This window comes from Callospermophilus lateralis, unplaced genomic scaffold (genome assembly GCF_048772815.1).
Source record: "Callospermophilus lateralis isolate mCalLat2 unplaced genomic scaffold, mCalLat2.hap1 Scaffold_113, whole genome shotgun sequence".
In the NCBI taxonomy this organism is placed as follows: domain Eukaryota; kingdom Metazoa; phylum Chordata; class Mammalia; order Rodentia; family Sciuridae; genus Callospermophilus; species Callospermophilus lateralis.
In genome coordinates, this window is record NW_027511570.1 from 1264922 (window position 1) to 1337010 (window position 72089).

General features: G+C 38.0%; 1 pseudogene; it reads left to right on the top strand.

Annotated features, from left to right (window-relative positions):
• The first annotated feature begins 24044 nt into the window (after positions 1-24044).
• Positions 24045-32182, top strand: LOC143386123 (transcription factor JunD-like; annotated as a pseudogene).
• Positions 32183-72089: the final 39907 nt, after the last annotated feature.

Genomic DNA, 72089 nt, shown 5'->3' on the forward strand with positions numbered 1-72089 from the left:
TGTGTGTGTGTGTTTCCCTATCTTTAGTGAATATTACTTTCCAATACGGTATCCAGACTGTCATAGGGAAATGTCTCACATGCAAACAAACAAACAAACAAAAATCAATAAAAATAAAAATAATCATGGGACCCCCTTGGTTATCCTTGCCATAATTCCCGACAGACTGCAGAGGAAAATTCAAACTATTTAATGAGAAAGGCAAAAGGCAAAGCTCTTGATTATTATCTGACTCAGCCAATTTGTCAGGCTTCACCACTTTCAGTGTTCTGCCTCTTTCCTAGTAAACCGCCTGCTATGAATGCTTCCATGATCTTCGTTGTCCTCCACTACAGTAAAATTTTTCTCTAAGAACCTACCCTATGTCAATAAAAGCTGTTTGGTCACCAGCTCCAGTACTTCTTTACACACCAGGCCCTCCTCCATTCATGCCAAGTCCATCCAGAAGTTCCCAGGCTTCATACTCTTGCCACATTTTCACGTCTCATTCTTTATGTTTTAAATGTGCATCTAACCCACTCCTTTCTGAAATCTTTGAAGTTCATGGCAATGTACTTAATCTCATACCTAAATCATGTTCATTTTTAAATTTTTAATTTTGAAGTTGAGATGTTTACAGACACTTACGAACAAAACAATTTTTTTTGTAAATCAATTTTTTTTGCATTGACATTCCTCAAGTTATTCTTATGACAACCAATGAAAGATAATTATTCACCATATGAATAATGTGCCATTTCTCAAGATCCCACTAGTACCCTTTCATTCTTAACTTAAAGCTCTCCAAGCAGTTTTAATTTGCAAAACTAATTTTCCTGTCTTCTTTAATCATTCCACTCCAACTCAGACTTATCCATATGTCTTGTAATTTACAGGATATGTCCAAAAACAATTTAAAACTACCTTACTGTGAAATTATTTCTCTTTGCAAGAAAAAAAAAAAGATTAATTTTTTCTGTATTCCTTTTCTGTGTTGGTGACACTAACTTTCACCCAGCTAGAAACATGGAAATCATTTTAGTTTTCTCCATCTCCCTCACCTTGGTGGCTACCTTCCCTCTGGATTTCTGCACTCTGATGCTTCTAGTCTCCAAATGGAAAGATGACCCCCTTTAGCCATTTCCTCTACAAGAAGTTATAATAACTCTTCAAACCTGCAAATCTGGTTTTGTTCTCTTTTATATTAGTATTCACTCTCAGATGCCTTTCCCCACTCACTTTTACAAAAAAAAAAAAAAAAAAACTTTCTTTATCCTTCCAAAAGGCTAACCTGTCATTTCTGTGATGGCTCCCTTGATTCTCCCAGGAACAAAATTAATCACTTATTCTCTCCCCTGATTATTTTATCTTTTAATTGTGTTTATAGCCCAAGGGTTTGTTTCTATTTATTTTGGTTGTTGTTTTTCTCTATTATTATATTTTAGTAGTATTTCATTTAAATAGTATTTTATTCATTATATATATGTGTGTATATATATATATATATATATATATATATATATATATATATATATACATATATATTTCAGTGAAACCTCACTTTGCTCTGTATTTTCAGTACATAGCACAAAACCTGGCATAAACAATGACCTTGATAAAATAGACCCTTAAAACATGCCTAGCACCATCATCCAATTGCAATAAAAATCATTTTTATCTGTAACTTTTAAAATTTTTTTTCTAAGAACCAAATATTTTTCTTGTGCTCATGATGTTCTTCATTTCTTCTCCCCTTCTATCTCCATTTCCATCTTTATCTCCTTTATCCCTCCTTTACAACCCATCTAACAATTATGATTTTTTGTTTCTTTTGGTACCAGGGATTGAACCCAGGAGCACTTAACCACTAAACAACATCCCCAGCCCATTTTTATGTTTTATTTTGAGACAAGTCTTTCTAAGTTGCTTAGGGTTATGCTAAGTTTTATGAGTTTTTCTTTGAACTCATGGTCCTCTAGCCACAGCCACAGGAGCCACAGGCATGTGCCACGGCACCCAACTGGAACAATTTTTCGTTAAGTAAATTCTCCACATTGGTCCACTTTATTACAAAAAAATAGGGACTGATTGGTTAGAGATTTTCTTGTCTTGTCTTTTTCTTTTTTTGTACCAGGAATTGAACTCAGGGGCACTTGACCACTTAACCACATCCCTAGCCCTATTTTGAATTTTATTTAGAGACAGGGTCTCACTGAGTTGTAGGCAACTTGCTCAAGGTTGCTAAGGCTGTCATTGAACTTGTGATCCTCCTGCCTTAGGAGTGAGTTGGTGGGATTATAGGCATGCACCACCATGCTCTGCTAGAGATTTTCTTTTCTGTTTGGTGGAAACAGTTTATTGCAAAATAGATACACTTTAATATTTTAAAAGTTAATGTGACATATATTTGCTTTCTAATTTTTTAAAGAAAATTCTTTGACTTTATTTTAAGTTTAGTCATCAAAGTTATATTGAAAGCCCCAAATAAAGTGAAGAATAATCTAAATTCAATCTCAAATCAGTGTGCATACAAACTGTTTGCAGAATAAAGGACAACTTAGTTTTGTTTTGACACAGAATAAAAATGTGCAGAGTCATTGTATAATTTTCATCTCTTCTCCTGTAACTTTGATCTCTAAAAAGTTCATAACTCACAGAGAAGGACAAATAGATAAGAGTCAGAGTCATTAAGAAAGCAACTACAGATCCAGAGGATTTGTAGCATATGTTCATATTTTAAGTAGAAAATTTCCACTTTTTCTTTCCCCTATTATAAGGGCATTTTATTCAAATGGCCAAAAATCAAAGCTGAGAATATTCTAAAATATTTCATTACCAACTTACATCTGTTCATTATTCTTCGCTTCTTATCCCCATCTGCCAACAGCCATCCCTACCCATTATTGTGATGTTTATGCTCTGGGCACCTGGTCAGGACAGGTTCCATCTCTCCTATGACTTAGAACAAAACAGCAAATCAGAAAATACCTATTATTATGGACAGCATATTAAGAAGAAGGCAAAATGAAAGTAGCCTCTCAACTATTCTTTGGGAAGTCTATATATTCTCTATTGGTATAGGAAGCTGATTTGACAAAGTCGTACTTTGGAGTCCCAGGATTGTTTGATGGCACTCCATTTGTGGGAAAGCAAGAGCTCATTCTGGTAGCCCCTGTGCAAAGTGTTTGTTTGTTTGTTTGTTTGTTTGTTTTCTACTTACCTGTGGGATCTGAGTGGGCACACAGCAAGTAAATACCAATACAATGAAATAAAAATTTGTCTTGAGCAGTTGATTACCTCCTGAGAAGGCAGTCTCATTATTGGTCTAAAAAATAGTAATTTGAATCTGGTTCTTTATGAAGCAATCTGAAAGTACTTTATTTTAAATGTAGAAACATTTTGGTTAAGCTTTTGGGAATCAAGCTCAGAATCAGTTTTCCAAAGGATCAGCTAATTAGACAAGTTAATGTACAAGAAAATGATTCCCCCACAGAGAAGGTTAATGGATTTTTCAGTGTAAAATTATTTGCCTAGAACTAAGTGCTGACTAAAATGCCAGATATAAATGGGTAACAAGTTAATTACAAAACATAGAAGCTAACAAACTTTATTTTACCCTGCAGGGAAATAATGTAGTCTGAAGTAATATTTAATCAGTATGTGGAAAGCACAAAATTTTTTCCCATGGATGTATTAATACGTTAAAATTCAGTAATATAATAAAATATATTGTTAATATGAATATGTTTCACATATGCAGAAAGAATCTCTGAGTACAAAGTAAATTTTTTTTAAAAATTAGGTTTAAGAAAACTTATTGGAAGCATTTTTATTTTTTATTTTATGGAGAATCAAAACTGGATTGTGAAAGCCTAATAAGAAAATTAAGTTTAAAAAAGGAACATGTGGATACCAGAATGAGGTTGGTGTTAGCAGTGTAAGGGAATTTCAAAGTACCTTTCCTGTTCTTTGTGGATGGGATCTATCATACCTACACCTGAAATTACTATAAATGTTTTAAATGTCACAGAACTTCATGGTTCTTGAAGACAACCTTAAAATGCCATAAGGTTGACACAACACGGAGGACAAGAGCTGAACACTGATGTCCCCCTTGGAATGCTGCAGTAAATGTCAGCTTGGCGAGGTCCTTCCCTCCAGCACACCTTGGGGATGCTGTCCGCTCTTCTCTCTCTGCCATCTGCTCCGGAGCCTGGATCCTGGTTCAGCCAGCTCTAGGCCTCCAGAGCCACTTGCTACTTTGCAGACTACACAAGGAGTTTACCTCCTGCCGTTCAGGTTCACAGAGTTTCCACTACTAGAACCATCAAGACACTAACCAAGGATATTACAGAATCCCTTGTTTTAAAGTTATTAGTAATTTTAGTATCTTGTTTAAAATGACTGGTATATAAACTAAAATAATGCCAGCAGCTCTGGAGCCTGAGCCAAGAAGATTGTGATTTCAAACCCAGCTTCAGCATCTTAGCAAGACCCTAAGCAACTCAGTGAGATCCTGTCTCTAAATTAAATATAACGAAGGGCTTGGTAGTGACTCAGTGGTTCAATTCCTGTTATCATCATCATCATCATCATCATCATCATCATCATCATCATCATATTGAAAAGTGAAAAAGTGAACGTTCCTTCCCATTTTATTTCTATTCCCCAAAGTGGATAGATAAGAAATTTAGTCTGCTGAATAATCTTGGAAATGCTAAATATTTGAAATTATGTAAAATAGTGACTAGAAACTGAGGCCAGAAAAGTTCTCCCTATTACACCAGGAACTGGCAAAGAAACTTGTCCACTGCTGGAAACCCTCCCAAGAAAAGAATCATTAGAGGTGGGACATAGACTGTAGCCATATGCAGGTGAAAAGACTGGATTTTCATTGCTCAAATAGGGAGAAAATCCTGACTGGGAAACTAACATGAAAGAACAATCAGGACCTCTGGAGTCCTAAAAGAGGAAAATTTAAGTGCACTTTGAATACATGTTCAGACCAGAGTAAATGGGTTTAACTCTCCACCAAATTACATCAAAGCTGAAAATTATAACACACACGCTCACACACACACCTACCATCAGGGAGTATAAACAAATTAATACCTAAGAACTAGAACTGAATCACTCCAAAGACAAAATGAATGTTAATTTAAGATATTTAAAGACATAAAAATAACTTTCAAAAATTATATACGAAGCATTATAAATATGGGAGGAAAAAACAACAAGTAAGTTTAAATTAAAAAATGGAGAAAATTACTAAATAAGAAAAATATAATAATTCAAAGTAAAAATATCAGTGGTCAAGATAATTACAAATCAAAGACTTATAGGAAGAATCAGAAAACAGAAAAAAATATCTAAACAATTTATCCATAACACCTCATAAATAAATGTGGAAATGGAAAATATGATCAACCTTAGAGAAATAAAACATTTTAATATAATGAGTTGTTTTATAACAAAATTGACAGATTTTTAAAAAAATCTGATATTTTCATGGACAGTTAATTTATAGAAAGACAGAAACACTTATCCAATACTGCTATGAGCATAAATTGATGTGATCTCTTTAGATCTAAAGTGGGTGATTTGAGCCAAATTTGAAGACTTTTTGTACCACATGGGTCAGAATTTTACTTCTAAGTATACTTCCTTTAGAAATGTGTCTTAACAAGGGTTTCAATGGCCTTTGTATAGAAAAGTTATTCAGTAACCAAAACAATCATGAACAATACAGGTTATTTAAAATTCCTGGCTCCTGTGCAGGAGATATCAGTATCATCACTAGATTTCATGCCAAGTGAAAAAAAAATGCCTTCAGATATTTGGATAGTGCATCCTCTAATTGAGAAGAATTGTGCAGATTCTTGAGAAATTTATACATGTATACAAAAAGGCAAACTGGAGAAATTTAGCAATGTCCACAAAGTTACATGTATTGGGTCAGCAGGCTTCCATTCTCCCTCCCCTTTCATGGCAGCTGTGGTATGGGACTTTCCATCTGGCTGAGGAGACCAGAAATGGCCAATCAGAAGCAGACATAGCAATGGACACCAACCAACATGGAATCTGCCATCTGAAGCAATGGCCCTATCAGCTCACATCAGCCTGACCAACCAGTGACAGACACATGCCCCTAAACTCAGCTCTGCCAACCTACTGTGAATAGCTGCAATTTAGATGGCCTAGGCCCTCGTACCTCCAGCTTCCCTTATTAGCATTGTTATTGCAAAAACACTAAGTATAAGTAGCAGCTAAATTGACTGGAGTAGATGTAAATTCATTTATATGGCTACATTTATGAAGCATAAAATAATTGAAAAACAAACTTTCCTAATTGTATGTACAGTATGATATCATAGGTGTCCATTTAAAAAAAAAACATGTATAGTGTTATAGGTCTATCCTTGACTCTGAAAACTGTGGAATAAAAAAATAAAACCAACTGTAGCATAGTAGTGGCCTCCAGAAAAGGAACTGGAAAAATAAGAACAGGAAACCTAACCCCATTCAATATTTTTTTTTTAAAAAAAAGCACAAATATGGCAAAATGCTGACATCTGCAAGTAAGAGTGAATACATTAGATTGGTTTGGTTATTTTCTATAATATTCTTTATGTTTGAAATATATCATGATTACATTTTATTTTATAAATATTTGGCAAGATTAAGACAGATGGAATCTTAATCAAGAAGATCACTCCAAGAGAACAATCTCAAGAGTCACTAAAAGTACAAAAAAAGAAAAGGTTTAATAAACATAGAGACAACACAAAGGACTTCTTCAAATTAATGTCTTCAAATCTTCATGAGAAATGCCTATCATCCTACAAATGTACACCTTGCTGAAACATCATTTAGGAATGAGCATGGATCAGTGAGGATCCTAATAAAAAACAATTCAAGGAATTGTTTCAAAAGGAGGGGGTTGAATCCACAAGAAATAATGGAATTACAAAAAGTGAAATAAGTAAATATAATGGAAAATAAATTGGTAAATCTAAAAACCCTGTAACTTTAAAAGCCAACATTAGGATTTAAATACCAGGTAGAACTAAGATCCCAGAAAAACAGACAAATAATCAAAATGGAATGGAGTGTGAAAGGATTAATAGCACAAAGGTTTTCCAAAATCTCAGGCTTGCTAAAGAAAAAGGCTAGAGTTGCTGATTAAACTTAGATTTTGCTGGACAAAATGCATGTTAATAATTGCATAGACTATAAACAGAATCCTTGAATCCCATATCAATAAAAAGTAAGAGAAAAGAAAAGAGATGGAAAATAACAAATATTCACAAAATGCTTTCTATTTCTATGCATCAAGCGTTATTCTACATACTATTGCTTTAATCTTTACAACTCTCTGAATGGTAGTCCCATTTTTCAGATGAGAAAAGGGTAAAATGGAGAAGCTGAAATATGGGACCAAAGGTTGTACATTTCTATGTAATGAACCTGGAAGTCTTAAACCATGACATTCTATCTACAAACACCATTCTCTTTCCTGTAATAGGGTACCAAATTTGGACAGTTAATAAACCTTGCAATGCAGTAGAAATCAGTAAGGCAGAGGGAATTGAGTATTAAACAAAAACAGAAAAAAAGAAATTAAAAAAGTGTAGCAAATTTAAACATAAAACAAGGTAGCAAAACAAAGCTAAATATTCTCAGATCCATAGAAATATAATAGCAAACCCACCAAATAGTGGATAAGTGTCTAAGGCTGAGTTTTCCAAACACAACAGCTATATACTTTATACAAGAGACAGAACTAAAATTCTAAGACACAGAAATACTGAATATAAAATGACAAAAAATTGTGTGTGTGTGTGTACATATTGTATTTTGTTATCTAGCATTTAAATCCTACTTCTACTGTTGACCATATGATTGACTTTGTCCAAGTCATTAGATTTCTCTGAGCCTCATTTGCCTCGGTTATAAAATGCATTGATATGACTTACTCTATAGGGTTTTTATGAAAATTAAATGTGATGATTCATACAGAAACTTCATATTGTGGCTAACCCACAGAAATGCTAAACATATTATCAATAAATTTAAAATTGTAAATTTGTTTTTTATAAACATCGCTATGAGTATGTTAAGACTATAAATTACAATTGAGTTAGGAAAAAAAATTAGTCAATTATCATATATAAAATGTCATTTTTTCCAATTCAGCAAGCTTCCTTATTTTGCATAAATTTAATTAAATTTGATTTCCTGTTTATACTTTTATGCATATATTAATTATATAATACTTAAATGTATTAAGGAAACTGTCATAAATAAACTAAGTTGAGGGTTGTACCTTCAATTTAATTCAAAGCTTCATACAAAACTATCTGCTAAAGTAACATACCCTCCACATTAATAAATGTATTTTGTTACTTTAAATTGTCAACATGGGTGGCAATTTTAATGTAGAACTCAATGAAAAATATAAACAAAAATTTAGGTATGTAAAAATCTCAAAATTTGATACATTAATGTAAACTTTATTCACAAAATTTTAAAAGCTTGAATATATTAAATTTTATATTACAAAACATTTTGTCTTCATTTGGTTTTGGAGTCAAAAAATAAAAAATAAATTTATATCCATTTTTTCATGAGCGCTTCTCATATATGATATATGGACATACACACACAGACATACAATACAAAACACAAGTATGCACACAAACATACATAAGACAATAGTAAAGGCCTTGTAGCTTTACACAGGTGAACTCTCCATTGCAATGTTTAAAAACTCCACAGTCAAAAAATAAAACTGATCAGAAAAACATTAACCTAGGTCTGTATGAGCTCAAAAAATAAAACAGAACTTTATGGTGTGGGAAAGGGCAATAATAAAATAGATATTGAAAAAAGCATCCTGGTTACCAACTAGGTTTGACTCTTATTTGGATATTCCATCCTTTTTCTTGTAACTTGCATATGGGTCTGAAGGTATTCCCACAAGCAAGCCTCAAGGTTTCTTACACTTGAAATAGGCCTTAATGGTGTTCATTATTCATTAGCCTCCAGGTGTGGGAGAATCACTGTCCCAGATGTAAGAATAGCCAAGCTGGAGTTCTGGATATCAGCTGTTATGGATTTGAGTCAAATCATCTTAATTTTGGTCTGTAGAAATAGCTTTGGTTAGTCTCTCTGGAATCCAAATCAGCTGCTATTCTCCCTGTGGAAACACACAAACAGAACCCCATCTCCACACAATCACTGGGTCAGAACCTTTCCATTGTCCTGTTAGAATATCACTCCAAAGTACCTTAGGCTTATGTACATTTTTTGAATACATATGACTTTTCACAGCACTAAGCCCTGATGAATCCAAATTTAAAAAGTTTAGAGTAAAAAGGGTTATGTTTGGGGGGTTATCTTTTAGGGTAAAAAGGGTTTATCATTGGGGGATTTATACCCCCTTCCAATTTCCTCTTTTTGTTTTAATAAGTACATTTTAATAGTTTGATGAGCTCCTTCAACTATGCCTTGTCCCTGAGGATTGAATGGAATTCCTGTTCTGTGAGTAATGCCAAATGATGACATAGAGTTATAGCCAGGACCATTTATCTGTTTTTTACTGTTTTGGAATGCCCACAGTGGCAAAATTTTCTAAGCAATGAGCTATAACATCTTTAGTTTTTTTCTCTGGCATGAAGGGAGCCCATCAAAAATCCAGAAGAAGTATCAACTGTAACATGCAAATATTTCAATTTTCCAAATTCTGGCAAGTGTGTGACGTCCATCTGCCTAATGTGGTTAGGTATCAGTCCTCTAGGATTGACTCCAAGATTAACTTGTGGTAAAAAGGTCACACAATTTTGACATTGTTTTATTATATGTCTGGCTCATTCCTTAGTTATTTTAAAATGCTTCTGTAAAGTATTAGCATTAACATGGAACTTTTTATGAAAATTTGTTGCTTCTTCTAGTGTAGAGAAAATATGTATGTCATGTGTAGTTTTATCTGCTAAATCATTGCCCAAACTAAGGGCTCCAGGCAATCCTGTATGTGCTCTGATATGTCCTATAAAGAATGGATCTTTTCTGTCCCCGATTAGATTTTGTATAGTGGAAAACAGTAGAGGAAGGGGAAATCCTACCAACATCTTCAAGGGATACTATAGCATTAACTATATACTGACTATAAGAAAATAAATTAAATACAGAATCTTTAAACATCACAAAAGCTTGTAATACTGCATTAAGCTCTACCTTTTGAGCTGAATGTTTGGGTACTAAAAATGTAAAAGTTTGATTGGGGGTAACTACTGCTGCTGTACCATTATTTGTCTGAACAGTGAATATATTTGGAGCATTCATGATAGGCGTTTTTCTTGTAATTTTTGGAAAAACTACAGGATGCAAAGACCAAAAAGATGATAAAGGATTAGATGGTAAGTGACTATCAAATGAAAAATTAGATTTACACTTGATTATTACCCAAGTATTTAACTCATTAGTTAACTCATCAATTTGATCCATAGTATATGGAGTAATAATTTTATTGGGAGGAATTCATAACACTCCCTTTGCTGCTTTTCTTCCTTTGAGTATTAATTGTCCTACAGCCTCAGGATACCTAGTAAGAATAATGTTAGGAGAATAAGATAAATGTGTCCACAATAATGGACCTTCTTGCCAAAATACTCCTGTAGGAATATTTTTTTGTTGGTAGTACAATAAATAATAAAGGCAAACTTATATCAATTCTATCCAAATGCATATTTTCCATATATGTTTCAATGATTTTTAATGCCATTCTTGCTTCAGGCATTAACATGCAGGGTCAATTTGGATCTGCTGGATCTTTTAGGATATCAAATGAAGGTCCCAACTCTGTTGTTGGTATGCCTAGATAAAGCCTTATCCAATTTATGTCTCCCAATAACTTTTGAAAGTCGTTAAGTGATTTGAGTTGATCTACTTATATTTGAATTTTTGGTGGACAGACCATGGATGAGGATAATAGAACTCTTAAATAATTAATTGGAAAATTTAATTGTACTTTATCTGTTGCTATCTCTAGATTATAATTTTTTAATAAATTTGTAAGTATGGCATAACATTCTAGCAATGTGTTTTATCTTTATGTGTTAATAATACATCATCCATATATTGAAATATTTGTAGTTCAGGATTTTGAATTCTAAGTGACTGGAATGCTTTGTTAACATAAATTTGACACATAGTTGGGCTGTTAGCTATCCCTTGAGGGAGTATTTTCCATTCATATCCCTTATCAGGACCTTCATGATTCAGTGCAGGGATAGTAAATGCAAAACGTAGACTATCTTCAGGATAAATTGGAATTGAAAAAAAAAAACAATCTCTAATATCTATAGCTAAAACATACTAGGTTTTTAGCAAAGCAGACAATTGGGGATTCCCCGATTGAGCAGGTCCCATAATAAGCATGTCATTATTAATGGCTCTTAAATCTTGCAGTAATCTCCATCTACCAGATTTCTTTTTAATGTCAAACATAGGAGTATTATGGGGAGATATGAAAGTTTGTATATGTCCCTCCGCTAATTGTTGTTTGACCAGGTAATGGGCTACTTGTATCTTTTGTTTAGTCAGGGACCACTGAGGAACCCATACTGGTATTTCTGATTTCCAAGTAATTTTGATTGTGTCATTGGCTTCTTCTGGAAACCCAATCCATGTCTATTTATTTCTTGATCTATTTGAATTGGTGCTGCTATACCTTGTTCTTGTTCTCCTAATCTTTTTTTCTTTCCTAAAACCTAATACTGGGTGCCTTTGGATTGATGTTATTTGTTGATGTCAAACCTAATTGATCTAGGACATTTATAGGAAGATGATCTAATATATATGGCTGTATAGTTCCTTCACATTCTTCAGAATCCTTCCAATCTAATACCATTGCAGTTCTATGGGGATTAGTCACCACTCCTAGGCCTCGAAGCATTTGAGTGGCTTGTTTTAATGGCCAATGTTTTGGCCATTCTTGATGAGATATGACGCAAAGGTCTGCACCTGTGTCCAGTAGCCCATTAAATTCTTGTCCTTGAATATTTAGTTTTAACATTGGACGAGAATCTAAATTTAAAGGCAGCATAGCCCAATCTACACCTATGGAGCCTAATCCCCTGGAACCTATTTGTACAGTACGACTGGAAAATTTATCATGCAGGCTGGGTATTATTATTAACTGTGCTATTCTATCTCCTGGTGAAATTACTGATGTACCTCTTGGAGAACTAGCTATAATTTTTATTTCACCTTCATAATCAGGATCAATTACCCCAGGATTTATCATAAGTCCTTTTAGTCTAGAAGAACTGTGTCCCAATAATAAGCCTACTGTTCCTTGGGGAAGAGGTCCTTTTACTCCTGTGGGAATGATTTGAACTCCCATCTCTGGAGTTAGGACTCCTCTGGCAGAAGCTTAGATGTCCAACCCTGCACTCCCTCTGGTTTGTCTGATGAGGGATTTAATGGATAATGTGTCCTGATGGTGTTGCTGGGTTCCTCCATTGCCCTGTATACTTGTGGTTGTGGGCCCCAGAGCATTGGGCCCCCCAGTCCGTTTTTTGGCTGTGCAGACCGATGCCTTTCTCCATGATATCATGGGTAAACACTTGGTCCTTGTCCATTTTTTGATAACAGCGCACCCTCTATGGTGGTTTTGAGAACGGCATTCATTAGACCAATGTCTCTCTCTACGGCATCCTGGGCAAATATCCGGTATTGTATTCCTCTGATACCTAGTTTTGTTAAACCCTTCTCCTATGGGGCAATGCCTTTTAAAATGTCCTGTTTGTTCACAATTATAGCATGTTTTTGGCCTGGCATCTAAAGCTCGATGTACTGTAGCTGCCAAGACTTGCCCTTGTTCATTAATATCTCTACATAATTTAATATATGTTTTTAAATCTCCATGTTTCCATGGTCTAATGACCTCTCTGCAGCAACAATTTGCTTGCTCATAAGCCAGTTGTTTTATTAATGGCATTGCTTGTTCTGTATCCCCAAAACCTCTGGCAGCTGTTTGAATAAGCCTATCTACAAATTCAGCGTAAGGTTCATTAGCAGATAATTGACCTTGTAAATCTCCATGTCCTTGCAAAGTCTTCCATGTTCTAACTGCATCTGTAGCAATTTGTGAATATATAGCAGGATCATATTCAATTTGTTGCCATTGACCCTCATAAGGTCCTTTTCCTAACAACATATCTAGATTTCTTTGAGGGTAACCAGCTGCTACTTTTTGCCTAGCCATCTCCATGCAAAATTCCTCATTGCAAACTTCCATAACAAATATTGTCCTCCATTTAGCAGAGATTTACACATGCTAGCCCAATCTGCTGGCGTCATGTCCAAGTTGGTAATGTATTCGACCATGCTTACAGTGAAGGGTGCTTGGGGACCTTAGGTTGTTACAGCCTCCTTTAACTGCTTCACTGTTTTGAAATCTAGAGCAAGGTGAATTTGCTGCCCTCCTGCCTGCTCAAGTACAGGGCATGCTAATCTTTGAGGTCCTATCTCAGGATCCCATCTATCAACTACGGGGGTTGAGGGACACTCAGCTCTCTCTATAGGTGGAGCTGTTGGTTGAATTATGCCCATTGGTGATATAACGGTGTTAGTAGCAGCCTCCTGTTGTAGTTTTTTTCCTAGTAGCCCCTTTTTCTTCAAATTTTCTTCCTCTGACTAGCTTGAGAGACCTTCTCTTTTGCTTGATCTAAAATGTCTTTCTCCAAGGTCTGAACCTCTAACAATTTACTTAACACTCTGTTGGTTTTTTTTTCCACTAATTTCTAATCAACTAAAAAGATAATGCAACCCAATAATATAACACAAAACAAAACCTAAACAAAATGAAACAAAAACGGAACAAAAAATCGTTAATTAATTTTCTCGTCCTCAGTGCCAAACAACTTCAAACTTTGAGCCAACCATTTTTCCCAATTTGCCTGAGAAAGTTCTAGGGATAGGCAGCTTGAAACAAAAATAAAATAAATCAAAACAAGAACATATTGTTTTTTGAAATGGTCACCCATTCTCTAGCCTTCCCTCAGGGGAGAGCGATTTCACTTACCTCTGAGCTTCAGGTGTTCCCTGCACAGGCCGCCAAATGCCACAGTCTGGCTGGGCACAAAATCACGAGCCACTCAAGCAGGAAAAAACTTTATTTCCAAAACTTCCACGAATGCCATGCACATGGCCTTCTCCTGGGACACACTACCCCAACAGGGAATCCCTCCTCCCGAATTTTCTCCTAATGCACTTCCCCAACCAATGGGAACTCTCAGGGAGTCCCATGAGAGCTCAAAGTAGAAGGCCCAGGCAGACAGCAGGGGTCTAATCTCCAATTGAATGCACATCTTAACATAATCATTATCATCTCAATGGCTTGCTGTTATCACCTTTCAACCAAAAATGCCATGTTTAATTCCTACTTGGCTATGGCTCTCAGCAGGTGAGATCCTGAGAAACACTTTAACCCTGTATCAAAATAATAAAAAAAGGAAAAGGGAGCCAGACACAGTGGCACACACCTGTAATCCCAGTGGCTCAGTAGGCTGAGGCAGAAGAATCATTAGTTCATAGTCAGACTTAACAGTGGTGATGAACTAAGCAAATTAGTGAAACTCTGTCTCTAAATAAAATACAAAATGGGCTGGTGATGTTTAGTTGTGGAGTATCCAAGAGTTCAATCCCAGTAGGACCAAATCCAGTAAATAAATAAAAGGTGCTGGGGATGAGGCTGGGCGTGGATTCAGTGGTATCACAATTGCATGGCATGTGTGATTCTCAGAACCAAATATAAGTAAACAAAATAAAGATCTACCAACAAAGAAAAAAATATTTTTAAAAAATACTGGGGATATATTTCAGTGGGTAACCACCCAAATGCACTCACCCTCTACCCCTACTCCACCTGGGTTGCCCAACCCAACACATATGAAAGAAGGATGTCTCAACATGGCCACATATCCAGCAGTTCTCCTTTAATAGCCGACAAGGACCTATTCAGATCTGTGTCTATCCTCAATTGATGCCCATCCTTCCATTCAAACACGAGCCAGCCTGCACTGGCTCTGCACAGAGTCACCTCAGCACAACTGGTTGCAAAGGTCCAGGTGCTGGTATCTCTCATTCATTCTAATGGGACCTTCTATTTTTAAAAAAAATGGGTTGCTAACATTTCAAAATGACAGGTTTACAGCTGAAGGTATAGCTCAGTAGTAAACAAGTGTTTCACATGTGCCTGGCTCTTGGTTCCAACCCCAGGACCTAAAAAAAAAAAGCCAGGCAGGCCTGTTGGCTCATGCCTCTAATCCCAGTGGCTGTGGAGACTGAGGCAGGAGGCTCACTAGTCCAAGGACAGCTTCAGAGACATAGTGAGGACCTAAAAGTCTTAGAAAGACACTGTCTCTAAAGAATAAAAATGGTTGGGGATGGTTGCTCAGTGTTTAAGCAACACTAGATTCAGTCCCCACAACCAAAACCAAATCCAAACCCAAACTAAAAGTGAAAAACAAACTACATTCCCCAATATCCTTTTCAGGTAGAAGTCTCTATGATTCTGTGCCAGCCAATGAGATATCAGTGGAAGTCACTGGGCCTCTAGCTCTTTGTTTTTCTTCTTCTTCCCTTTCCACTGATAGCTGTATTAAAAGGATGGCAGAATAAAAAACATAAAGGGTCCTGGGGCACGATGGCATGGCTGGATAGCCATAGAAGGTAAGACTACAAACCACTGGACTATTTGATTTTCAAGTAAAAGGAAATTTTTTCAGTTTTTGATGGGTATATTTTTCTAGTAGTGGAAATACAGATGCATTGACTTTCCTGCTTGTTCTACTTTCTGTTCATTGTCCTCAGTTTCAGGAACAATGTAGATCAAGGGAACCAGCCATCTTTGTCACCAATTCTTTTTCAGGTCTCTGGGGATGGGATTGAAAGTACAACACAAAACCTCTACAGTACCTAATCTGAGCCCATGGGGCAGATTTAGGCCTGAGTCATCTTCAGGATCCCTCACCTGCCCCAGAATGTTCACAGGGAATGAGTATCTTTCCTCTTGATGCCAACACTCAAGTCTAAAATCTAAGGGCTCCCCTGGCTCTCCATCTCCACAACAGACTAAAACTGGTCCCAATATCAATTCCTGCACTGATGGACCATTGGGAAAGTGACTTTTAGCAAGCTTTATTGTTCCCATTTCTGAAGTGGGTCTGCTCCAAAAAAGACTTGAATCTAAATGAACACAGAAGGAAGAAGCCAGGGTACAAGAACTAAAAATGAACCCTGCCTACAGATAAACCTGAGATTTGACAAAATTTCCAATTAAAGTGAGTTGGCAGGTAAAGTGTAGACCTTAACATAAAAAAATAGCCTGACAGCTAAATATCAGATATGGGCATGCTTTCTTTCTTTCTTTCTTTCTTTCTTTCTTTCTTTCTTTCTTTCTTTCTTTCTTTCTTTCTTCTTTCTTCTTTCTTTCTTTTTGTACAATGGTTTGAATTTAGGGGCACATAACCACTGAGCCTCATTCTCAGCTTTTTTTAATGTTTTTTTTTTTTAACTTTTGAGATACATTGTTAATCACAATATTGGGGTGTTCTTATATCAAACAAACACTTTTGTCCCAAAAATAAATATGTCATGTTAGCAACTATGTCTCTTTTACAGATTTTGTTTTTTCCTTTCTTAAATTCAAGTAAAAATGCTTTATTTTCACATTTAATCACTTTTTAAAATAATTTTAACCATTGTTTAATTTCTTTATTTTTTATACTAAAAGTGTAAAGATTTTTATTAAGCATTGTAAGTTGCATTCAATAGCCTCTGGTATGCCACACCAAAATCCATGGACAGTCAATCAGACCCAACAGCAGTTCATACTTCAAACTCTGTGAGTTAGTGCTGATCTCCCTTCATTTTACAGCAAGATCCTACTGAATCCAGATTTAAAGATAGGTAGTTAGCATATTTAGGTAAATACAAAATAAAAAAATGAAGACTGTGTTGACTAGGGAGCCTGGGAAAGCAGATCAGCAATTGGGGAAATTGAAATGTTAATGTTCCCAAGGCCCAGAGCCCATTCTAAAGAAATGTTAATGAAGCAGCTCCCAGCAAACAAGGAGATGCTAATCAAAAGCAGCCCCAAGACCTTCCTGCCCAGATTACTCCTCCAGCCCATCTGACCCTCAACTTTTTGGTCTCTCCACCTACATCCTATCATTTCAAGGTAACAGAACAAAGGACAGAAATGCGGGAAAGCTGAAAGAAGACCTTAGGTGTAAAAAAGGGAAGACTTCCTCCCTTCCACAGATTCCACCTCTTGGATCCCCTTCTAACTCCGGGAAAAGTCTTTTCTGCTTAATAAATCTTCTACTCTCCACTCTAAACTTGCCTTGGCGTGCTTCTCTGGTGTTATACTTCAACATTGGGGAAGCAAGGACTCCTCACGGGTAAATAGTGGTAACACTACTTAGCTCTTGCGGGCAGGAGTTGGGAAATTACACCTCATTTCTAATCACTAATGTGATGAAGAGCATAAGAATTATATGAAAATGATAAGAAGTGATTCGATTTCCAAGTACATTGTTTGGAAACATTAAAAAAACAACTTATAGAAGTATATCTGCTTCTATTCTTGATGGAAAAGTTTTCAAGAACAAGCAATTTGTTTCCTGCTACAGAAGGGGGGTGATTTGTTTTTTTGAGATCAAAGTTTTTGTTTCTTCACAGAATTTCATATTTTGCTAATATGAAGGCATAAAACAGTAACAAAGAACAATAATACATACAGCAGTGAATACACCAGGGTAATGTTGATACTTGGAAATGGCTAGATAATTTTGGGGGGATTTTAGAATAAATGCAACAGAGGTCAATAATCACAAAATTTTAATGTTAGAGCAAGATCAGTCAATGACTAAGCAGAGTTAACATCTTTTATAGGCCCATTACTGATTATTAGCATTTTTGTTTTGCAAATGGGCACATACTGGTAAGAATGGAAGAAAGGACAATAACATGCATAATATGAACTACACACTTTAAAAATTATGGATGATGCAGAAGTTTAGCTCAAGTAGTATACTAATGTTCTATATCTAATTCAAAAACCACATAGTTCATTGACCACAGATGCATGGTATTAATTATGAAGTTTCAGAACACATTGTGTTGATTTTGAAAGGTCATTTGCATTTCCATTTAACTTGCTTGTAAAGTATTATGATGTACTTTGTATGTAAAATCAGCAGAACAGCAATATTTATTTATATTTTTTTAGTTTCCATAGTTGCACTTTTTAACAAAAAAGAACCACATCAACAATGATAAAATTTAAGTAAGAAAGAATAACTGTGGTTGTGTCTTCTTTCTTTCATAATCATAAAAATCGAAGCCTTAAACAAAGCTTCATTGGGAACAGTAATGTAAAATCAAATATAATGGCATACATATGCTGCCAAATGCTAAAAATTATGTTTTAGGCTATATATAAAGACTGCCAAAATTTGTTTTCTTTATAGTTCAAGAAATACAACTATAAGCTTTGTCATAACCAGTTTAAACTTTGTGTGTACTTTATTTTAAATGCATGAGCCAAATGCTCTTCATTTTCATTCTCTCTTTTTTGTTTTATTGTAGCATTTTGATTACAACTGGTTAAGACTCAAAATGTGTTGTGTAAATCTCTGAAATCAAAGAGGGATCTGAATTTCCAAAGTCCTATTTTTTCTTTTACAGAAAGGGCAAAATGTACATAACTGCAGGCTGTCTTCCTCTCCAGAAATTCCTAAATCTTTACCCTTCCAGCATCCTTCACCCTCGACAAAAAATAAGTTTACTCTTCTTTATTTAAGATATCTGTCTCCAGAGCAGCCTTGCTGCAGCAGGTGCTATCTGTATTTAGTGCATTTCAATGAGGATTTGTAGTGAACATTTTAGTCATTGTTCAAGGCACTTTTGAGTGGCTGGGGGCCCTGGTGTCCCCTGCACTTTCATTCATCTGGGGCACTGGCTTTTCCTCGGCCATCACTGCATTTTCAGCCAGAGACCGGTGTGAAAACACGGCAAAGGACTTTAATTCTCCAGATTTTGACTTCAGCTCTTTGGCCACTTCTTCTGCTGAAGCAGAATAAGGAGGTCTGACCTGAATTGCTCTCTGGCTTTTATAGCCTCAGCCATAATGCCTTCCAACTCTACCAAACCTCTGTATTCCTAGGGTGGAAATAACTCCTCTTGGATGCCCTCTTGCTATTCCTCCAACAGAGACCACTTGCAATGGGAAGGGCCTTCAGACTCCACAGTCCTGCCTGCTTCCTGCCCAGTGGCCAGCCACAGTGCCAGCAATTTCTAGTTTCCCTCCCTGAGAAGGTATAGTTTGGACTCCACCCTGGGACTTGCTAGTTTCACTGCTGTCACTGCCTGAGAAGGCTCCACAGTGTTCTGATGCTGCCTCCACCCAGAAGGCATGGTAAGAGCCAGTTGCTATGGTTTTCCCATAAGGGCTGCCAAAGTCACAGACTCCTGCAAATCCTCTGCCCCTGCCCTGAGAGGATCTATGGTATACACCCTGGCCCAGGGCTGGGCTATTTCTTTATTTTTATGTGGTATCGATGATATAACCCAGAACCTTGCAAGTTCTAGGCAAGCATTTTCCCACTAAGCCACAAACCCAGCCCACATTTAATCTTATTTTAATAAAAGTTTTTTCTTTCTTTTTACCCACCCCCCTTTTTTTATTCACCCTCCAATCTATGTGACTAGAAAGGCCTAGAATATGATAAAGTCTAATGTTAATTCTGATGTTTGGGGCACTGGGTTTTGACAAGATTCCCACCCCTTGCTCAGTTTTGCAGATTCTTCTGTATATTTTAAATTCTTTATAAGAGCCTGTAGCATTTTCATTAAAAAATGCAATCAATTCCCCAACATACAGCACTATTTTTGAAAGGTTTGGGGAATGACAGGATGAGAAAAGAATCTGGCATAATGTGGTTGTGATTCTGAGAGGACACAAAACCTTTATGAGGTCACAAATTGTGTTCTTACCTAGAATGTGCTTTTTTTTGCTTTTTAGCAAATTTCTACTCATCCTTCAATACCTAGTTGAATGTGAAGAATTCATATTCCCAGCCAGTACCTATATCCAGCCAACAAGACCTCTTCTCTGAAGACTTAAAATCTGAGCAGCGACAAAGTGACAGCAGAAAGACTTACAGTGTGCTCATATAGCAGCAGCCTCCAGGAAGGACTATAAAGGGGGTTTTTGGCACTGAGATCACCTGTCAAAACCCAGCTCCAGTCTTATTGAACTTTGCCATCTGGTTCCCTTGACCTCCCCAGTGTCATCTAGTGCATTTTTTAAAGCACCCAGTTCAGTTTCTGCAGCTTGAAACCCAAGCCTACAACTGCTGCCCCATCCTTACAGCATTGAGTCAGGCTGCCAGAATAAACCATAGTTATACAGAAGTCATTATAAAGAGGCTATTTCTTCTGAGACTGAACCTTGAGAAAGATGGCCATGATCAGACACCTATTGTCTCTCATTCTGAGATGTCCCAGGCTGGCTGGAGAAGAGATCACAGATGACTCTTGTTTGCCAAGTACCTGTGCCCATCCTGTGCTGAAAGGGTAAGAGAAGGGCTGAAGGCCACAGAGCTTAAGAAAATCTGAAGGCCATGTCCTTTGCAAACATTTTTTTTTAATTCTGGCTGGGCTCTTTTACATATAGGGCAGTGACCTTGCTAGTCGCTGGCCAATGTCTCTCCTGCATCCATAATACACAGACAGTGCTGAAAACATGGTCACATTTATGCAAATAAAGTATTATCATCAGCTAAATTTTGTAAATGGAGATAGTCTGACTCAAGTTAGCAAAGTGGTTCAAGGTCATCCACATTTGGGCTCCAAACCTGACCAGAGCCCAAATGTAATTGTCCCTGAGACTCAGTGGTGTCACAATCATGGGCATCTCTGCAAGATTCCTTTCATTCATTTCAGATGAAGTTTTTGAGGAGCAGTGTAAAGTCCAGGTGACACAGGGTGGCTGGTGTAGGAGTGATCTTGATGGAAAAGCATAGCTAACAAAAAAAATCTGAGCCATTTGGTATGCTAGTGGATGTTGGTGGAATTGAGCCAAGCCAGACAGCAAAGCTTCCACAGCTAGAGGAAAAAACCTGCAATCCCAGAGAGTTAAATAGGTGAGCGGAGGATGAGCCACGTGGACATAATGCAGAGGATCAAATGGGTGGAGTGGGCATGGCTCTGCAGAACACTGCTGGTAAGAGACCAGATGATGGGCGGAGCCTATGAAAAGAAGCGGAGAGGAGCTACTGGGGGTTAATTGTTTGGCAGAGCTGGTGAGGCAGAGTCAGGCTGAGTGAGTGGAGACCAACCCATAAGAAAAGTGGGTGGGGAGAAGACAGAGGAAGCACGTGGGTAGCAGTATCCCACTCATGACCCCTTATGTGAGCATAGCCTAGGAATAAGGTGGCACAGTGGTGCGGGAGCAGAAGGCATGGTGGGTGCATCCACAGGAGGCAAAGGGAGTCAGGAGAGGCATCCAGGAGGGAATTCTGTTAGAAGTCACTGTTGACCCAGTAAGGAAGTAGGGTCTTTGTGCTCTGAGATAGAAATGTAACCTTAGGGTCTGCTCAACAGGGGGCCGCTGTTTTCCCACTTACACACTGAGGCAATAGAGGGAGGCAGAAGATGCCAGAGCACAGCCTTTCTTGGTTCCTCCCTCACATGGGATGCTTTGCACTTTCCATATTTTCAGATTGGTTGGGTTCCACAGGGTTTCTGGGAGGGATCCTGGGGATATTGCCTGAGACACTTTGTTTTGGGAGAACAACAATTTTTCCAGAATGTTCACAGAGACTTCTCTTGGTGCCTGCTGTGTACATACTGAGACCTGGAGGTCCTGAGAGGGTAAGCCTGTGATGCAGCCATCACTTGCTGGAGCCTCATCTGGATTGCACAGTTCACTTCACTGGCTCACAGGCAGGGGTTTCCTAGCACCTGGGCAATGAAAACAGCATTGATGGGGGAGGAGGCCTTGACCCTTTCCAGAAGTGACTTTTGGAAACTCCCTACATCTGTAAAGTAGGACACAAAGTGACACCTGCTTCTCTGGCTGGAGTAAGGCCAATCACCAGCTTCATGATTCTCTAAAAGGCAGTTTGCATGGGTGTGGTAGGGGATCTATTTTTGACAGTGTTATCATTTAGGTTTTTTTCTTTTAAACATTTATGTTTTAGTTGTAGATGAACACAATACATTTATTTTAATTTTATGTGGTGTTGAGGCTTGAACCCAGTGCCTCATGCATAATAGGTGAACACTCAACCTCTAGGCATAATCACAACCCTCATTTTTTTTTTGAGAGAATTTTTTTAATATTTATTTTTTAGTTTTCAGTGGACACAACATCTTTGTTTGTATGTGGTGCTGACGATCGAACCCCGGCCACATGCATGCCAGGTGAGCATGCTACCACTTGAGCCACATCCCTGCCCTCATTTTGTTTTATAAATGGAAACATAACCCCTTGCATTTTAAAATAAAACTATTAATACCAGGCTTTGTTCTAGGCAAAGAGGACATAGACATCAACAAAACAGCAAGGAACCTCTACTCCCATTCTTCTGGGGACTACCATTCCCCTGGTCTGATCCAAGAATTCAAGCATTAAAGAAACATGGAGTATTGACCTCTTTTAGGCATCTGATCTAAGGTTATCATCCATGAATGCTTTACTTTCTGAATTACTCTAAGACAGCCTTCGCCATGTGATTTACCTGTTCCATTCCTTTTCTACCTGTGAGATAAAGGCTTCCTTAGGAAATCTTCCCTTTCTTGCTTCTCCACTTGAATTTCCTCACCCCTTATTGAGGTTTCAAGAATCCCTGTCTCATATCTACTTGTACTTACAGCTCTGCTTTATGTGGGTTCTTTCATTGTTAGAAGTGCTAGCTCCTTATTAAACAGGAGACGGCACCAGAACTATACTTTTGACTTTTTTCTAGCGTCCACCAGAGTATCTGCCTACTCATTGACTGGCTTGGTTACTAATAATTTTAGAAAGCCCTTCAGCACTTGTTTTACAAGCAGATTTTTATTTTTTCATACAAATCTTCATTAATTTTGTGTATGAAATTAATCATCCAGCTATGGAAGGGAAAATTACACTCACCATCCAGTGTGTGTGTGTGTGTGTGTGTGTGTGTGTGTGTGTGTGAATATATATATTTATATACATATTTTTTTTTCAAAATTTTATTCAGAAGTGGTGTAAGAGTTTCAATTCAGTCATGGCCCCTTCCTACTTCTGTTTTGCCTAGGATGTTTCAGAAGTCCTTACTAATATGGCAGATATTTCTTTCTCTTTTCTATGCTGTGATTATTGTAAGCCAATAAATAGAAAAAAATATTTTTTCTATCTATTTATTATTTCTATTTATTTATATGCCAAGAGTTATCTCACTTGTGGTTTTCCATTGGGCATTTGTTGGCCTAAGTGAACAATCAGTGCTTTTTGGCAAAAGCAGCTTTTAAATCTCTTGATACGAAGAGGATTTGTGGCCATTTAGCAGAACTCGTCCACATGGATATGATTTCCAATAGAATGTGCATTATATAATATGATGGCTTGACTTGGTAACAGAAATAAAAGTGGTTTAATCTGATCTATTTATTGATAATTATATATTTTATAGATATTTAATATACATAAATTGTATACTCATATGTTTATACTTTTGAATATATGTATCTCTCTCTCTATTTCTCTCTCTCTCTCTCTCTCACACACACACACACACACACACAAAAAAAATGTTTATAATATTGTCTTTAGAATAAGCAGGTTTGGGGGATGGATTGGGTGAGTGTAATGGTGAAAAGACCAAGGACAATTGCTTAACTTAAGCACTCTAGGGTAGTTGCTGATACCCAATCCTGTATAGGTCAGAAAGGCAACATGAGGCTAGTCTTGAGGAAGGCTTTTGCATTGATGTTTGTGATTTCTCTTAGATATCCACACGACCATGTCTGAAGGTAAGAGAAGAGGACTGGGAAGAAAATGGATATTTGGGAGGCAGGGAAATGTGGAAAATACTGCCATGAGACTTAGCAAAATTCTGGGTGTGGGTAAAGATATAGAAGTACAGTGACCATTTTTCTGAGCTGGGGACAGACCTATATTTAGCAATGAATAAGAGAAGTCTATAAAAGAGATGGAGAGTGAGGGCATCCAGTTAAGGAGACAGAAAACCAGGAAAATGTAATGACAAGGATTTCTGGAAGAGATGATTCTAAAAAGTAAGTTTTTTTCTAAAAAAAACACTAAAAAGTGAACTACAGGGTGACAAAGGAGGGACCTTTAGATTTGGTGCCATTGTGGTTTCTGAAGATCTCAGTGGAGCCCATGTCCTCATGTGGTGATAACTGAAGCCAAATGGGTGAGGAAAAATTAAGGTCAGCATAGTGAAAGCAATAGCTAGAGATTGTTTTTTGAATTGTGTACAATGAGATAAAGGGAGACTCAGTCAGGTGTTAACATTTATGGTCTCTGAGATGTGGGGGCAGTTCATTTCTCCAAATGCTTGTTTGTGGCTGCAGAAATAATTTTTCTGTTACCTTGTTTGCCACTTAAATCCTAGAGGTGATTTTCTAAAAATAATATAGAAGCCCAATAGTAATTTCTTGAGAGTAGGAAGAGTGCTGGGGCAGGACAAGGGATAAAAGTAGATGATAGATAATTAGATATGATCACTGTTTATCATGCACTTGAAAATATTATGCTTGAATCCTTAACATGTGCAATATATATTTGTTAATTAAAAACAAATTAAAACTAATTATTCTATTTGATTACTGAAGGTAGGCACTCAACATTAAGGGATATAGTGTCCTTATGGTTTGTTCCCTGCTTGTGAAAATGGTCATTGTCAGTTACCTGTAAAAAGAACTGATTAAATAATTTTTGAAGAAATAGTATGGATTTGAAATGCCTTGTTGCCACAGCATAATGAGGTTACCTGATGGTCACTGAAATATTTGAAGTGCTACAGTCCATTTATTGTCAAGGTAGTTTGTGCCAGGTTCATCCTTTGGGAATGCAATACTTTTCCCTTATTCCTTCACTGTTTTTTGCACTCAAGTCACTGAGTCTTCTCACTCCTAAAAAGACAAGAATACTAAGCTCCACATGAAGGAGGGGATGCTATGTTCCTGCATTGTTTTGAACCCTTCTATATGAAAGATTTGTCTGTTACCATCACTTTTTATCAATGAAGTCAATTATTTTTATCACTAAATACATATTTATTTGTTGCTTTCACTCATATTTCACTGTTAAAGGTTTTTATTTTATTGCTTATATTTTTCCAGCTTTCACTATTTTAGGATCTTTTAGTTTAGTTTTTATTTCATTTGTCAGGCATCCACATGTGGAAGACCTTAGGAGACTCTCCTCTGTAGAGAATCAGATGTGACTGCATTACTATTATTGTCCTTGATGGAGTCTGCCTGCAAACGGGATATTCTGTCAAGGTATAGATAGGTAACAGTGGACATGCTTGAAAATGAGGTGTCTGCTGTCCTTGGGAGGATTTGCCTGCAAAGAGGATGTTCTGCCAAGTGGGCTAGAAGGGTGCTGAGAAAAATTTTATTATCTGTTCTTAACAAAGAGCAGAGCTCAACATACTCTGGGCTGAGAGTAGATTAGCCATGAGAAGAGGGTCACTTCTGATTAGAAAGTAAAACTTCTGTGTGCTATGTTTAATTAGCTGAAATACCTGATTTATTGATGTTGGAAGGCTGCCTTCTTTGTTCACAATACTATAAAAAGATTGCTTGTACACAATAAAGGACTTTTTTTTTCTGCTGCTGTTTCGCTTGCTCTGCTTCTTTTTTTTCCCCATGCTGACCTGCAAGTGAATTACTGCAACACTCCTCCTACTCTTACTTCTCTTCCTCCTTCTATGTTTATGCTCATTTTAAAATTTATCTTACCAGATCCTAGAATCACCACTTTCTCCAGTGAAATATGCACCTTTTCACTGGTATTGTTAGGGCAACTTGTGTAATTTTTCAGGCCCAATGGAAAACGAAAACTTAGAGTCCCTGTCTAAAAGCAGGTGACCTGTGCCATTGACATCATGCCACAGAAATCTATTTCTTTTTTCTGTGATCTCTTCACATGTCCTGGTACACCTTGTCTGTCTTTAATTGTCCTTCTTATTACAACATTTTAAATTATTAGCAATATTTCTAACATTTATCTTTAAGTATGCCATAAGAATTCTAAATGCAAACTTACAAGCAAGTCAAATTGTAGAGTTTGCACATCCATGTTGTGTTCATTAATGCCAAAGCAGTGAATATGTTACACAGAATCAGTGCAATTGTTTTTACTACACTTTGATAACTATGGACAGTTTCTCCAACTGGTTTGTTAATGAGTTTGAAAGAACTGGAAGAAATGTGACTGTGGAACACTCTGGTTTCCCTTTCCCTTCACATCCTTAGCTGGAGAGGTGGGCTAGAAAAGAGAAGTACCTTGAGTGACAAGGCTCTGATTTCTGTATTTGAATCTAATTCTGGTGGACACAACTGTGTGGCCTCCCTGGGATTCATCACCCTCCTTTTTTTTACATACTTGTGGATAGGACACGGTCACATTGTACCAAACTTTCTTTTACCTCCCATATTTCCTTGGCCCACTGGACTTCTGTGATAATGGGAATGAAAACTCAGTGTGCATGAGGTGGCCAAATGCAGTATACCTGCAGGTTCTATTTATGTGTTGTGTTCCTATCTATGGTTGATTGCCTTCTTGAAATTTACTTTTGAAAAATAAGTAGTAAGATAAAATCAATAAAAATTATAAAAGAAGTAGCAGAATATTCAATCAAGGACAGGTCCACTTTGAGCAGGAATCCTGACTGTGTAGAAAGAGCATCATGGGGATAGTCCCCCTTTCCCTGCCTTCTGCCTCCTCCTCTCTCTCTTCATCATCCTTTCCTCCCTCCCTCCCTTGCTTCTTTCATTTTTCCCTTGCACAATAGTAAGAACACTAAGTAGGATATATGTACTCTGAAAACATATAAGTGAACATTATACTATTGTAGTGTAAGTACAGAATTATTCTACAAATATCTAGAAGTTGTTTATCTTATGCAATTGAAATTTTATATCCATTGAAGATCATCTCCCCATTTTACCCTAACCACATTTTTTTTGAAAACAACATAGTACTCTCTGTTTACATTTTTTTTGCCACTAGGGATTGAATCTAGAGCACTTAACCGCTAAGCCACATCCCCAGAGTTTAATTAATTTATTTATTTTAAATTTAGAGACAGGGTTTCATTCAGTTTATTTTGGCCTGGCTAATCTGATGAGGCTAGTTTTTAACTTGTGATCCTCCCACCTCAGCTTCTGAAACCACTGGTATTAAAGTATGTCCCACCATGCCCAGCTTGCTTACTGGTTTTTCCTTGTGTGTGTTTTTTTTTTATTTTAATAGAGTCATAGGGATTTTCTTGTGTGTTTGAGACTTTACACTTTTTCTTGTGTGTTTCTTGTGTGTTTTAGACTTTATGCATTTCTCAGGTGATGTGAAAGTAGTTTCTCTCATTCAAACAGTTGAGTCTTTTGTGTTCATGCTTTACAGTGCTGTGCAGAAGCTTTTGTCTTAATGAAATTATACTTGTCTGTTTATGATTCTGTCCCCTGTCCTTTTACTGTCATAGCCAAAGAACCATTTTCTAAAGCAATGTTGTAAAGTGTTTCTTCTGTGTTTTGTTTTTATTGCTCACAAACTTATGCTCTTCTTCCTTTTTTATTTTAGATTTTAAAATAGCAACTTCATCTGCTTGTGTGGTATAGCATGATATTTGAATACATGTAACACTGTGTAATGATCAAATCAGAGAAAGATCATATCTGTCACCTTAGTAGGATGGGAAGAGATTGGTAAATGGGACACCAGTATTTTCTTTCTTCCCCATGTAAATATTGAGTGTCCTTAGCACCATCTGTTAAAGAGACTATCTGGTGATAGAAAGATGTTAGTAGCAGTCTCCTGTAGTGGTGGTGCTGTTGTTTGGTCACTTATGCTCCCTGGTGATAGAAAGGTGTTAGTAGCAGTCTCCTGTTGTAACTTTTCCCCTGATGGCTTTTTCTGCTCTAAGCTTTCTTCCTCTGTCTGACTAGCTCGAAAGACCTTCTCTTTTACTTGAATCTTTTCCTCTTTCTGACTAAACAAAACAGCTCCTCAGGAAAAAAACCCTCAGAGCCCAACTGCCACCACCAGCTTCCCCCAAGCCTCTCTCTCCACCTCAAGCCTCTCCACCTCCCACAATCCTCCTGCTCTTGAGGCCAATTGGCTGGGTCACGTGGGCAGAGCCAAAAAAGTCCCCCAATGAGCAGCTTCATGGCCTGAAAGGGCAGGGAAACAGCCCAATAAGCATCACTGCAGAGGAGCCAATCAGCTAGATGTTGCTGTGGCCACTGTGAGCCAATCATCAGCTGGCAGTCTGAAAGTTTGCTGGGGCCCCTTCGACTGTGGCTCTCAACAACTATCCTTTATCCATTCTGTATTATTGGCCCCCTTCTCAAATATGAGTGTGAAGTGATTGTCTGGGCTTATCCTTCTTCTCTTTTCTGTTCATTGGTTTGTATGTTGCCTTCTATTTCAGTACAACAGTGTTTTAGTTCTTATAGTGTGTAATTTGTTTTATTCTATCTTTTTTGCATTTGTTACAATTAGCCATATATAACAGTATAATGCATTGACACAGTAAATATAAATGAAGTATACCTTCACATTTTTCTTGTTGTAGAATTTTCTTGATGTAGAATTGCATCAGTCATGTAATTGAATAAGCGTACAAAGTAATAATATCTGATCCATTCATAATCTTTCAAAATCTCATACCTCTTTTCTTCCCTTCACTTCCCTCTAATCCAAACTGAATTTTTTCTTCCCTAGTGCCTTCCATTATAAATTAGCATCTGCACATCAGATGAAATATTCAGCCTTTGGAAGTTTGCTATTGGTTTATTTAGCTTAGCATGGTATTCTCAAGTTCCATTCATTTGACAGCAAGTGGCATAATTTTATTCTTTTTAGGGTTGAGTAATATTCCATACACAAACATTTTATATATATATATATATATATATATATATATATATATATATATATATATATACATATATATCACATTTTATTTATCCATTCATCTGTTGAAGGGTACCTAGTTTTTTTCCATAGTTTAGCTATTGTGAATTGACCTACTCTACATTGATGTGACCACCAGCAATGTATGAGTGTATCTTTTCTTGCTGGGAGCCATTAGCCAAGTAGGTATGACAATTTCATTGCCAGCGTATCCCCATGCTGTTTAGTGGAAGGACTCCTGAAAGATGACCTTGCTCAAGGACCAGGGCGGATCCGTGTTTAGGGTGTTCCTGGTTTAGAATAGGGTGTGTCCTGCTGCCTGAGTTCCTCTTGAGTTATTAGGGATTAAGACAATATATTTGGGAGACAGAAGCCCGGTGGAGGTGTGGATTTGGGCAGAGAACGTGGATTTCCCCAGAACGTGTTCGTAGAGTACCGGTGACAGTTCGGGAATAAAGAATTGCTGTTTGAATCTACAAAGCTGTGAGTGGCTCGTGATTTGTGCCCAGCCAGAGACTGCGGCATTTTCTCCCCCATTCTCATGAAAAAAATTATTTCTTGTATTTTTGATAATTGCCACTATGACTGCAGTGAAATGAAATATTGAAATAGCTTTGATTTTGATTTCTATAATTCGCTAAAGATGATTGTCTGTTGTATGTGTTTGTTGATCAGTTATATTTCTTCTTCTCTGAAGTGTCTGTTCTGTTTCTTAGTCCATTTATTGATGGGTTATGTCTCTTTTTTGGCATTGTTTGTTGAGTTCTTTATATATCTTGGAGATTACTGCTGTATTTGATGTGTGGTGGTAAAGATTTATTTTCCCATTCTGTAGGCTCTCTCTTCATGTTATAGATTGTTTCATTTGTGAAGAATAAGCTTCTTCCTTTGAATCCATCCCATTTATTGATTCCTAGTTTTCCTTTTTGTATTTTAGGAATCTTGTAGAAGAAGTCAAGTCCTAAGCTAACATGATGAGGATTGGACCATTTTTTTTCTCTTAGTCACAGGTTTTCCATTCTCATGTCTAACTCTTTGATCTACTTTGAGTTGATTTTTGAGCACAGTGAGAGATAGAGGTTTAATTTCATCTTTCTACATATGGATTTCCAGTTTTCCCAGCACCAATTGTTGCAGAGGCTATCTTTTCTCCAATTTATGTTTTTGGCATCTTTTTCTAGTATGAGATTGGTCTACATGTCTCTTGGTACCTTTTAAAAAAAAATTTAACTATTTCTCTCTAGTATAGTTTAAGGTCTAGTATTGTGATGCCTACTGATTCACTCGTTTTGTTGAGAATTGCTTTGGCTATTGTGGCTCTCCTAATTTTTTCAAATTAAGTTAATGCTTGCTTTTTCTAGTTTTATGAAGAATGTCATTGGAAGTTTAAAAGGAATCGCACTGAATTTGTATAACTACTTTGTTAGTATGGCTGTTTTGACTATGATCATTCTGCCTATCCAAGCGCCTGGAACATCTTTACATCTTCTAAGATCTTCAATCTCTATCTTTAGTGTTCTGTAGTTTTCATTGTAGAGGTATTTTAACTCTTTTTTAGATTGATTCCCAAGTATTTTGTTTTATTCTTTTTTTTTGAGGCCATATTAATGGGGTGGTTTTCCTAATTTTATTTTTACAGTGGATTCATGGTTAAAGTATAGAAATGCATTTGATTTATGGGTGTTTATTTTGCTGAATTTATTTATTAGTAAAGAAAGTTTTCAGGTGAATATTTTTTGGTTTTCTAAATATAAAAGCATGTCATTAGCAAATAGTGATAGTTTGAGTTCCTCTTTTCCTACTCATTTGTCTTTAATTCTTTCTTCTCATTGTTTTGGATAGAGTTTCAAGGATGTTGTTGAATAGAAGTGGAAGAAAAAGGGCATCATTTTTTTTAATTGTAGAGGGAATGCTTTAAATTTTTCTCCCTTAAGAACAATGTTTCTGAGGAGCCGCTGTGGGAGGGCCGGGCACAGAGGCCCAACCACTCCCGCCTCCTACCTGTGCATTCAGGTGGAAACACCCCTCTAAGGCAATGAGGCCCTGAGCCTGGGCGTTAGCACCAGTGGCAATGGCAGCAACTTAAAGTCCCAGGGCTGCTTGTTTCCTGGGGCGCCCCAGAAGGACACCCTGACACTGAGCCTGAGCAAGCAGGTGTTGCTGCTCCAGACAGCGGCTGCGCCACCTCAGCCTCCCTGGGCGGGATGGGCACCCCCAATGCAGTGGAGCCCGCCTCTGCCGTCCTCACCAGATCTGGAGCTACTCAAGCTCACCTCTCCTGAGCTCGAGGGCCCCATAATCCAGTCCAAAGGGCTGGTCACCACCACAGGAGAAGCACGCAGTTCCTCTACCCCAAGGTGGCAGCCAGGGAGGAGTAGGAGTTCACCGAGGGCTTTGTGAAGGCTCTGGAAGATTTGCACAAGCAGAACCAGCTTGGCACTGGTAGGGCAGCCTCTGCTGTGGCACTGAAAGAAGACGCTCTGGCACAGCATCCAGCGTGTAGCCCCTATTCACCCCACCTCCGTGAGCTGGCCACGAGGAGGCACCGTTCTAAGCTAACCTGAGCAGCTAGCGGGTGGATCCCAGGGGTGCTGGGTGCTGCCACTGTACCCATCACCGCTGATCCCATTCCCTTCCCACTGCAGCTGCCCCGATACCACTGGGTCCGCTGTGCCTGGCAGCGCTCAAGGAGGACCCACAGATGGTGGCAGACATGCCAAGCTTCCGCGAGAGCCCACCGCTGTGGACCATCAAGGTGGATACGCAAGAGCCAGATCGCAAACAGCTAGCCAAATGCATGGCAGCTTCCAAGTGACACAAGCGCAAGCTGGAGCGCATCTCGCACTTGGAGAAGAAAGTGAAGAAGCAGATCAGGAGCTGGAGTCCACCGCCAGCCTGCTGAGTGAGCAAGTGGTGCAGCTCAAGCAGAAAGTTATCAGCCACGTCAAAAGAGGCTGCCAGCTGCTGCCCAAGCACTAGGTGCCGGCATACTGAGCCCCAGCACGGACACAGCCACACTCCTCGAAGAGCGGGCTCATGAGGGGTGGGGCATGGGTGCCCCAGACTTGGAGAGCTTGTGGCCCTGGCGATCTCTCCCCTAGAGTGCTCAGGACTTGGAGAGGGTGCGGCCCCAGGTATATCCCAGGGGGTATCCAGATCTCAAAGAGGGCACCCTGGACTTGAATAAGCTGGACCCCCTGCTCCTTGGGCGCATGACACCACCCCCCTTCCTCGAGCTGCCTCTGTCTGCGGCCCTGTGTTGCAGAAACCCGAAATCCCCAGCTGTCCCTTTGTACACACCATTGTGGAAGGAGCTCTGTGGGGCGCAGCCAGCAACCTGCCTTTTCTTTTACTTTTTTTTTTTTTGCCTTTGAAAGAAAGAAGAACAAATTGTTTGATTCAGCCCTATTTACATTTCTACTCGGGAACAAATGGTTGTGTATACGTGTGTGTTTCCTTGTATTTTTTTCAAGCCAGGCGAGCGTGCTACCGCTTGAGCCACATCGCCAGCCCCAGTCTTTTCTATTATTATTATTATTTTTATTTTGATATAGGGTCTTGCTACATTTCCCAGGCTGGCTTCCAACTTGCGATCCTCTTGCCTCAGCCTCCAGAGTCACCAGGATAACAGGTGGGCACCACTGTGCCAATCTGGAAATGAGGATTAAAAAAAAAAAACGTTACAGGCAAAATGTAAGTGTTGGGTATAATAAAGTCCTCATTGCCAAAGTCCAGAGAAAGCTGTATAGTGTCTCTCCCTGTTTCCTTCTTGTTTTTTCTCATCTGAAAGTCTTTAAAAGAAATCAAGGGCTGGGTTTTTGGCTCAGCGATTGAGTGCTCACCTAGTATGTGTGAGGCCCTGGGTTCCATCCTCGGCACCACATATAAATAAAGCTATAAAAAAAGACATTTTTAATTGTAAAGCACAGGAAGCTAGGTCAAAGGTCCCCCAACCAATAGACCTGGGTAGCCTATAAAATCATGACACCTTGCCTTTGAGGTATCTCAACATGTGGCCACCACCGCGTCCAGTTCACTGAAATTTGCCAAGTTTTCCTCCTCTACTCACCTTGCTGCTAGCACCAGCCTGCTCATGGGAGTGAAAAAGTTTCCCCACAAAAGATTAATTAGATTTTTATTTCTTTAGAAATTTTCTAAATAAATCACTGTGCCTATTTTTGCATGGTCAAACTGTACTATTTTCATCATAGAAGATAATTTAGAACCCAACAGACTCTTTGGCTAACTGCATCTTTTCCTATCTCTAAGACATTCAGAGAGGAAACAAAGTCCTGTTAATCCCAACCCATTAATCTGCAGAGGTTCTTAGAAGTGGGACTTTGGGGACCAAGGAAGAGATGTATCTTACAATGGAAAGAAAGATGTGGAGTTATCAGAAGGTTTCATTCTGAAGCCACCTCCCTCTTGATACCCACACCTTTGAGCTGGCTTGAGAATCGATACCATTAATGTGTCTCTCCAAGAGAGGAATCAGACCTGAAGTCTCACATGGGAAGGTTGAAAGTATAGAAGGAGCTTCAAAATACCACTCATTTTGGTTTTGGGGATTTTGCTTTTTGTTTTTGGTGCTGGGGATTTGAGCCCAGGGTCTTGCTAACCATGTACTTGACTGCTGAGCTACACACCTGTAGCCCTTAGCCCCAGACATCACTAGCCTTGAAGAATTTGATCAATTCTTGTTCATAGCAGCATATATCCTCAGATTCAAAGCACATATCTCAAAAGAGCCCTTTACATTTTGTTAACTTGCAGAACAAGAAGATCTTTTCCCTGGAGAGATGTCCTATACCCCACCTCAATCCCCCTTTGTACACAAGGCAATGGCAGGAACAAATCTAAAAAGATTAGATATTTGTCCCAAGGTAGGAACAAAAGGATCTCTATCTTTTGATAGAGATCAAAAGGATCTTCTATCTATCTTTTGACAGAGTTATTTGCCCTTGCTTTATTTGGGTTCTTGTTGAAATTAAAAACAAAACAAACAAAAAAACCCTATTTTATTATTCACTGTTAATAGGGTGAAAAGCTCAAGTGTTCTGTAGCATGTACAAGAAATTAGATGTGTATTTTATACTAAGATTTCACCCAGAGGTTCAGGAAGCTGAGGTAGGAGAATTGCCAGTTCAAAGCCAGCTTCCGTAACTTAGCAAGGCCCTAAGGAACTTCATAAGACCCTGTCTCAAAATGAATTTTTAAAAAGTCGGGGGACTGGAGTTGTGGCTTAATGGTAGAGTACTTGCCTAGCATGTGTGAGGCCCTGGGTTTGATCCTCAGCACCACATATAAATAAATACATAAATACATAAATACATAAACAAATAAATAAATAAATAAATAAACAAATAAATAATCCATTGACAACTAAAAAAAAAAAAAGAAAGAAAATTAAAAAGTCAGGGTTGGGGATGTGGCTCAGTAATTAAGTGCCCCTGGGTTCAGTCCCTGGTTTAAAAAACAAAACCAAAAATCACCAAACACCAAACACCAAGATTTCAAGCAACCAAATGATTTTTGCTGGTCCCAGGCACACACTGCAACCTCTCTATCTTCCTTTATCTCTAGCAAATCCATTCTGCCAACTGTCGCCTTATTAACCTACAAGAAACCAGGGGGGCCTGGCAGTAGAGTTGATTTGACTTTCTGTCACCCAATCACATCCACTTCCTGTTCTTTTAAATCTGACTGGCAGCATCTTCTTTTACATGACATATGTGGTGAGTTTGGCTATGCTATCAATTTCTGATAAATTTGTGTTTTTATCTCTGATGGTCAGTGTTGCAGGCACTAATGTTATTTAAAAGTAGCCACACAGTTCTAACCCAGAAGTGGTTTTCCAGCTAAGATCATATATTCAGGCAGCTGATTATAGACACTGATCTTGAGCTAGGTTCCTGTGCGGTAATCCAAACCATCTGTACTCGACAACAATTAAAACCTTCAGATCTCTCAGGCATTTCCTTCCTCTGATTATAACTTATGGGTTGCAGCGAAACTCAGAGAAACAGTTAGATGGAGCAGGCTTTGGTGACAGCTTGATTTCTGCGGGGCATTTCTAAACAGAGAAATCCCATTTATATAACAGCTCTTTCTTCAGCTGAAATGCATGTCCTCAAACAAGGTTCTAACAAACCTTGAACATTTCATTATTCTGATTCCCTCTTTTGTCCAGAGGGGAAAAAGTATCTTTCATCGATGGAGCCAGAGTCCGGCTTTTTACTTCTCCTGCCCAATTTCCGTACCCTCAGAGATCTTGCTGCCATCTACTGCAGAGATCCAGAAAAAAGGAAAAGAAAGTCAATGTTCCATTTTTTTCTTCCCCCTCCCCTTCTCCTTTCCCTCTCCCTCTCCTCCCCCTTCCCCTTCCCTCTCTCCTCCTGCTCCTCCCACTCCTCCTTCTAGTGCTGTTGCTTCGTTGATGATTGAATCCAGCACATGCTAGGCGAGTGTTCAGTACCTCCGTGTTTCATTTCTTACTGTCATTCTCCCCTCCTTTATGACCTCACATCCTCACAACTGTGACCCTCCCATGAATTCCAAAGGAAAGGCACAGAATGAATGCATCCAAGTATCTGTTTTAGTTTATTTTCTGTTGCTATAATAAAATATTCAAATTTCAGAAATTTGTGAAGAATAGAAATTTATTTGGCTCATGGTTCTAGAGACTGGGAAGTACAAGAGATGGGAGATCAGCATGTGCTTGGCATCTTGTGAGGTTCATCTTGTGTGTGGTGGAGGGCATCACAGGCAAGACAGAGCAAGCATGCTAGCTCATGTCTTTCTTCCTCTACTTACAAAGCCACAAATGAAGGCCCTGCATCCAATACCATTAACATAAAAATTTTGGAATTTAGTTTCCAACACTGGACTTTTATGGCATACATTCAAACCATAGCAGGGTCCATGGGGGATATAACTGTCACCCTTGAGAGTTGAAGCTGTAAGAGAAAGCTCTTAGAAACAACAAGTTTTTAATGGAAAGCATCAAAGCCTTAGCAAATTCCTAGGGGAGTCTGAACTTTGGTTGGCTGGAGCATGGCAAATCACACTATTCCTATTTCAGTATTATCCTCTAGGAATGCTCTGGAAAAGCATAGAATTATTTGAACCAGGTTCTCCAGCAGGCTGGAGGCTGGCAACCTCAGCTTAGGGACACCAGTGGGGATTTCTTGGGCCACTACGGAAAAATTCAATACTGGCTGGGTCTGCAGGGGTGCACATGTAATCCCAGCTACTTGGAAGGCTGAGGCAAGAGCATGGAAAGTTCAAGGCTAGCCTGTGCAACTTAGCGAGAACTTGTCTCAAAATAAAACATTAAAAGATCTGGGGATAAGGCTCAGTGGTAGAGCATCCCTGGATTCCATCCCTGGTACTACCACCAACAACAACAAAACAGAGAGAGAGAGAGAGAGAGAGAGAGAGAGAGAGAGAGAGAGAGAGAGAGAGAGAGAGAGGAGGAGGAGGATAAGGAGGAGGAGGAGGAGGAGGAGGAAGGGAAGAGGGAAGAGGGGAGAGCATAAAGAATGAAAGATAAAAGACCATAAAGAGTTCTTTCTCTGACTGGGTACCAGGTTGGGGAGAGAACTTGGGGATATACAGCTTTTTTTTAAGCACTAGATTCAATAGAATGGCTCCTAATTCAGATGCTGAAAAGTGAAGAGGAGGTGGGGGGGAGAGAAGTTTCCTTCTCCAGTGCTTCATCAGCACTCCTGCTCCATCTCACTAGACATGTCTTCACAATTGTCATGGTAGAGCAGTGGTGTCTGCAGAATCTTTCACATTCATTGTCTCACTTGATGCTCTTTAGACTTATTATCTAAGCATTTTCATTCTTTAATAAAATTAGAAAGTAAAATCCCCTCTAAACTCACTCTTCAGAGAGAACTTATATTATGTCTGATTTATATTATGCATAGAATTATTGTCCTCATTTTGCAGGTGAGAAAGCTAAGATTCATGAAACGTAAAATACTTTACCCAAGGTCACATAGCTAGTCAGCCAAGTGCTGTATTTCCAAATTCAGAGGCTCTTTTAAGTTTATTTTCCATGTTCCACCCCCTCCCCTGCCACACACAGTTTTTTTCTTGTAGAGTGGCAAAGATTTGTGTGTGTGTGGTTTTTATGTTTTTTTTCCTTACTTTTTCCCCAAGGGGGAAATGGGCAATAGTTTGAGAACAACGTAGGGTGGCTGTTTTATCTACAAAATGTCATGCTACCTGGCCAGAGTATTCTCAAATGAAGGGGGCAATACATCATTTGATTTAAGAAATTGGTTTTGATAGTGGGTCACCATCCACAGAATTAATGAGACTGAGCCTGGTGGTGTCACGTCTCCCTCTTGTTTCATTTGCAGAGTAAAGGACAGATACATCTAGTACAGCAGAGGGGATTTTGTTGGTATTTGCCAGGCTGATGAGCTTTCCCAGTTGTGGCTTCAATTCTAGGACTCTAGGTCCTGGCTCTTGTTTGGGATTCCACCCACTTTTACCAAGTAACTGTTTGAAGAAAATAGAAACAGTAGCAATTTTATTTTTGTTCCAGTTAAAAATACTTCAACATAGACAATGATATCTCAACCCAGTATTTATTTCAAGATCATGATACTTAATGGTTTCTTGGTATTAACTAAATGAATACCACCCCTGTAGCTTCATTTGTAGGTTTCTATACTTATCAAAATACAATTACTAAATTAATACATCAGGAAAGAGCAAGTTACTCCAAGTTTTGCTCTCATGGTTACTGGGAATAAAGAGAGGGAATAGAGGCATAAATATAATAGGAGAGTATTTTTTTTCAATGCTGAAGCTCAAACCCTATGGTAGGCAAGTGCTCTACCATAGAGCTACATTCCCAGCCCAGTTATAGTATATATTTTTAATGTATACCTTTTAATTCCTAGAAATTTTTACATGACTTCTTTTTCATTTCTTATTTACAAAAAGTTGGTTTGACTCAAATTGTTAGAAAACATGAAGCAATAATAAGAAATCATCACACTGCTTTTTGAAATATAGTAAAACAAAGTATTCAACTAACTCCAAGTGTGTTACACAGATAAAGAACAAAAGAACTTAAGTTGAAAGCCAGTTCTCTTTTTCACAATATAAATGCCAGAGTAATCAAATATTTAAAGATGGCATTCTACAATTAAAGACTAAATATAGCATTTCCATATAAAGGCTTTCCCATCTGCCAGTATTTCTTCAACAAACATAGCTTTAAAACATTTAAGTATGCTATTTAGAAATGATAGCTTCTCCCCCCCCACACACACACATAAAGATAAAGTGTTTAGGTCTTGAGTTGAGGCTGGATGTATAGCTCAGTGGTAGAATGTTTGCCTACCAAAGCCCTGGGTTAAATCCCCAGTACTGTAAAGGAAAAAAAAAAAAGATTTGGGCTAGCCTTATAACAAAACACTCTGTGATTATTTGATGAACATTAATATATTAGCTCAGTTCTTCCCTATAGGAAGAAATGAGGCCAAGATGGTACAAACACTATATTTACTTTGTAGACACAAGCCCACAAAACTAGGCTTCGAGAGTAAAGAGATACCCTTTGTTTCATTGACAAGGAAGAAGGCGGCTATGCACATACACACAGATGTTTTTAACTAGTTCTAGACATTCTAGACTATCCATTACATAGGATATTCAGGGTTTTAAGGTTATCTTTCTAATTTGGGTAACACCTAAAATGGAGCAAAACTTGACATGAATTTTAATCTCATCTCTCAATGTTACTTTTCTTTGTAGTCTGTATGTTAACTACCAACTATCAACTCCAAATGCCAGCCAGTGGGCTGTTGGGGAGCCTGAGTCTCAGTATCAGTCCAGCAGTGAACACGGAGATACCACTTAACTTCTCAGATACTCAGTTTCCCATCTGTGAAGAAGCAGTAATTACAGACCCTTTAGGTGAAGGTAAGATAACTACATGAGAAAGTGCTGTGAGCATTTTTAAAAGCATGGCCCGAGACACATCAAGCTGTTATTATTATACTCTGTTATTTAATTTCTTCATGTAGACATGAAGCCATTAACTGAAATACCTCTCAATAACATGGTAAACTCTATCTTTAAGATTTCTAAAGGTCTTTGAAGATGAAAGGATGCTAAGAGGGTTCTTGATATGAGTTCTGGTCTCATGTGCACTAAATGGCCTGAGGCGGGGTGTGATTGTGTTCTGGTAGAGTTAATAAAAATTCAGAGCTTATGCTTGTTTTAAGAATTTTATAATAAATATTAACACAAGAAAGAAAAGTATAACAAACCCCTAATGCCCATAACTCAGGTTCAACTATTGTCAAGATTTTGCTACACTTTTTTTTTTTAAATTGGGTCTCACTATGTTGCCTAGGCTGGCCTTGAACTCCTGGCTCCAGCAATTCTGCCTTAGCCTCCCCAGTTCCTATGACTACAGGAATGTGTCTCTGCATCCAGTACCATTCTTGTCTTATCCATTCCTTTTTCGTTTTGCTCCAACAAATCCCAGATTTTATGTTGTTTCAATACATAATTGAAGGTGTATTTCTTTTTTAACTCCCCCGGCCCACTTCTACTAGGGATTAAACTCTACCACCGTGCTACAACTCTAACCTAGTTTCCATTATATTGTTGTTACAAATAATGGTACAGTCATAACCTTGACCAGGAGGTACTTTCTATTTTTGCTAGTGTGTTTTCGAGACTGAGGAATGCCTATATAATTTGCCAGATGCTACTGAATTATCCTTTCTGGGAGTTAAACCATTTTACATTCCAAATAATCATATGTGATAATGTCTGTTTCCCTGCAACATCAGTAACAAAGTTGTCAATTTGATGGAAAAGAAATGGTACTTCTCAGTAATTTTACTTTGTATTTTTCATTGTTTGTGAAGTTGAGCATCTTTTTGTACGTTTAAAGGCTATTTTCATTTTCTGTTCTGTGAAATTACAGATCTTTTTTGCCCATTCTTCTGTTGGGTTACTGCTTTTCTACTTGTTTGAAAATGCTTTATGGATCATGGATATTTGTTCTTTATGACAAAACTTGAAAATATATTTCCTGGTTTGTAAATTACCTTTCCCCCTATTAAAAAAATATATAATTTATATAAATAGAATTTAACCTTTTAAAAGGTATAGTTCAACAAGTTCTGACAAACGTACAATCACATAAACTTCTATGATCACAATTGAGATTTATTTTCTTATTTTGAATACGGGGGATTGAATCCAGGGCCTTGATCATGCTAGGTAAGAACTCTACCACTGATTCAGACCCCCAGCACCACAGCCAACATTTAAAACAGTTCTTGTCATTTACCTTTGTTTTTTTTTTTCCCTAGTGCTGAGGATTGAATTCTGGGCCTTGCATATGTTAGACAAGTACTGTACCATAGGGCTACATGCCCAGTCCCTTGTCATTTACCTTATGACTCTTTCTATTATGTTCTATTTTGCCATGATGTGCTTTTTTCTCTTTTAAGCTATTACAACAAATTATTTATGTAAACAGATTCTTTAAACAAATAGCTCATAATTCTCTTCAGAGTGTTAAATAGATTATATAGCCTAAATGTACAGTGTACCTGGGGACATGAGGACACATTGTTATAACTTATATAAATGTTTATTTTTTTTCTACTAAAGCAATTTATAAACTTAAAATTTAAAAATTCCTGTAGTCAATCTGAATATGATTGCTCCTCTTTACTTGAAGGATTGTGGTAGGCTTAGGAAGCAAAAAGAAATGGGCAACTTCTAAAAGAGTTTAGTAGTTTTGCTATTTCCAATATACTCCTGAAAGGAATGAAGTATGCCACTCCAAAATACGCCACTTTGGTATGCCAATTATTTTGAGTTGAAAGCAATTGAAGAACAGCACACTCAGGAAAAGCTCTAAAAATAAAAGAGCATAAATATCTCTTGTGTGGGGACTGGGGATGGAGCTTAGTTGTAGACCACTTGTTTAGCTCCTACAGACTCTGGGGATTGGATTCCAGTCCCCAACCCTATTCCCCCCCATCCCCCTCAAAATTTCCTTTAAGTATGCTAGGTCCTGGCTCTTGTTTGGGATTCCACCCACTTTTTCTTTTTCTCTCAGGAAAAAGAAAATGATTCCCCCACCCCACCCCAACCCTGCCTTGTTAGCTGAGGAAATTATCAAATGGGGGGGAAAGTATTTGCAAATTTTGTCACAAAGTGCAAATATTCATGACCCATAGATAATAAAGCTGATCACCTGAGATGACTGGACTCTGCCTGATACATCTTATTCAACATCTTTTGTTTATCCTAGATTTCCTAGTCTCCTTCCCTCAACCTGCCCCCTGCCCAAGCCCAAAACTTCTCCACGCTTTGCTAAAATGGTACACAAGCCCTAGGGAATACCTACCTCTGGGCTTTCATTCTTTGTCTGTAAAGCTCCCATATGTATGTGCAATAGTCTTTTTTTTCCTCTTGTCTATCTTTTGTCAGTGGGGCTCCAGGCACTGCAGCTGAGAGGGTGGCTACAAGAAGAAATTTCTTTCCTACCCTGCTCATATCACATGAGCCTTATGAGTTTAGTGGGAGATTGTTTTGTTTGTTTTTGAGAACAGGCCGTCACTGATTAGCAGAGTTCAAGGACCTGGAGGTACATTTCCCAATGCCCAACAACCTCTGCACTGCAGGAGTCCTTTCTGAACCACAGGAAGTTTCATAAGCCATGGTCAGAGCATTTTGCTCTTCTTCATTGGAGTTACAACACAGACCACCACCCACTCTATTTCCCAAACTCTGTTCTTCATATGGTGCCCTGTCTGGCACTTTCCAAATTCACAACAGATAGTCTTATCTCCTTGGTATATCTTTCAAGAATTGGGTCTTCATCTATCTGGTCAGATTCTTTTTTTTTCCTCTCTCTCCTTCTCACCTTTTCTTCCCTTGGTTCCCCTTCCTTCCTACCACTGGAAATTGAATTCAGAGCCTCATGAATACTAAGCATAACCTCTACCATTGTGCTGTAACCCCAGCACCCCCAAATCTTCTAATTCCCCTCAATTTTATGTTAATAGTTTGTTCCTAAGTTTTAGCAAATGACCTTTCTAATATTCTCTTCCTCTCATCTATCTCCCTCCTTTAAGATTCAAACTAAGTCCCACCTCTTTGAAGACTTCCCAGATGAAATAATGTTCTTCTGATGTTCTGATCACATTCTTCATAGATTTATTGATAGGCTAATCACAGACTCTCATTATTATGTAATTGTTCCATGGAGTACCTTTCCCTCATCAACTGAATTATAAACATTTGGAGGGCAGGAAAGTATTTAACACTTCTTTTATGTCCTGCCCAGTTTCTAGGGTGCTATGAATCGAGGGAGGGCTCAGTAGTTACATAGTGAAAGAATGGATGCTCCTTGAGTGTGGATGCAGCCCAGCGGGGAACAAGAGAGACCAGTGAAGAAAGCCTACATCAGCAACTCAAGTCTTCTTTGGTATGGATAATGTATGCAGCCCAGTTTACGCTGCCCAGGAGCCTCCTTCACCAACATTTTGCAGCCAATGTAAATTTGTAAAGAAGGACCTTATTTTGTCCTTATTTGTAAAGAAGGACCAGTATAGTCCTGGAAAGCCTTTCTTGAAGAAACAAAAAAGCATTTCTGTTTACCTAAAGCTATAAAACAGATTTCAAAGTCAGGTATGGTGGGCTCTGGGTAGAGGTACCATGTATTGGAAAGCAGCCATCAGATCTCTGCTATGTTAGAGATAAACATTCCATATTTAGCCACAGAACATTCCCCATTTCTCCCTCCATTTCTCAGCCCCTTGACATTACATCTCAAGCAAACTTTCCAGAAAATGTCCTTTTATTCTTCCCATGTTGCAAAATGAATGTGAATTCAATGAGACTGCCACATGACAAGGGTTGACTCTTCTCTTTGTGGACAGCATTAGTCTCCCAGCCATACCTCTGAATTTATAGGCCCTGACTGAGAGAATGCTGCTGTGGATGGGCCACAGTTTTGGTAAATACTCCATGGCAAAAAGAGTTCAGGGAGTGGGGTTGCAGCTCAGTGGCAGAGTGCTTGCCTAACACTTATGAGGCACTGGGGTTCCATCCTCAGCACATGTAAAATAAATAAATAAAATAAAGGTACTGTGTCCATCAAAGGTAAAAAAGGAAAAGAAAAAAAATTTTTAAAAAAGAGTTCAGATTCTCTTTACTTATATACAAAATAAGGAATGGAGAGTTGGCAGATGTCAGTGGAAAAGGTTACAATCAGTTGGAACGACTGATTAATATTGGGAAGTTCAATGTCCTGGTCAATTGAATAAAAACAATTGTTTTTTTTTTTTAAACCTTCAATAGCAAATATCTCTCATACTAATGCAAGCTCCTACAACACATTTCAAATCAATTAACTGAAAATTATTTCTGACAGGCAGAAACCTTCTGGATTTTCTCTACAGCAGATTGACTGTACTCTTGTCCTCAGCTGGTTGAGCCCCAAAGGCAGTGTCTCAAAGTGTTTGGAAGGGGGAACCTAGGGGCTACCACTGCTTTGCCATTTGTATCTGTAACAGCCACTCTGCACTGTCCTTTTATTAGGGGTCATTGAGGGGTGTAATGAAGATTAAGTGAAGTTCTATTGACAGAACACTCAGAAGAGTGCCTGGTACCCTGTAAGAGCTTAAAAATATTCAAGGAAATTTTCTTTTCTCCTATCAGACAGGCCTTCTTTAGGAATAATATCTAAATTGGAAAACATAACATGTCAACTGCTTCAGGGGTTGTTTTGTTTCTCTCTATAGAATTTCTTTCATTGATGGGGGCTGGGTTTGTGGCTCAGAGGTGAGGCGACACCTAGCACGTGTGAGGCACTAGGTTTGATCCTCAGCACCACATAAAAATAAATGAATAGCGGGGAGAGTTGTGGCTCAGTGGCAGAGCACTTGCCTAGCATGTGTGAGGCACTGGGTTCTATTCTTAGCACCACATATAAATAAATGAATAAAATAAATGTCCATCAATATCTAAAAACATATTAAAAAGAAAGAAAGAAAGAAAATAAAGGTACTGTGTCCAGCTACAACTAAAAAAAAATTTTAAAGAATTTCTTTCATTGAAAATGAACTTTTTATTTTCACAATAACTTCATTTTCTTTGTTTATGTGGTGTTGAGGATCAAACCCACTGCCTCACACGTGCTAGGCAAGCATTGTACCACTGATCTACAACCTCAGGCCCTGAACTTAAATTTAATGAGGACAAACAATTGTTTGTCCCACTATTTGAGGAACAATTAAGTTTTACTTTCAAATGTCCTTTATCTTTGCCAAAAATGACCCAGATATTAATGCTTTTTAAAATTTTTCCTCATCTCAGGGAAGGTAGAATTCTCTCTTTCTTTTTATTGACCATATAAGCATCCATTCTTTTTAGGTTCAATTAAATCATAAGAATTTTCAACTGTGATCTATAGAAATAGTAAGTGGAAATTACCAGCAAACACCTTAGACCCAGTGATTTTGTGCAATGTTGGATTTTTTTTTAATCTCAAAGCTATATATTTTTTATTTTTTGATGCCAATGATTGAACCCAGACTCTCTTAAATGAGTGCCAGGCAGGTAACAGTGAGTTGCACCACTAGACCCAAACAAAAGTTCGTGTTTTTTTTTCTTTTCCTTCTCTTTTCGTGGTGCTAGATATGGAATCCAAACAAAAGTTTTAGAACTATTCTTACTGAAGTTGATTCCCAATCTTTTTTTTTTTTTTTTTTTTTTAGGGTACTTAACTACCCAGCCACATCCCCAGCCCTTTTTTATATTTTATTAGAGAGAGGGTCTTGTTGAGTTGCTCAAGGCCTCACTAAGTTGCTGAGGCTGGGTTTGAACTCATAGTCCTCCTGTCTTTGCCTCCCGACACTCGCTACTGTGCTGGGCTGATTCCTAATCTAACTGGCTTTTGTTCTGGAATATTTTTGCTCCTTTTCTGTTTAGATTTCCATATAATATAAATAAACATATTTATTTATATATATGTATATATATATACATGTATATATATATATATATATTTTTTTTTTTTCACTACTAGGAATTGAACCCAGTGGCACTTTTTAACTGACTTACATCCTCAGCCCTTTTTTTTTTATTTTGAGACAGGGTATTACTAAATTGCAGAAGTTGGCCTCAAAATTGCAGTGGCTGTCCTGGAACCTGTGATCCTCCCACCTCAACCTCCCAAGTAGCTGGATTACAGGTGGAAAGTAAAATTTTAAACATAGAAATGTGAACATTTTTCTTCCTTTCTTCATAATCTTTTCTGCACACCATTACAACTCCTAAATTGCCCAGACCAGGATCATTTTTTATTTTTGATACTAGGGATTAAAACTAGAGATACTCTACCACTGAGCTACATCCCCAGTCCTTTTTATTTTTTATTATAAGTCAGAGTCTTACTAAGCTGCTTAGGGCCTCACTAAATTGCTGAGGCTGGCCTCAAATTTGTGATTGTCCTGCCTCAGCCTCCCAAGCCACTGGGATTACAGGCATGCATCATCACACCTGGCTCATTTTTCTTTTTTATTAATCCAGGTCTTATTAAAACAATTCTTATGGTTATTGGCATTTAAAAATATTTTTCACAAAATTGTTAGTCAGAGTCTGCTTCATTATCAGGACTTAAGTTTTCAAAAGTTTTCCATCTGAGATCTCCTACTTAATCTCTAGATCCAGTTAGTTCTTTGTATTATTAAAATGTAATGATGGGCTGGAGATACAGCTCAGTTGGTAGAGTGCTTGCATCTCATGCACAAGGCGCTGGCTTCAGTCCCAACACCATTAAAAAAAAAAGTAGGGCTAGGGATAGAGTGCTTGCCTTGCATGTATAAGGCCCTGGGTTCAATCCCAACACCACCAAAAAAAAAAAAAAAAAAAAGAAAAAAAAAATAATGGCTTTTAAAAATTACAATTATAATCTGTCTTTTAGTTTTTATATTATAAAATTAAAAAATATTCTAGGGGCTGGAGTTATGGCTCAGTGGTAGAGTGCTTGCCTTGCTCGTGCAAGGCCTTGGGTTCGATCCTCAGCACCACATATAAATAAAATAAAAATAAAGTTATTATGTCCAACTACAGCTACAAAAATAAATTTTAAAAAATATTCTAGGCATACAAAAAATGTAGACAAAATTACTTAAAAATCTGTGTCCAGTATCCATTTAAGATATACATTAACATTTTGTCATATTGCTTTAGCTTTTTTATTTTTAAATAAATAAAATACCACAACTAAATGAAGACTGCTGGGCTGGGGATGTAGCTCAATGGTAGAACACATAGCTGATGTGTATGAAACCCTGGGTTTAATCCCCAGCACCGCCAAAAAAAAAAAAAAAGATTGCTCCCTATTTTTCTTGCTTTCACTCTCCCAATTTTGGAATATAACCCTCCCACCTATCTGTTTTGTCTTCCTCTCTTTATTTCTTGGTCCTAGGAGTTGAACCCAGGGCCTCCTGAATATTAAGGACAAATTATACCTCTGTGGGACACTCCCAACCCCCTGTTTCCTTAATCTCTAAAGGAGACGAGTAATTATCACTTGATATGAGGGTTAATATTAACATCAAGGGCTTAGAGGTCTGAGAAGATAATGTGACAAAATATCATAATGATTGAGGACTTTTTAATCAGATATGTGCTTTCCTTGGCCAGTTCTTATCACAGTAATGAGGAAATATGGAGCCTATGATAAAATCTGCTGGGACACAGACACCCCAAACTATGGGGTTCATTTGAGAGTGCTTGCACCAGGTAGTACCCTGGCATGAAATACTTCAGCTCATTCTAATAGGCCCAAGGGAGGCAGGATTGTCAAGTCTAGTGATGGAAAAAATCATTTGTTTTCCTCCTTCATCTTGTCCCAGAAACCTGCATCTCCAGGTTCACAAAGAGCATATGACTCTCTGGGACACCAACAACGTGCCCAAACAAACACGGAAATGCTTTCCCTCTGTGTAATCATCTTTGCTGGCATTAATTGAACTTTTATTATGCATCGGGCACTGTCCTTTACATGCTTCATTTTATTTAATCCCCATAGGAATCCTACAAGGCAAGTAATATCATCCCCCCCATGTTGTAGACTTAGTACAAGGCGTAGGCAGGTTAGATAAGTTACCATGGGTCACACTATCTCAGCCCACATTTGGACACAGTCAGTCTGACTTCCGAGCCCAGATACTTAGCCACGGAATATATTATCTTTCAAATATATTGTTTATTTTTGTCACTGTCATGAACAAAATGGAAGTTACTATGGTAATAGTCAAAGCCATAGAAACTGACCAAACAGAAGAGAAACTGACTATATCAGTGCAGTTACCCCAGTGCCTATTTTTTTATTTTTTATTATAATTCTTGTTAGCTATACATGACAGTAAATGGATTTTGGTATACATGAGTATACCTTCTCATTCTTGTGGTTGTACACACTATGAAGTTATGCTGGTGTGTATTCATATTTGGACACAGGAAGGTTATGTCCCCATTCATTCTACTGTCTTTCCTATTTCCACCCTCCCCCTTCTCTCCATTTCCCATTGTTTAATCCAATGAACTTTTATTCTCCTCCCACCCACTTATTGTGTGTTAGCATCTGCATATCAGAGGGAACATTCCTGCCTATCTTCTTTTAAAAAAGTTTTTTGGGGGCTGGGGATGTGGCTCAAGTGGTAGTGCGCTCACCTGGCATGCGTGCAGCCCAGGTTCGATTCTCAGCACCACATACAAACAAAGATGTTGTGCCCGCAAATAACTAAAAAATAAATATCAAAAAATTCTCTCTCTCTCTCTCTCTCTCTCTCTCTCTCTCTCTCTCTCCTCTCTCACTCTTAAAAAAAAAGTTTTTTGACACTGGGGATTGAACCCAGGGGCACTTTGCACAGCCCTTTTTATTTATTTATTTATTTTAAATGAGTTGTTGATAGCATAGCCCTTTTTTATTATTTATTTTTATGTGGTGTTGAGACTCAAACCCAGTGCCTCACACATGCTAGGCAAGTGCTCTACCACTGAGCCACGACCCCAGCTCCCAATCCTTTTTATTTTTATTTTGTGACTGGGTCCTGTTGAGTTGCTGAGGCTGGCCTTGAATTTGTGATTCTCCTGCTTCAGCCTCCATAGTTGCTGGGATTACAGGCCTGCCCACAGTGACTGGTTTACTAAAGCCTATTTTCTATCAGCCTTGAAGCAAAAGACTTCCATTATCTTTAAGTTTGAATGTCATAGAATTTTTGAGAGAAATTTTAGCACTACTTCCTCCCTCCCTTTCTTCCTTTTCTCCCTTCCTTTCCTTTCCCCTACCTTTTTTCCTTCCTCTCCCCTATCTTCTTTTTTTTTTTGTGTGTGTGTGTGTGTGTGTTGTGTGTGTATGAGGAGCACAGGGATTGAATTCAGGGGCACTTGACAACTGAGTCATATCCCCAGCCCTACTTTGTATTTTATTAGAGACACAGTCTCACTGAATTGCTTAGTGCCTTGCTTTTGCTGAGGCTGGCTTTGAACTCTTGATCCTCCCTCAGCCTCCTGAGCTGCTAGGATTATAGTTGTGTGTCTTTATTTTTGACATGGGATTTTGACATGTGGTGCTTGGGCTGGCCTCAAGTGATGTTATCTCCTCATTCTCGAGTAGCTGGGACTGTAGGCATGTGCCACCATGCCAGACTAGCAAAATATATTGTTTCACATAACAAGAAGTCCTACTCAGGGGAGCTTCAAAGTTGGTAAATTCAAAGACCAATGAAGGTTCCTTGAATCTACCATCTTTGCCGATGTCAGGGTGTAAATTTCATCCACAGTATGGCTGCAGAATTCCCAGGTGCCACATTCAGGCAGGGGAAATCCTATGGAAGAAGGGATGGGTCTTTTTGAGGTCTTTTTTTCAAGGTGAGAAAACTTTTCTTGAAAACCACTTGAGGTTGGTTATGTGAGACCTGCCGATACCTGAAGCCACCCTGGTACTGAGAAATGTGATCATCACATCCACAAACCACTGGGAACATCAGGCCTTGCCATGAGCTGGAATTGGGCCTCTTACCAAGGAGAAGATTCTTGAACTAAAGTCTTTATTTAGTTAACAAGGAAGAAATGGATAATGGATGTTGAATGTGCACCAAAATCTAAGATTTGGGGTAAGAAAGACCAATATTTATTTGGCCCTATTCTTTGACAAAGGCTTTACATGATTTCTTTCACTTAATCTTTACAATAAACTCAAAAAAGTAAAATGAAGACATTGTTATTTCTGTTTTGCTGATGATAAACCTGAGTTACAAAGGAGCTACTTAAATCCCTAGGGCCACATGAGAGCAACAGTGTTATCATTCAAACTGGCTCGTCTGCCTTACCCACAGGGTCAGGCTTTTTCCATGTCGCCTATATATCAAGGTAATAGTTGTCTGTTAATGTGGCCTTTATGATAAATCTCCCTGATAATTTAACTTAGTTTCTAGCACATTTTAAGAATATTACCTATACTGGGCTGGGGATGTGGCTCAAGTGGTAGCGCGCTCGCCAGGCATGCGTGCGGCCCGGGTTCGATCCTTAGCACCACATACAAAGATATTGTGTCCACCAAAAACTAAAAAATAAATATTAAAAAAATATCTCTCTCTCTCTCTCTCTCTATCTCTCTCTCTCTCTCTCTCTCTCTCTGTCTCTCTTCTCTATCTTAAAAAAAAAGAATATTACCTATACTGGGTGCAGTGGCACATGTCTATAATTCCAGCTATTGGGGAGGCTGAGGGAGGAGGATCACAAGTTCGAAACTAGCCTCAGCAATTTAGGGAGATCTTGTCTCAAAAAACAAAACAAAACAAAAAACATAAAAAGGGCTGGGGATGTAGCTCCATGACAAAGTACCCTGGGCTAAATCCCCAGTACTGAAGGAAAAAAAAAAGGAAACATATAAGATTACCTACAATCATAGTTAAAAAAATATAGTTCTATTATGCTCATTGTTTTATGACCTACTTTAAAAAATATGCTAATATCCTCATCAGTGAAAAATGAAACCCGTTGTTTCATTTGCTTGAGTTTTCATAAGTTTTAACAGTTTATTCTCTGCTTGCAAACCAAGGGGGTTCTTTACAAAGGTGAATCAGGACTGGTGTGGTGGTGCAAGCCTGTAATCCCAGTTACTTGGGAGCTTGAGTCTGAGCCCAGGCTGGACAACTTAGGGAGACCCTGACTCAAACAAACAAGGTGGGGAATGTAGCTCAGTATTAGAGCACACCTGGGTTCAATTCAAAGTACCGATCAATAAATAAACACGTAAGTAAATAAATAAAATAAAAGGTGAATCAGTGGTTGTGGACAAGGCTCATCGATACAGCACTTGCCTAGCATGTAGGAGGCCTTGAGTTCAAGCTCCAGCACATACATACAAAAAGTGTGTCAAATATTGTCATTCCTCTGTTCAAAATATCCAGTGATTTTTTATCTTAGAGTAAGAACCCAAAGCAAGGTCTATACTTCTACTTTCAAGGCATTGTCCCTGTTACCTTTAAAAAAATTCCTGCTGCTGGGCTGGAGTTGTGACTCAGCGGTAGAGCACTCACCTAGCTCTATGAGGCCCTAGGTTTGATCCTCAGCACCACATAAAAATAAATAAATAAAATAAATCTATCGTATCCACCTACAACTGAAAAAAAAATTCCTACTACTCCCTTCACTTGCCCACTTAAGAAACACTGGCTTCCTTTCTTTTACTTTGAGTATGCCAAAGCACATTTCTGCCTCAGGACCTTTATACTTTCTGTTTTCTCTGCCTGAAATGCATTTGCTAAAAATAGGAAATGACCAGCTCCCTCCCTTCCTCTTTTCCTGAACTGACCTCCTCAGTGAGACCTTTAGTGTTCAGTCTATGTAAAACATTCATCTTTTCTTCATGATTTCTATTAAAGTTATACTTCCTAACATACTATTTAATTACTTTTTTCTTTGCCTGCCTCTCTCCAACCCTATTAGAACAAGATTTTTTTTTTTTTGGTAGTGCTGAGGATTGAATCCAAGGCCTTGTACATGTGAGACAAACACTCTACCAACTGAGCTACATCCCCAGCTCCTGAGTGAATGTTTTAATATATAAATAATTGATGAGCTGTTTATGTATGTGCCTATATATTTATTTATGCACTTTTTAAAAAAATTGAGATAGGATCTTGTTATGTTGCTCAAGCTGTCTTCGAATTCACGATTCTTATACCTCTGCCTTCAAGTAGCTGGGATTATAGATGTGTACCACTACTGGGCTTTATATTTTTCTTTCTTTCTTTTTTCAAATATATATATATATATATATATATATATATATGTATTTTAGTTGTAGATGAAAAAAATACCTTTGTTTGTTTATTTTTATGTGGTGCTGAGGATGGAACCCAGTGTCTCACACATGTGAGGCAAGCGCTCTACACTGAGCCACAATCCCAGCCCTATTTTTTCTTTTTATCAACAACTGTCCTATCCTTTGCTTTATTCATTAAAGATGTTCAACACTTTTATTGCGTTATCTAATTTCTTTATTTATATATATTTTTAGTTGTCAATATACATTTATTTATTTATATGTGGTGCTGAGAATCAAACCTAGTGCCTCACACTAGGTTTAGTGGTAGGCAAGTGCTCTACCACTAAACTACAACCCCAGCCATAAGTTCTTTATTTTTAAAAAATACATCAAACCTGTTTTTTATGTTACAAATACTTCCTCCAGTTTTTTCCTTACTTTTTAATATTGTATGTATGTGTATGTTAACAATATTTATTTTTTTTATATCTGTGTGTGTTAACAATATTTAATTTTGGGGAGGGTACCAGGGACTGAACTTAGGCATTCAACCACTGAGACACATCCCCAGCCCTATTTTGTATTTTATTTACAGACAGGGTCTCACTGAGTTGCTTAGAGCCTTGCTTTTGCAAGGCTGGCTTTGAGCTTGCGATTCTCTTGCCTCAGCCTCCTAAGCCAGTGGGATTATAGGTATGTGTCACTGCACTCAGCTATAATGTTTGACTTTTTTTACATTGTAGAATATAAAAATCCTTTCCTTTGTGATGTTGTATTATCTTTATTAGGACAAAATGACAGAAGAAAAATTTTACTTCTAAATATGTGTAGCTAAACGATGAGGTGTTATTAATTTTTTTTTCTATATTTATCATTTGTGTTCCTTTAAAAATTTGTTCAAAATTGTAGATGGATACAATACCTTTGTTTTATTTATTTTTATGTGATGCTGAGGATTGAACCCAGTGCCTCACACATGCTAAACAAGCACTCTACCACTGAGCTACAACCCCAGCCCCTTGTGGACTTATATAATACTTAAGGAATCTGAATGTGATTGAAGCTTTTTGGTTGATAACCATATGTATAGAATTATTTTTTTTTTCTCATGATGGTTTAACTGATGAGAAAGAAGGGTCAAAGCTTTTGGCTCAGTGGTCCTATGCTTGCCTAGCCTGTGCTAGGCTCTGCTTTTGATTCTCAGCATGCTACTCCACCCTTCCTCCCTCACCAAAACACCACCACCAACAACAAAACTTTTAGTAAGTCTTCCCTTTTACAATAATTTAAAGGAAATTATTTGATGTATGGAATAATTAAAATGATAAAAACATTTGTGTTTATAATGTTTGTATAGACTCTCATTGTTATACAAAATTACATATAAGAGGTTGTGAGGGGAAAATAAACAAGGAGAGAAATGAACTACAGTAGATGGGATAGAGAGAGAAGATGGGAGGGGAGGGGGGATAGTAGAGGATAGGAAAGGTAGCAGAATACAACAGTTACTAATAGGGCATTATGTAAAAATATGGTTGTGTAGCCGATGTGATTCTGCAATCTGTATTTGGGATAAAAATGGGAGTGCATAACCCACTTGAGTCTAATGTATGAAATATGATATATCATGAGCTTTGTAATGTTTTGAACAACCAATAAAAAGAATTTTAAAAAATATAATGTTTGTATACATTCAGTAAGCTTTAAATATATTCCCTGATTATCATAGAAATAAAATATTACGAGGCTATAAATCTAAATCAATAGACTCTTGTATTGCTGGGAAATTTATGGTGATAGAGTCCATTTTCAAATTCAATTCTGTGTCTGACAATAAGTCCTTTCAAAACTGACTTGACTGCATACATTTTATTTATTTCACCCCTTCCCTCAACTTTAAATGTTAAAAATGTCTGGTTGCTTCATATGACATTTTCAACTTTTACAAATATAATTTTCATAAGCCAAAATTTATTTTAAAGAGTATATTCTTTTTACATATATATACACTTATTTTGTTTATTTTTATGTGGTGCTGAGGATCAAACCCAGGGCCTCACACATGCAAGGCAAGTGCTCTACCGCTGAGCCACAACCCCAGCCCCTCACAAGCCAAATTTTAAACCATAATTTTATTAAAAAATTCTATCAGAGAAATTTAGAAATATTATTATGCTCCACTTAGGAAACAGCATGCCAATTCTTCCTTCCTTCCTCCTTTATTTTTTTGCCTTCTGTTGCTTAAATACAGTGCTTCTGCTTATTCAGTCATACCTCACCATCCAACTCAGTGCCTTATGCTGTCAGGAGCTCTACCACTGAGTTTCATTCCTTGCCCCCAATCACACCTTTTTATTAAAACTTTTTCTAATGGATGCTGACAAATATAAAAATTAATTCAGTCCTTTGGAGCTTAAAAGTAGCATCAAGAAATCGTGTTTGTGATGTGGTGGATCACAAAGCATTTTAAATGAATTTTTCTTCAAAGTATTCAGAGACTTTAAATAATTTGTTCTGGATAAGATTATTTCCCCCTTTGTATCTACAATAAGACAAGTTATTTAACTTCTTGAACCTACACATTATACTCTTAAGTTGGAGTATTTAAGAAGGACTGTATTGATGTGACATAATATTTGAAAAATGAAATAATGAAGTCAAGTAAGAAAAAATCTTTCATAAATTGTCCTATTCCCTTATAATGGGTTAATGTGCATGGCACACACAGGAACGAGCTGAGTTTCACTCAGTAGCTGTGTGGCTGGGAAAAAGCCTTTAATGCAAGACCTATAAAATGGGCTGTTCCTTCTGAAGTTGTGAATCACTTGGAGTAACAGGAGTGTTTTGCAAGCTGGAGGTGTGAGTAAGCCTCAAGGAAGGCAGAGCAGGTTTGCAAGCCCATTTCTGCCTCGGGGTAGAAGGATGAGCCCATTCTTCTCCCCTTCTGGTCATCTCCGGGCTCTCTCTCTCTCACCAAATCACAAAAGAGCATGGCTGACCACGGACCAAGCGCAAAAATCATAAGGGTTATGTTAAAGCCTTCGAAGCAGTAGAAGCCACAGCAGAATGGTCCCAGCCTTGCGACCTCCTGTACAACTGCTGCTGTGGGTGGAAAACTGGCATAAAGTAGTTCTAACTAATTTTCAGTTGTTTTGAAGATTAGGGGAGATCATGCAAGAATGTTTAGTTACAACGGGTGAAAACTTCATCTTTCTAAACCCTTTTCTTCCCCTTTTAAGCGTACCATAGCAGGGTTGAAGCCTCAAAACAACTTCCTTGCAGTCAAGGTCTCTGCAAGCAAATTGCTATGATTTATATCAATCCTGTAACAGCAAGGTGCAAAAGATGGGTCCTCTCAGGTGGTTTGAATAAAAAAAATTGACAAGAGGGATCTTAGAAAAATGAAAATTTTAAATTTATTTTAAATTTTTTGCATGTGGGTGTAAAGTTCCCTGTTTGCCTTACCTTCACTATTTCACCCTGCCTTGTGACCTAGGCTGGTTGTGAAAGTGGGTATTCACAAAGTACGTTTAATTATTACTCGATTGTTTTGTAACTATGGAACTATTCATCTTCCTTTACCTTCACTTGTGAAAGAGCCTTCGCTGGGGGTGGGGGGAGGGTAAGATCGAAGTTCAAATTAAAGACCAGAAAGGATGTTTTCCTTCGAATAACCTCAACCCAACTGCTATCTTCCCACCCATCTCTGCTAACTTTTAACCCTCCAGGAGCGGCGGGCTGCAGGAGGCCGGCGCTCTGGGGCACCCTCCACTGCAGCTCTCAGGACCCCGCGAAGGGGTAAGCCGGGCGGAAAAAGTTCTCCGCTTGGCTTCCGCCCTCTCAAGAGCTCCAGCTAGCATAGCGGGGGGCGGGCGGATTGATCAAAGAGGAATTTGCAATTTCCGGGATGTTGGGGAAGCGACCCCTAACACAGCCCGGCCGAAGCAGCCCTCCAGCCCGGCTTTCTGGGTTCCGTGAAGCTGCAGGGCGCGCCTGGAAGGGAAGGCGGGGTCTCCGGCGCACCGGGCCGGGTGGCGTCTGGAGCAGACGGGAGGGCCCCAGAAGGCCGATTGAACGGCGGCCGCAGCTGCACCAGTAAGGCCCGCCGGCTGCTCGGGGCCGTGCGCTGGGAACCTCGCGGGTCGGGCGGGCGCCGCACCCCCTGCCTGGCCGCCTGCGCCCCGGGGAGGCCACCTGTGCGCGACGGGACCAGCAGCATGAGCAGCGGCTACAGCAGCCTGGAGGAGGACGCCGAGGACTTCTTCTTCACCACCAGAACCTCCTTCTTCAGGAGAGCGCCCCAGGGCAAACCCCGCACCGGCCAGCAAGTGAGTGGAGTGCGTGGGGGGCGCTGCTGCTGTTTTCTCTCCGCCCCGGCGTGGCGGGACCCCAACTCCACGTGTCTCTGCGGGGATGCTTGCCGGGTAGGAGCAGGAGGCCGAAGAGTGGCTTCTGCCTTTTTTCGGTCCCGGGAACTTGCCTTGAACCTCTGCCGGTTGGCGTGGGGTGCCCTGGGCTAGGGAAGCAGGAGGATGGGCGGGGAGGCGAAGGGCCCGATCCTGCCTTCCGCGCCAGATGGCCTCTGCGGCCCCGCCTGGGGGCCGCCGGCTGTGGGGGAGCAGTTTTGAGAACGTGGAGGCTTCCCCAGGTCACTCCCGGCGTCTGCCCTTCTCGTCCCTGCCGGGTCAGCCATCGGTCCCAAGCCGTCCCTCCTTGTTAGTACGCCCTGTGACCCGTGGCCCCGGCGTGGCTTGGGGGAGTGTGTAATAGCCTTGAGTGACCGCGGTGACCTGTCCCCCGCCCCCGCCCGGCTTCGGGAGCACTCGTGGGGGAGGGGAGCCGAGCGGACCCGACAATAGTAGGCGCTCACTAAATCTGGGTTGCTGGACTTGCAGGACTTAAGGTCAAGTTTATGGGTGCTCCCAATAAGTTTTGCAAGCAAGCTCCGGTGCTATATAGAAACTGGCCGGCGAGAGCTGAGCTTTAGGCCGGTTTCTTCCTTTTTTGGAGGAAGCATGCCGTGGGAAGCTGGCTCGGGAAAAGATGGGAAGGGAACTTGTGCCAGTTTTGCCGATCGTGACTGTTTTTTAGGGAGGCTTTCCAGACCGGGCGCTTGAACCCGCGGCCTGCTGCCCCTGGGAGCCGGGCCAACCCGGCCACGCTCACATCAGATTAGAGAAGGCTGTAATGGAACAGACTTGTTGATTTTCAAAAACAACAGGCGCGCTTCGGACCTTTCTTTCAGGCAGTCCTAAAGACGAGAAGCAAGAGAAATCGTTCAGGAACTGGGTGATGGGTTTTTTTTTTTTTTTTCTTTTTTTCTGAGGTGATGGGGTGGCAGGGAGGGAATTTGTTCAAAGTGTCCTTGCCAGGTTCTCTCTTAAATTTATTGAACCCCTTTCTAAGGTCAAGTTTCTTAACAAGATTCGTAAGTTCTAGTCTTTTCAGCTTCTTAACCAAACCAGAAGAAGGGGGAATGGACGATGAAGGGCCAGAGTGGAGTCAAGTGCCCTTATTCAGTTAACAGCGATTAATCGGGTTAATGGTGAATGAAGTGCCCGGTGATAGTTCGGGTCTTTATTGTTTCACAGGCTTAAGGGCGCACTACTTACCAGGGTGATCTCTTATTTTCAGTAGAGAGTGTGCTAACTGCCTGAGTTTGGAAGTCAGAAGTTACTCTTCATCACTTATGAAAAGTGGATTTTTCTTTTTCTTTTTTTAACCTTGCTTTTCTCTTTCTTTTCTTGGCCTATCCTTTCTTTACCTTATTCACTTTGTCTTCTTCACTTACGTTGTTGTTGTTGTCATTTGACACATGGAAACTGCTTGTTGTGCTCGTTTGAAATCTATTCCAGAGGTGGCTAGTAATCTCCAGAAAACTAGTCAGCTCTTGGATTCTCCACGTGTGTGACATTCTCCTTTACAAGGGACAGAATCTCCAGATTGGAATTGTTTGAGAATTCTTTGGTGCTTTAACAAGTAAGGAGCATTTCTGTCTAACTTTATGTCCATATAGTGGTTTTATGTTTTAATGCATTAATTTATGTAATAGTCACCTAGCATGTATATTATGCTCATCTAATATTATTTATTGAGCATCTAGAATTAACCTAACATTAATAGTGTTTTGAAGGATTGTGTTGAATCAGAACAGTATGGCTTAGTTCCTGCCTTGAAAAGTCTCATATGTATATTCTGAAACTCTATAGCCTGTACATTTCCCCTTCTAGCATAATGCATGCAAGGTGCTGCGTTGTAAGGGAGATAAAGGGTCCTAAATTGAATTTTAGTGGGCATTTTGTTTTACTTAAAGAAGGTACTGTGTTTCAAGTTCCTGCTAATTTTGTAAATAAAGAAGTGAAATAAGGCACTCTTGTGGAACATTTTTTTTTAAGATCAGATAAGTCATCACTTTATTAACTTATGATTATAAAAATAAGTTTTTCTGTTATTAAGAGTAGTGATTATTTTTTAGCTGTTGACCATCTAGTGGAAAAGCTGGAAAATTTGGTTTCCAAAGCTCTTGAAAATATCTGGAAAATGCAAGATATCTGTGGTGAATGCATGGTCCGGAGGAAGGGGTGAGGGTAATGCGAAATTTCTTTCTTTTGCCAAGAGAGGGACTGTAACTCAGCTTCTTTTCATCTCCAACAAGGACAAAATCCTTAAAGACGATGAACATGCCATCATTTTTTCCCCCTCATTTTCTTTTGTATCCTGTTCTCTTAAAAAATAAAATGAAATAATAAAGAGGGAAACAAGGGTTAAAAATCTGTCTGAAGGATATAAAGAAAATGCCTTTTTGTGGCATTTCCAATGTCATATATTATAGCTGTATCCTCAGGACCTGAACCAGTACCTGACATAGTGTAGTTGTTCAATGAATACTAGTTGAATGAATGAAAGCTTTCCTGACTTGATAATAATTGGATCTTTCATTCATTCAACTAGTATTTGAACTAGTATTCAAATGTACTCTATCTTATGATTCTCCTAATAATCCTTTGAAGCATTAACCTAATGGAAGAGAAGTTATTGTACAGAGTTAGGTGGTGCACACCTGTAATCCCAGCTCCTTGAGGCTGAGGCAGGAGGATTTCAAGTTCAAGGCCAGCCTGGGCAACTTAGCAAGACCTTGTCTCAAAATCAAAAATAAGAAGGGATAGGGGATGTAACTCTTGGTAACTTGTCCCTGGATTCAATCCCTAATACCTGAAGGGCAGTGGGGAGGGGCAAGAGGAAGTATTGGTATGAGATTGTCTAAGGGTCCATACTTAGAAGACTGGAATTTGGGTTTTCTAACTCAAATTTCACTTTTCTTTTTGTTACTTTTTGGCACAAAAAAATTAAATTTTCCCTTTGCATATATGGATGTATGCAAATTAGGAGTGTTTTTAAAATTCAGCTTTGTCGTGTACACATTGTCATCCCAGTGTTTATAATTCATGTTTGTAGATTCACTTAATTTCTAGGAATCTACCTAATCATAGATTTAAGCAGATCCCAAAATGTTGATGATTCTGTAGTTTATGATTTGCCTTTTCTGGTTTTGTGACAAAATCAAACTACCTTTAAAAAAACAGGAGACATTCAGATTTCTGAAGAGTAGAGGTGGCCCAAAACTATTAAGATAAACTGTTGAAACATGTCTTACCTCTGGCTGAGGTGTTCACCTTTCTTCTTGAGCCTTTGGTAGTGAATAGGAGTAAGAAAATGGGACGCTGTTGTTGCTTTACAAGTAGAATAATGCAGACATAGTGAGAAACTTGAATTGTCTTCTGACAATTGTAAAAAGCAATACTGAGGAACTTTGGAATAAGTCAAACCTGTGGTTCATAACAAGCCTTAAATTCGCTCTTTAGGTTTTCTTCTTATTGTTTCAGTAGTTTCGTGGGTCTTTATTTGGCCATGTCTTATTGTGAGAATCAACAATGATGAGTTGCACTCTCCTCCCATTAATGTTTCCACTGGAAGTTTTGAAGGTAACTCATTGCGGCAAAAGAACAGTAGTTTACAGCATCAAAGGTGTTTTGGTTCTATTTCTTTCTTTTTGTGTGTGTGTGTGTATATGTGTTGTGTATGTGTTTGAACCCAGGGGTGCTCTGCCACTGAGCCTCATCCCCAGCCCTTTTTATTTTGAGATAGGGTCTCACTAAGTTGCTGAGGCTGGCTGCCAATTTGTAGTCCTCTTGCCTCAGCCTCCTGAGTTTTGTGCTGCCATGCTTGCCTGGCTATACTAATGTTTAATCCCTGGGCTACTGGATATAAACATTCCTATCAGCCATTTTGCCTTGTGCAAAGTGATTTGCACATTTTGTCTGCACATCTGATCTATTCTGTTCTTACATAGTCTTAATCCATTGGAATTTTGTGTTTGTATGAGCAGGACTCACAAAAGCATATTGCTTTAACTGGATTTCAAAAGAAAATTATTTCCCAATCTTTTATAATTTCACGTATGACCAATTCACTCCTTATTCTGTTTCTTCTTCTGGCTGACTTGCAATATTTGGAATTATTTGGAAAGCAATGACACAAAACATTTATGAAAAGAAAGGCTAAAAATATCTAATAATGTCATTATTCTTTTTAGACTTCCTTTGACAGTCAATGCCTGATATGCTGTGAACATTCTCTTTATGGAGAAAAAAATGAGGCTGACCCAATGCTTTCTAGTGTGGTCTGATCACCAGCTCTTAGCCCTGAGCCTCAGCACTTGTCTTCCCCCACTTCACTAACATAAATCACTGCTCTTTGATGAAGGCCCTAGATTGAGGCTTGCTTTTGATTCCTAATTTGGTCTTAGGTCATTAGCTAGCCATGACAACCTTCTTCATAAGGGATGGTGAAAAGACTGTAGAGTATATGGTAGCTGCAGGCAAAGGAGCTTCTAAATGAAGTAGCTAGGCTAATGTCTCCTGTTTGTGCCTTTATCTGAACAAAGAGTTAAATATATTGTATAGTAGGAAGTTTTGATTCTCACAGCTGAACAAGCATTACCTATGTCACAAGACCCAGCTGATTGTTCACCCTCTAATGTTATTTATTTTTGAGACAGTGTCTTGCTATGTTGCCCAGTGTGGCCTCGAACTCCTGGGCTCAACAATCTTCTTGCCTCAGGCTCTTGAGTAGCTGGGATTGCAGGTGTATGTCACTGAGCCTGGCTTGTACTAACTGTTATAGTTGCATATCACTAGAAGTGTAATCATGTTAGCTTTCTTTTAGTTCCTTTCAGGATCCAAGTTATTCTTCTTTCAGGAGCTTGGCCTGGCGTTTTCTTCCCCCCATTATCCTTCTTGTGTCAACTTAAATGTCACCTCAGAGAAGTGTTCCTGAACCTCATATCTAAAATAGGCACTGTCCCCTCTGTTAAAGTTCTCTTGTCTTTCCCTTCATAGCAATAATATTTTTTTTTTAAAAATGAAGATGGAGACTAGTATGTTTACTTAGCACATAAAAGAAAGGTTCAGCTGAGAATGAATTAAAATCTGCTTTTTTTTTTGTAGTACTAGGGGTTGAACCCAGGAGTGGCATTATGAGTTATGAGAGGCATTATCTGAGTTATGCCTGAGCCCTTTTATTTAGAGACAGGGCTTCCCTAAGTTGCCCAGACTGGCTTCAAACTTGTGAGTCTCCTGCCTCAACCTCCTCAGTACCTGCAATTATAGGCATGTATCACCATGTCCAGTAAACCTGCTTATTTTGGATGAATGTTCCAGTATTTGGTACTATTATCTTTTCTTTATATACAAGTGCACATAATTCCCCATGCCTCCTCTCCAAACTAGATCATAAAACGTCACAGTATCTTACAGGTGGTAGTCATTTAAAATTGAATGATATTGGTGATATGTAATTCCTAGCTATATATTTTCTATTACTAGTTACACTAATAATGTATATTAGTTAAGCTAATAATATATACTAATTATTACTAATACTATATATTACTAGCTATATATTTCCCCCTTTTTGTAAGAAAGCTTGTCATTCATTCTTTTAGTGAACAATTTATGAGTGCCTTACTATGTGCTAGGCTCTGGGGATAGAGCGGTGAACAAAACCAAGTCCCTAGCCTCATTTAGTAATATTTTTTAAAAGATATGCCAAATAGACAAAATTCTCTCAAACTTTTCTTTCTAAAGCTTGCTCCTTTAATGTATTCAAGAAAACTTAGAACTTTTTTATAGTTTGCCAGGAACATAACTATTTTATTGTCAAGCTGTATATCCATTTAGATGGAAATGTCAACATGGAGGGGTATCCCTGTCAAACACTCTTTCCATATTTACTTCTGTGCTAAAATGTAGCACATTTAATCATTTAGTAGATGCTGTCTTTCAACAGAAACAGTTGTCTTCAAGAATAGAAAATGCATCACACTTTTTAGTTAATTAGAGTTAATTGAACCTCTGGTTAATTAACCAAAATATGACCAAAATTAACAAAAAAAATTAACCAAATTTGGTTTATTTCCAATGTTTGTCTTCATAGTTCTGGTTTGGCTACCACTGACTAGTCAAATGGCTTTTGTTTCCATGTTAATTATTTTTATTTTTTTCTTATGCTGGGGATTGAACCTAGGACCTCACATGTGCATGTACTTTACATCCCCAGCCCTTGACAAATCTTTTTAATGGAGAAGGTGAGCTATGCTCTAGGAAGAATGTCAGAAACCATAATAAATAACATATGAGATACATGTAAAAATATTGCAGTTGGCTCTGAGTTAGAAGTGAACATGCTAAAGCTGTGCCGTCCAATACAGTAGTCACTGGCCACATGTAGTTACCAAGTCCTTGAAATGTAACTAGTCGGAATTAAGATGTGCTGTAAGTATAAAATATCAGATTTTAAAGACCTAATTGTGGTAGAAAGAATGTAAACTATATCACAGTAATTTAAAAATACTGATTGCATGTTTAAATGATATTATTTTGGGCAAACTGGCTTAAATAAAATTAATTTTACATGTTTATTTTTTAACATGCTTATTGGAATATTTAAAATATACAGGTGTTTTGAATTATATTTCTTTTGGACAGTGCTGAATGGTGAAGTAGAGCTGATAGCCCTTGCCATAGGTTTGAATCTCCATCATCTGGGTGTCTATCGGTGGATGGGGTACCCTCCCAGTGTACTGTAAAGATTGCTCTTTGTGAAGGGGGAACTTTCTCCTTACTGTTGGGAATGGTTTCTTCTTGGGACTATCATGGGTCATACATACAGTATTTTGTGGTTGTGAAACTTTTGTGTGGGGAACTTCTTTTTTTTTTTTTAAATGTGAGCTAAGAGGGTAAACCTGTTCTGCTGGCATTCTAAATGCAAATCTGCCTTCACTTTACATAGAGAATAGAGCTCATTATTTCATAGAGTATTAAAACAGCAAACTTAATATGCATTTTATGGACTGTAATTGCTAACTGCTGCTACATGATTCATTCAGCTAAGAATAATTTACTAATTATATATTGCAGCATCGGTTCTTTTTCCAGATGTTAAACAAAGTGAGATTATTAGAGGAGGAAAAAGGATAAATTTGGGTATTGGAGACTAGAATAATAGATTTTTTTTAGAAGATCTTAAATTTAACAGAGTTGAAATGAATGTAATCAGCAGAGTGTTCCCCTGAAGTTAATGCTGTGTGTGTGTGTGTGTGTGTGTGTGTGTGTGTGAGATTGGTCGGGGTTCTTTTCTAAATTTATTTCCTAGTGTTTATTGAATATTCACAATGTGCTGGATAGGTGCTAGAGATTCAGTAGTGAGCAAAACCATTTGGTAATTATATTTCTTAATTTTTTTGGATTGAACTCAAGGGTACTCGACCACTGAGCCACATCCCCAGCCCTATTTTGTATTTTATTAGAGACAGGGTCTCATTGAGAGTTGCTTATCACCTTGTTTTTGCTGAGACTGACTTTGAACTCACAATCCTCCTGCCTCAGCCTTCCAGTTCCTTGGGATTACAGGTGTGTGCCATCCCACCTGGCCTGTTTCTAATTTTTTGATAAACACTGTAGTGACAATTTTGAATCCTACTTTACCACTGAGCTATATCCCCAGTCCTTTTATATTTTTTATTATGAGATTGGGTCTCCCTCTGTTGCCCAGGCTGTCCTTGAATTTGTGAGCTTCCTGCTTTGGCCTTCTGTGTACCTGGGATTATAGGGTCAATATATTATGCCTGGCCAAATTATGAGATATTTTTGTGCCATCACACCTGGTCAAATTATGAGATGTTACTGGATGATTTCAGTTTTCATTTTGATGTCTACATTGTATTTTATTAAATAGGCATTATTCCCAAATATTGGAAAATTTGGTGTTGCTAATTTTTACTACTATAATATTGTTGTGAACATCTTGAGCATGAAACTTTTCCATTATGAATTAATATTTTAGGATAGATATATAAAAATGGAATTTTGCTGAATATGAGGGTAGTCATTTTTATGGCTGTTGTTATGTATTGTCAGTTTATGGCTGTATTCTTCTTCAGTTACATTACTCTCTTAGCTCTAAAAAAACTCCAGTGAATAAAGGCACCTTTCATTATTTTTCTTTGTTTCTAAGAGCTCTTCCTTGTGTGAGCATTGTCATGCATGGCCTTTGGCCACTTGTTTCTTAGGTAGGCGGAAATCTTGAGAGGGCCCTATTGAGTCCTGTGCAGAGCTAGCTGGGTAATGTTCCCCTTTTTGTGGTCAGCTGAACTTCAGGTTATTTTTCTGACTTACACTGTTTGTACCAAAGGGGCATTACATATTTTGGTATTTGAAATACTTCAGAATGTGTTTCAGGTTGACATAACTGAAACTCGCTCACTGAAACTGAGTGAAATACTTACTACTTGTATAGTTACCACGCAGGACAGGCATTGTGAAGAAAGCAGTGCTGTGAGTAGAGAGGGTGGGGAGTTGGCTGGTGTGCCTTCACTTGCCTTGTAAGAAAGGGGAACTGTAAGTCTTGTTTATCTTTGAATTTCAGTACATTCAGGGCTAGTTTACAGCCATTCTAGTGAGATTCAGAGGAATCTAAGTTATAAGTTGTTTAGGTGTTGAAAAATAGAATGGAAAACTGAAAATTCCTCCCAGCAAAGAGAACTGTTTACTTATGGGCTTATCGTCTTGTTGAAAATTTGCAAGTAGAAAGGAATCTGGAGTTGCCATCTGGAGTTGCCAGATACTTAAATGCTTGTTGGTGCCTCTGCAGAAAATTGTTGCTTCATCTTATGGTGTAACTTCTTGTTTGCCCTGATTTTTTTTTTAAATATAAGTACTGGGTATTCACCCAGAGTCACTTTACCACTAATTTACATCCCAGCTCTATTTATTTATTTATTTTAGTTGTGGTTGGATACAATACCTTTATTTTATTTTTTATTTTTATGTGGTGCTGAGGGTTGAACCCAGTAGGAGAACCACATCCCCAGCCCTTAAAAAAAATTTTTTTTAATTCTTTTTAGTTACACATATGGACAGTAGAATGTATTTTGACATAAACATAAATGAATTATAATGTCCCGTTCTTGTGGTTTTACGTAATGTGGAGTTACACTAGTCATGTATTCATAGACAAACATAGGAAATTTATTTCTGATTCATTCTACTGTCTTTCCTATTCCCATTTTCCTTCCCTTCCCTTCATTCCCCTTTGTCTAATCCAAAGAACTTCTATTCTTCCCTAACCACATCCTCTGGTATATGTTAGCCTATGTTAGCATCTGCCTTTGGTTTTTGGGATTGTCTTATATCCCCAGCCTTTTATCTTTTATTTTGAATCAGGGGCTCCCTGAGTTGCTTAAGGCCTTGTTTAGTTGCTGAGACTGGCCTCAAACATGTGATCCTCCTGCCTTAGCCTCCTGAGTTGCTGGGATTACAGGCGAGTACCATCACGCCCAGCTAAGATTTTTTTAAAAAATATTTTTATTAGTTGTTGATGGATCTTTATTTTATTTACTTATTTGTATGTGGTGCTGAGAATTGAACCTAGTGCCTCACACATGCTAGACAAGCACACTGTCACTAAGCTAGTCACAACCCCAGACCTAGGATTTTTGTTTTTTAATCAAGTGAACTTTTTTGCATTTTGCAGTGCTGGTGATAAAATCCAGATCTTCATACTCTATCACTGAGCTTACCTCGCCACTCTTTCTATCCCCATTTTTCTTAGACAAATTAAACAAGTTTACTTTGAAAACTTCCAACAAATGCTTGCTTTGGGGAATTTTCAAAAATATTTTGCCAGACTGGGCACTGTGGCACACATCTGTAATTGCAGCAACTCAGGAGACTGAGGCAGGAAAATTTTCAAGTTTGAAGACAGCCATGCAACTGAGTGAGACCTAGTCTCAAAATAAAGGCTGGAGCCAGGCACAGTGCTTCCTGGGGTGTCTGAGGCAGGAGGATTGCAAGTTCAAAGTCAGCCTCAGCAACTGGCAAGGGGCTAAGCAACTCAGTGAGACCCTGTCTCTAAATAAAATACAAAATATGGCTGGGGATGTGGCTCAGTGGGAGTCCCCCTGAGTTCAATCCCCTGTACTAAAACAAAACAAAACAAAACAAAACAAAACAAAACAAAAAAGAAAGAAAAATAAATAAGGACTGGAGATGTAGCTCAGTGGTAAAGCACCCTAGGCTCTGGATTCAGTTCTCAATACTAAAAAAAAAAAAAAATAAAAGTCAGCATGATCATAGAAATTTTCATGTATATGATGTAGTTCTTAAAATAGCAAAAAATTATGAAATTAGAAAACAACATAGCTAAATGTATTATATAGAAAAATACCAATAAGTGAAATTTAGCATTCTATACCATTTTACAATTAGCAGAGCATCTCAGGAAAATTAAAATTCGCATGATCCTATCACCTTAATTCAGTGGAACTTTTTGACAAATTAACCTCAGAAGTTTTAATCAGTCAAACCTTAAACAGATACAGGTTTCATGGCATGCGAGAGGTGAGTTTTTAGGGATACTTGACTACATTGAGTAATTTCCCGGCTATGGGAAAATGTAAATATTATGTAGATGGTTAAAGAAACAATAATATCACTTTTGTCCATTTCAGGTCTTTCTCTGTTTGTTTAAACAGGCTTGTGGGTTGCTTTTTTCTTGCCAGTGTTCCTGTAGGAGGAAGGTACTGCCCTTTCAGATCTTTCTGAAGTTTGAAAATTGCTTTCTTGCTTTTCCTGTGACCATCATAGGTCATGCAGCACAGTCACCACAAAATGCTATGCTTAGTTTGATCTTTGGTGTTCTGTTGGTCTCTGTTAGAGTAAATCTGTTCTGTGAATTATATCCAAATAATTATTCTTGCCACTTGGTGAGAAGACTTTGGAGGTTATGTAGGGGAAAGAAATATTGTTCAAAAAGGCAAACCTAGCACCAATATCAGCAAATCAACTTCAAATCCATTCTGAAGAGGGAGTTCTGTTACAGTTTTGAAGTTGGCATTCCAGTAAGTAGATCTGCACTATTGAAGGTGGGAGCTTAAAACTCAGTATTGAGTCGGGCATAGTGGCACACGCCTGTCATCCCAGCAATTTTGGAGCCTGATTCAAGAGTTTTGCAAGCTTGAGGCCACTTTCATCAATTTAGCGTGACCCTGCCTTAAACTAAAATGTAACTCAGTGGTAGAGAGCTATTTTAGCATGCTCAAGGCCCTGGGTTCAATGCCTGATGCCATGAAAACCGAAAATGAAAACTCAATATTGGTGAGGGAGGGAACTGGATTTGTTATGGGCTAAAAATACGTGTTCTTAATTGATGAATTGATTGATGGCAAGCAGTGATGTAGGACAGGCAGCCTGAGGTGGAATCGGTGCACCTATCTATGTATTCACTCCCTGATTATTCAAGGTGCAACCTGGATTCCTTTCCTGAATGCAGGACCCACTACTGCTCTGTATTGCCTAAGCCATCATATATCATCTACAATGTTCACTTTTTATTTACTAAGTGAATGAGATCCTTAAAACACTCATGAAAGAAATTCCCCCTCCCCCACTGACTGTTAGGATTTTTCTCACTTAGAGTTCTCTCTCTCACTTTTTCTCACATTTTAGAATCATTTTCCCTGCTGCTGCACTCTTTAAAAAGCCCACCTGCGTGATGTCTCAGATGAAATATGGCTATATCTCTCTCCAGAATTTTTTTAAATCTGTAGGACCATGAACAACTGGAGCTCTTTAGGAACTCCTTTTTTCTCTCCACGACTGAATCAGAGATAAACTTCAGTGGCCAGAACTCATTAAAATACTGGAGAATAGAGATACCAGTGAGTTTGAGCCTTCTGATGGTGGGGCCTAGGGAAGATGACTGTAGGTGTGTGCAGAGAAATCATTGCCAATGCCACCAGAATCTCTTTTTTTATTCCAAATCACATGGTACTGACATCATGCAGCTGGTGGACCCTAGTATGGGATGGCATCTTGTTATGGGGAGTGGGGTGGGAATATGTTCAGAGTCAGGTTTCAACTCAGAATTTTGGAGAGGCTAAATGAGTTTTCTCCTGAGGCCTTGAATCACCTTCCAAGATAGAACTGCCTCCAGCACTATGTCCTAGTTTACCTCTTGTATTTCTTGTTGCATAATACCAAATTCCCTGTGATGGAGCAATGACAGCCATGAAACCTGGAAGATGGCTCAATGGCTTTACAATCCACACAGGGAGACATTTGGCCAACAGTGGTCACATTTCACCTCCAAGAAGAGGATTCAGCTTTGCTTCTACAAGCATGTCCAAGGGTATTAAACAATGTCTTCCAGTTCACATAGATGGACATCCACTGCAATTGTCTCACTTCAAAGAGAGCCAACATTCTTGGAAGCCACATACATTTCAGGCACCAAAAGGTTAGAGGCATTGGTGAAGAAACTTATAGGTCAGCACACTTCCATTACTGCTAGAACATTTTTCCCTTGATCCTATTTTTATAGTCCTCTATGCCACCTGCAACATTGTGAGATTCTGATCATTACCAATGCCAGATAACTCATCAGATATCCTTCCTCTTCTCTCTATAATTGTCTATTTTAATTTTTATATCATATTAGTTAGGATGGTATTTGTAAGTATTTTTGGGCAACATATATTTGCAGGTACATTCTGTGAATTTTCATATTTCTTGATCTACATATTTAATCTAACTGTAAATCAAACCTTACTCAATATTTACTACTATCCCTAATATTAATGCTAAATCTAAATCTAATATAAAGTAAATGCAATTAGAATAGTCTGTGGTTTTATGTGTATTTTGACTTGCATTTTCAATTATCAATGGTATATACTATATGACTTGTCATATATACATTATCATACATATCCACGAATCCCCAACTTTTAGAAAGGTATAATTACATGAATCACATTGCAATCAACCCTGTTTCAGAACATGTATTTTTAAATGAATATGTAATGTCGTATAGACGGTTACATGTACGTTCTTATGAATGCCTGGATTTTAGAATATAAAAATTAATTCCCTAAACAGAACACTAACGCTACATGATATCTGAACTGAAAATTCAACTTAAAGTGACCTCTATAGATAAACAAAGTTTTACATAAAGTATGTACATTTAAATTAATATTTGTGTGTATTGTGAATTATATATTTTATTATCAATTTCATATTTGCACATATATTACTAAATATCATGTATATGGTATATTCTTACATCCCCAAATTACAAAATATTTAATACATGAGTCACATTATACTCTTACTTCAGTCTGTACATTTACATTTATATGGATTTTCATACAATGTTTACAAGTACCTTTTCAGGAATTCATATTTTCAGATGTATGTATTGATTACCTCAACCTACATGAACTCCATTCAATATAGAATACTAACCCTAAAATTACCACTTAACTATACCTAATTTAAGATGAATGCCTGTATATTCCTATGAGATGTTATGTGTATATTCATTTATATTTTCAATAATCAATGGTGTATTGAGGTATAACTTAGTTCATATTTATTACATGTCATATCCATTCATCCTCTAGTTAAAAAACTTTTATTCATATTGTTCACATTATATCATTTCCATTTCAGAATATATTTATTCATATCTGTTTTCATACACATTTTCAAATGATCTTTTTAATAAACATACATACTTTTCAATGTACATATTCATTCCCTAAGCCTGATCCTAACCATCTCAATATATAATACTAACTCTAATGTTACTGCTATACCTATACCAAGTTTGACACAACTGTATGTATATGAATGTTAGATTCCATGTGTATTTTAAAATATAATTTCAAATTTCAAAGTTAACTTTGCATAAAATTATTATGTTTTCATTATATACTATATTTATGCATCATCAAGATGAAAATGTGTATTCATAAAACTCACGGTATACATTTTTCTATTCATAAACATTACTTTATAGGTTTTCATAAATATTTTCACAAGTACTATGCAATAAATACTCTTGTTACTTAACATACATATTTATTTCCTAAAACTAACATTACTGAATACAAAATTTAATAATAACCCTGACCTTACATTTATACCTAAACCTTATTTTTTAAAAAGCATGTATTATTACGAACATTTGTGTATACACTGACTATTACATTACATTTTCAATAGTATTTTTGCATATATATTTTTGTTGTCTTTTTAAATAGTTTTTAGTTGTCAATGTACCTTTATTTTGTTTATTTATGTGTGGTGCTGAGAATCAAACCCAGTGCCTCACACATGCTAGGCAAGCATTCTGCCACTGAGCAACAACCCCAGGCCCTGCATACATATTTTATGAGTCCATAGAGTTATATATTCATCCTCAAATTAAAAGTATTTGGAATCATATGACTCACATTATACTGTTTCTATCTCAGAACATAAATATTTATGTTATTTTTATGTATATTTACATAAGTACATTCCTACGAATATTTATGTTTGCTGACACTCACATTCACTATTTAACATAAACCCTGTTGCCAAAAAAAATGATAATACTAATCCTAAACTCAGTCTTATTCCTAAATCTAAAGTAACATGAAAAGCTACATACTACACATATTTAAGAGTATTTTGACTTATACATTCAATTACCAATGGTATACTTGCAAATGTCATCATGTATTCATTTATATGAAACATCCATGCACTCTGGAGGTAAAAAGTATGTATTCAAATTATGAACCCTATGCTCAGAACTTATATATTTATATATGTTTTGGAACTTATATACTTATGTATGTTTTCATATATATTTTCATGCATTCTTATGATTATTCATGTTTCCCAGTACCAATATTTACTGACTAAACTTACTCTTAATCATTAAATCAAAATTTTATGTTGAACCTTCTTCTTCCTACTCCCATAGTGTCCCAGAGATTTCAATATGTTGTATTAGTGTTCTTATTTATCTCAAAGAATTTTTATTTCTCTCCTTGAAATTTTTGCAACCCATTGTTCATTCAGTAGCATATTATTTAGTCTCCAGATGTTGGAGTCACCTTTTATTTATTTTATCATTGATTTCTAGTTTCAATCCACTATTATCTGATAGAATGCAGGGTAGTGTCTCTACTTTTTTGTATTTGCTAAGAGTTGCTTTGTGGAACAATATATGGTCTCTTTTAGAGAAGGATCCATGTGCTACTGAGAAGAAAGCATATTTTCTTATTGAAGGATGAAATATTCTGTGTATTTCAGTTAAGTCTAAGTTATTAATTGTGTTACTGAGTTCTATAGTTTTTTGTTCAGGTTTGTTTGAAAGATCTATCCAGTGGTGAAAGAGGTGTGTTAAATCACCTAAAATTATTATGTTGTGGCCAATTTGACTCTGGAACTTGAGAAGAGTTTGTTTAATGAATATAGCTGAACCATTGTTTGGGGCATATATATTTATGATTGCTATGTCTTGTTGGTGTATGGTTTCCTTGAGCAGTATGTAATGTCCTTTTATATCCCTTTTAATTAACTTTAGCTTGAAAGTCCATTTTATTTGATATAAAGATGGAAACCCCTGCTTGCTTCTGTAGTCTATAAAAAGAGGAGGTTATTCCTATAATAAGAAAATTATAGGAATTTTATGTTTTACTCCCAATAATGGAGGACACAATAGAAGGATGGAGAAGGTGAGGGGAGAAAAGCTGAAGAGTAGGTGAGTTGAGGATATAGGTAGAATTCTCGTGTGGAAGTTTATAGAAGGACATCTTAAAAATACAAACACTTGTTCAATTCAAAACTGTTTACATTTGATTGATTTAAGCTCTACTATAAATTCTGGTTTTAGTGAGTTCTATCATCTCTATGAGTTCTGGTTGCTAACTTGTTTTATATCCTACCTGGACTACCATGAGGGGAGACAAAGTTGTGTGCTGGAAGTATGAGAGAAGACAAGAACATCTTAGAAATATTCATCTTTCCTGATGTATATATTCATTCCTTCACATTAACCCTAAACCCTTCAGTATTTATTATTAACCCTAATGTGACTATTGTAACTGTACCTAATTTAACATAAGTGCATGTATATTCATATAAGATGTGATTT